The following is a 62200-nucleotide window of genomic DNA, read 5'->3' on the forward strand; positions in this document are numbered from 1 at the left end:
TCACCGTAAAATCTTCTGCAAACGGGGGTAACGGTAACTCATTTCCGTTTCATCGGGAGTTCCCGTTCGAATTAAAAGTGCTCGGCAGGTCGGCAAACGAAGAACGAACGACGGCCGGAGGGAGGGCGGGGGGCGGGGTAGGTGGCGAAAAAGGATGGTGGATTAATTAACGTGAGGTAAGGTAACGTAACGTAATTACGTTCCCGCATTGTGAGAATCGCCGGGCGTCGCGTCACGTCGCTTCGAGGGTTCCGAGGCCGAGCCGGGAAACTTGAGACACCAAGCGAATGGACCCGACGACGACTGACGGCCAGGACGTGCTTTTCTATTTTCAGTTTTCAACGAATCGAACGTCCTTAGGTATAATTACGCGTCTTTCGACTCCTTGCCTCCGGCAACTCCGCGAACTTATCGAACGTCACTGATGAGGGAAACGTTCCGCGAATTCCCTCCGTTTGTAACATTCCCTCCGATTTGCAAAACATTTCTTCAGATTTTGTATTTGTTCTTGTGAGGTAAATATCCCAGTGATTGGACGATTAATCTTTTTTACGCTCGAAGTGATTTTAATTCTAAATCGAAAATAGTTTTGGATGACCTATACAGAGTATTTTCATTTTATACGACTTATTGCAATTTATGCGTACGCAATTGAACGTTTTGACTCGTACAACAATTACACTTGTAAGAGTTTTTTTTTTAATATAAACAGTTACCTTCATCACTGCCTTCGGACGTTATCAATAATAAATATCTCAATTTAAGTATAAATGGACTTAGGCCACTTTCAAAATAAACGGCTCAAATATAGTCTCGAAAGATGTTTCGAGTCCATCGATGTCGTGTAACAAAATTCGCAGGAGTTGAAAGCTATACCGTAAAGTGTTCAGAAGAAATGCTTCGATGATGAATGTTTCTATTGTATTTATAGCCTATTTTGAAGGCGACATAATCAATGTCGTAGATCAAGATAATATGCTGTATTCTATTAAACGATTTCCGGTACTTATCTTGTTCGGTTTCGTTTTGACAACGAAGGAGTGTCGCCAAGTTCCGAATGTTAATGGGTGCTCGATCATCTCCCATTCCTTCCTACAACTGCATTCATACGTCAACACCAACATTCTAACACCGTATTATTTTTGAGAAGGAATAATTTTCTTTGAACATTCTACGAAAAGCGAGCTGCTCTTCTGCTCGGCAACCGCCTTCGTGGCTAACGAGCCACCCTAATAAGCTTCATTTTGTTAGATGAGATCACGTCCGGCTACGCAGTACCAATTAACCGAATGGCCACGCATTTCGAGTAATTACCAGCCAAAGGCTGGCCATCGGTCGCGTACTTTGTGCCGGGTGCCGCCCGGTTAACACGTTGTAATTTGCATTTGATGGTCTTGTGAACGATAGCCCTGCGTCGATAACGAACTTGGACTTCTATTGGTTCCGGCGTCGTTCGGTTCCCGGCGAATTCGCCGGTGTTGGGAATTACCACCGCGGACAATCGCGTCAGAAATAGCGGCCGAATAAAACGGCTCGGCTCGGCTCGCGAACGCGCGCATTATCGTCGACGTCCCGCGAATCGAATCGATTTCCGCTAAATGCTCGAAACGCGAAGCGACAGCGGACGGGCACGATGCGTGCCGGGCGAGAGCGACGCCGAAAATCTAATTACAAAACGATATAAAAGGGATTAACATAACGTCCGGAAGCGTGGAAATTATCGAGGGAGGAAGCTCTCGGCGGCGACCGGGAACGGGAGCAAGCTGTAAACGGGCCGCGTGGACGGCCGACCGCGTCGATCCATCATCGATCGTTCCTTTTCGAATCGTAACAGGGTTTTTCGCAGCCGAGCGAGTCCTCGCAAGCGGACCGCGAAAACAACGAAATTACGACTGGCGAATTAAACCGGCTCGACGCGGTGCCGAACGGTGCCGAACTGCGCGACGCGCTCGAACTGACCCGGCTCGCCGCGGCGGTTTCCTGCGTAGATCGTCAATTATTAGTCCGGTAATCAAGGGGAGTGCGATTTCCAATTTTCGAGGGCTCGCGCGGCGCGCGGCCGTGTCGCGGACCGAATTCCGGGCCGCGTCGGTTCGATAGAACGCGCGCAACGGCCGTGGCGCGAACCATTAAAGCGGATGACTTGAAAAACGGCCATTACTTTGATTAACCGCTATATTTCCGTGGCGCCGATTCCTGGAAAAATCCTCGCTGCGATTGCATCCCCGACACACGCAGCCCTCCGCCGCGCCGCGCCGCGCCGCGGGCAAACAGACGCGATGAATCGGACCGTTATCGTCGGCGTCCGAAACCTCCGCTGCAACGCCCTGCAACGCCCTGCAATGCTCTGCAACGCCCTCCGACGCTCCGCAACGCGATGCAACCCTTCTCGAAGGCTCGCGCCGCGCGCATCGTGCTCTCCTTTAAATTAGAAAGCGCGTTCCACTGTTTTCGCGAGATTAAAAAACTGCATACCCGATACACAGATGAATTCGCCGCGATGTAAACGCGGCTACAAAGAAAGAACGCCGAGGGATTGTTAATATCCGATCGCGGCGGGGGGAAGGGGGGTGCGCGCGTGACCACGGAGAAAAGGAAGATCTTTCTCTCCATTAAGAAACGTCGACTGTGAACGTTCATCAAGGCCCGACCTATTCACTCGGAAAGGATTCGGAGTAAAGGTCAAGGTACCTCACCGACTTGGCGCACTCTTCGCGATGCGATCTTGGGACACGCATTCGCGTCGGAAAGTATGTTAACGCCTTTTCAAACCGACGAACCTTTTTATGGATTGATCCGAATGACTTGGATTCGTTCGAAATGTCGGACCGACTAGTTTCTTTCGAGAAGTATGCAAAAATTTGTTTAGACTGCAACTGCTTGGAACGGTGAGAAAATTGAAAGATTATGCTTCCTCGACTTTTTTATCTGGAAATTCCATTGAGATCGATTCACGTTGTTATGGGCTGCTGTTGACACTAAAAACTTATTATGCCGGTGAAGCGACCGGTTACACATTTTTGATTTCATAAGTATTGTAGTCGTAAAGCAGCTTCCATTAAGAATTGTTGAATACATTTCTTTATTATAAACATTGTAAGAGATTTGAATAAATTCTGTCTTGCAATTCTTACGAGGCTATTTTTGTTAGCCGCTTTTCGACCTCGGTAGGTTCGTGAAAACAGCAGTATTTACGATGTCTTCGAGGTTATTTTACGCGATATAGCAATATTAAAAGCGTTATAACCTTCGCAAAAATAAAGTTTTTGAGCTGACATTTTTTCTTGATAGTACACTCGCCGTAGAAAGTATGTCGACAGCTTTTCAAACGGAATAACTTTTTCAATATTGATCCAAATGACTTGAATTTCTTTTAGATGACAGAGGGACAAGTTTCCTAAACATTGACTGTACTACTTTCTTTTTATCTTGCTATTTCTTGGAATGACAAAAAAGATTTGTTATACTCATGGTTTTTAACTATTTTATCTGAGCCCGTAACAAAAAATTTAGAAAATGCCTTTTGTAGATCCTAGTAACTTATATACATACTGAAAATTTCATCGAAATCGGTTGACCTAGAGTCGAGATACAGGCATTGAAGGATTTTAAAAACTGCATATTTTTGACAGTTATCGGTCGAAAGAGTAAAAAATAGGGACAAAAAACTGCGATTTTCGCGATCTTTAATTGTTTACAGCATATTTCATGGTCGACCGATTTCTACGAAATTTTCAGTACGCGTATACTTCATCAGGATCTGCCAAACGCATTTTTCAAAATTTTCGTTATAAGCTTAGTTAAAAAAGTTAAGAACAAGAGCTTTTTTATTGTTTTTCTGTCACTCCAAGAAATAACAAAATAAAAAAAGGTAGTATAGTCATTGTCTAGGTAATTAGAGCCTCTGTCATCTAAAAAAAATTCGAGTCATTTGGACCGATTTCAAAAAAGCTATTCCGTTTGAAAAATTGTCAACATACTTTCCGCGGCGAGTGTATATGTTCACGATACTGAAAACATGGATCTCATTCTTTGGCGATCTTTTCGAAGAAAAGATAATTTTGTTCTAGCCTAAACAATGTATTTATAAAATTAATTTCTACATATTTGAATTTATCGCAGTAAATGCTATAAACACACATATTTTCAAAATGTTATCTCAAAAATAACTAGTACCTGATGTTCACAGTGTTGCCCCCCCCCCTCTTAATTTAAGAACCGATAATTGATTTATGCAGTCAACAATATAATAACAGTTGTTTTTCAAATAAACATCTTTTATTTACCGAATAATATTATTCCAACAGAAAGAAAAAACGAACGCGAAGCTTTTGCGTCGAATCGAAAGATCCACCGCAGACATTCGAAACGCTTCGGCCTGTCTGCTCCGCTCCTTGTGACTTTTTCTTCTTCCCGCGACGCGATTGAACAAGAAAATCGAATCCTCGAGTCGCTGCGAAGGCCTCCGAAGATCCACGAAAACGGTGCAGAATCGGCGAAAAGCGTCAAAAGACGCCGACGATGGGATAAGGGTGCCCGTAGCATCCTTTCAGCAATTAATTCGGCTTAAATTGAATGAAACCGTGGGCCATCGGAATCTGTTTACCGTAGGCACCGGCCAAATCGCGACCCGCTCGAAAATAATTTAATTAATTCTCGCCTCCGTGGTTAGCACGCTCGACCGAATGACATCAAATGAATGCCACTATCGTTCGCAGCGAGTCGCAGCCGTCCTCGACCCGAATCGATATTGCCCTGCATGCTCGCGGCCCCTCCGGTATTTATAGTTTTCGTTTATAGCCCGCGATAACGACTTCGTCGGCATCGGACAACGGTAATGAAAGACACCGACGCGAAGACGCCGAATAAAAATGCTCGAGGGGACGCGCGAAATTCTATTTGACGGCCCGCGGACACCGACTCGGACACCGCGCGAAAACATTAATCTCTCACCGGCGATGCGTCTATCCTGTGGAAAAAAAATACCGACGCGATTGATCGTTAGTTTTATTTTATTTTTGCTTTTTTTGTTTGTTTGTTTGTTTTTCGTTTTTTTTTTGCTTTTTTGAGTCGTTTTTCTCTTTCGCGGCTATCCATTTCCGTAAATCTATCGGCGAGAACGGTGACACCGAATGAGCACGCCGCGCAACGAGTTCCGGCGGCTAGCAGTCATTAATACACCTGAATAGCTGGCATATTCTCGCGGGTGGCAGTGAAATTAATGCCAATCGAGACAAGATAAACGTTACATCGCTGCGATGTACAGGGTGGTCGGTAACTGGTGGTGCAGTAACTGGTGGTACAATCGGAAGTCGGGTCAAAATGTATCGAAAAAAATTACACTTTTTCGTTTGAGGCTTTTATTTCGAGAAAACTCAGTAGAAAGATGCGTCAAGCTCATGGGGCTCGTAGCATGACCAGATGTAGAATTGGTATGCGATGGTCCGTCACGCCACTTGGTTCTTGTAACTTAATTAATAATAATTTGATAATATGTCAAATAAAAATAATTATATAATGTAACAATAACTTTTCAATCTAATTTTTCTCGAAAGCGGAAACTGAAGTGAAAACATGTTATTCCATATTTTGGTCTTATTTTTCGATGTAGAATCAACCTCTTCACGGTTGAACCACAATGTTTATCGGTTCCTTGTTTTTGCTATACGACAAAACATTTAATTTTAAAACGTTCTCATTTTTCAATAAAAATCGGGATCATCTTAAATCTATTAAATCGATGTATCTTGAAATAAAGAAATTTTCATTTCACATTCAATCGTTTCTCATAATTGAACTGAAATTTCTCGGTTCAAGGTCAGCCGAAGGTCATGTTATAGCAGGTCGTTCAATTCGTCTTGTCACGAGCTGTATTAACGCGAATTTAAAAAAAATATACAATGTCATTTAAAGAGAATTAACGTGGCCCCGATTTTTTATTGAAGAAATAACAATTTTTTAAAATTGAATGTTTTATCCTATAGCAAATAGAGAACCGATAAACATTTATTTGTTCGAAACATATTTTTGTGTGCACGAAAGTGCACGAAAGAATGTGGACAAAAGTTAAGGATAATAATACAATTAAAAAAGTAAGAAGAGGAAAGGTGAAAAATAGTGTAATATTTATAACAAATATAAAGTTGATATAATATATATGTATATGTAGTAGAGGAAATATAATAAATGAAAGATTATCACACATACAAGTAATACCGTTGTTATCACCGGAATTATTAAAGACAGACGTTTTTCTGTTTGACTCGTGTTTGTCATAAATGACGAAGACAATTTTCATTTTGCATAATGATCCATAGTCTAGCGGCGGAAGTAAGTCCCGCTGGAATTGGAGGGGAGGCATCTCACCGACAAGTTCCCCCAAAATAGTAATTCTAATAACGTAATAAATATGTAGAGGGGGAGTTGCCGTGTCCGTAAAATGTTTCTGTGATATCTGAAAACGAGCGAGTGCCCGGATACTTTTGCACTCTAGTGTATGTACCTATACACGGATATTTACGTGCCGAGGGTAGAGTACAGAGGGATGAGGGTGCAGCTCGGTCGTTCCATCGTGCTTAGGGGTACGTCGCTCCTCCATCCTCTGCCCGCAAACCGTTTTCCAGTACGCCTCGCTTATCTAACGCTATCCAGATCCATTCATCGAGTCGTAGGGACTTCGGGCTTGGCCGTAGAGAGCCTCGTAAAACATTATAACCATTGTTGGTCCCCCGTTACCAATATCTGCCGGGGCTCCTGAAACTACGCCGCCGTAAATGCTTTCGTACACCCGGGCTTTTTTGCATCCACTTCAGTAACAATCGCGACGATTCCGTCACTCGACACAGTTCCGAGCGACATCGTCCAATAAGCACTGGACGTCTTGAAAACGTCCATTTTACGTCTATTTCAGGCCTGCGCGTCGTAGCTCCTAAAATGGGCGTCTTTAAGACGTCTGTTCTGGGACGTCTCTAAGATGTCTTATCTCGAACGACTGTTTTGGGATGTCTTTAAAACGTTATAAAGAAGTCGCAAGTTGGACGTCCTTTCAACGTCTGAAATAGGACATCTTGAAGACGTTCATTTTAGGGCGTACGACGTTCAGACTTAAAGTGGACGTAAAATGGACGTCTTTAAAATATCCAATGCTTATTGGGTAAAATAAATACTTTATATTTTGACTTACTGCTGCTCTAGTTAAAACACTTTTAATTAAATATTAACTTGGAAACTGTGCGTGAGAAAACATGTGAACACCCTGTTGCGTGATTTACGTAACCGTCGTATGTTAATCGATTTGTTATATGTACATAATTTCCATTATCTTTCATCCAATCACGTTTCAATTTTAATACTGATTCTGATTCAATCTCTGGAATTTATAGTTTTCTCAGCAATACTGGTGTTATATCGTTATACAGGGTGTACCAAAAATATTTCGTAATCCGGAAATGGGGGGTTCCCGAAGTCATTTTAAGTAATTTTTTCCTCGGCGAAAATGCAAGCCGCGGCATTGTTTAAGAGTTATTAACGAAAAACAGTGACCAATGAGAGACGAGATCAGCTGGCACGAGATGGCCGAGCCAATGAGGCCGCCTCTCATTGGTCATTTTTCATTAATAACTCGTAAACAAGGCCGCGGATTGCATTTTCGCTAAGGAAAAAGTTACTTCGAATGACCTCGGCAGCCCCCCATTTCCGGATTACGAGACATTTTTAGAACACTCTGTACATCTATTTCGGTATTTTTACCGGTATAATAGTCAATTACCGATACAATATTGTTGCGAATTTTCCTAACTCTATGCATAACACGTCGCGGCATTTTGTCTAAAATAATACAGTGTAATATTACAACACAATTATATACAACGGCTGCTCAAATGTCTATAAGTTGATCGCTTGGCGATTCACTCTCAACTGCCGACTATCTGTCGGCACAACAGTTCCATGGCAACCCCTATCTTCAATTATTCATTAGGGAGTTGTCCACCACAGGGCAACATCACATTACAGCGGCTTGATTTGGACAAATCGCCGTAATAATATCTATGAAAATACCAGTATCGACCGTAAATGCCGGTATTAAAACCGTTTTAGCTAATAACGGTTCAGCTAATACCGGTGTGACACCGATACCTCAAAATATACCGGTATTAAATCCCTGCATTGAATGTTACATATCGAACGTTGAACGTTGAACGTTGAATATTGAACGTTTAACATTGAACGTTGGTCATTGAACATTAAACTATGAACATTGAACTGTGAACGTTGAATATTAAACGTTTAACATTGAACGTTGGTCGTTGAACATTAAACTATGAACATTGAACTGTGAACGTTGAATATTAAACGTTTAACATTGAACGTTGGTCATTGAACATTAAACTATGAACATTGAACTGTGAACGTTGAATATTAAACGTTTAACATTGAACGTTGATCATTGAACATTAAACTATGAACATTGAACTGTGAACGTTGAATATTAAACGTTTAACATTGAACGTTGGTCGTTGAACATTAAACTATGAACATTGAACTGTGAACGTTGAACTAAGAATATTGAACATTCAACGTTCAACATTGAAAATTCAACATTGAACTATAAACTTTGACCACTGACCATTGATCATTTACCGTTGACCCCAGACCACTGACCACTTACCATTAATGACTTATTATCATTGATCAGTGACCATTAACCATTGACCACTGACACAGATCATTGACCATTAACTACTGGAAAAGAACAATTGATCATTGACCACTGTCCACTGAACAAGCATCATTGATCATTGATCGTTGACCACTCACAGATCACTGACCATTGACTACTGCATAAAGATCCGCAGTCTAACGATTAGAATTTAGACTTTAAAAAGGATTTAAAAAAAATAATGAATAAGTTACATGTCAGATTTGTTTCATACGAAAGGCGACAATACTGCGAAAAGGATCATACCAATTTTAGCTGCGGTTATCAGCGACTTTGAATTTTATATAGATCTTGACATTTAGATTTATACGTTTCGATTACAGAAACTATTTAATTTGGTGCAAAAATTATCGTGTTCAAGAACGCTGCGCAGCGTGCAGCAAATTTAAAGGTAAGTAATTTTAAGATATTTCGTTTCCGCAATGCCCCGTACATTTCCTTGCACTTTGTTCCGCGTTCTCGAAAGGAAACGAAGGTATTTAATAGACGATCGAAACTCTCCTCCGTCCAACGAACTCCGGAACATCGAACTAACATTAAGAAATCATAAATTGTACCCGGATGTTCGGATAATCACGGGCGCAAGTTTTTCAATGAAATTCGGAGCGACAGTTTTCGAAACGAAGGCTCGAAGTGCGAGCAATTAGTTCGCGAAGGGCCGATGTCCCGTTCCACTCTCGTTCGAATTCATTTCCGGGTTCGGTCGACCAAAAAGAAGGATCGCAAATCCTTTTCTACTTGCCAGGACGTCGCGGCGCGGCGATTCTCGGGGGTTATCGATGCCTGGTCTGAGAACGAGGAACGAGAGAATCGTGTCAGGTGGAAGTCTGCGTGTCGTCTAGGCGTCGGAGCCGGTTCCTCGAAAGATTGAGAGAGTGCATTTTATGTGTCGCCTCGATTCCCCGAGAAAAAGCCGCCGATGAAAAACGCGGAATAAAAAGGACGAGGAGAATTGATTTGATCCTACGGAGCCGGCAAACCATGACGATCCGAGCCGAGGCCGAGCCGAATCGACGATCGAAAGGTTTTCTCTGACACGAAGACGACGACGACGACGACGACGACGACGACGTGGAGCTTCGACGATTCTTTCCCAGGCGACATCCAGTCGCATCTAGAACCTCTGCAATACTCTTAAACGTTCTATGTACTACCGGACACCCTAAGTCCGACAGCGGCGAGCCTGGAATCCTGCAGACTCAAAGTCAACGATTATCGGTCACCGCGTTCGTTTTGCTCATCGTCCCGTCTACTGGAATCCCAGAAACCTCCATCACCACCGTTTACTCTGAAATTGCTATACCACACGATCCACTTGACGCCTTCGCGAAGACCTTATTTTTGTTCGAAATATTTTCATAAAATCTATTGGAGCGAAATCCATTTACCTCGAGCTTCATTAACACTGATACTGCCACACCAATCGAGATGACCGTTTCCTCGATTCTTCTTTTACAATTTCTGTTATTATAAAAATGTTTTTACGAGAAATTTGTAGATGAATTTGTTTTTTATTCAAGCAGATCTTGGTGGAAGAGTATGTAATTTGTAAATCTTGTCCACCGAAACACGAATAAAATAACTAACTAATCAAGCGTATATTATAATAGCGATCGTACGAAGCTTAAAGATCTCAACCTTAACAGTGGTATACATTTCTTAGTTCAAACATACATTATAAAAAGTATAGCTAAAGGTATAAATAAATACGGTCTTGTCATTCTTCTAAAGCAACGCATGCTAGTTACTTTTAGAGCTCGGCGGATCTTGGATTAAATATTGATGACAGGAGAATTTTATTAATCTTTTTTTGAGAATTTTATTAATTTTTATTAATTTTATTTCGATTTAACTGAACGGACTTACTTAATGTTCATACTTAAATTATTATTAGGAATCACCATCACGAATCGAATTCGTTAAAGTACAAGGGGTTAATTACTTTCTAAGTATATCAACGTGGAAATTAAATTTATCTAATTCCGGGTGACACGTCAATTAACCTATTAACCTAGAGTACGTTCTTGTAGAATGGATTGTACATTAATGCACAAGTCATTTTACTTTGAATAATGAAAGAACATGACTCGAAGCAAAGACAGACTTCAATAAAATCGTTAAATTTAAATCACATTCGTTAGAAGCCATCTGATTGTATAGATCAAATTGGGTAGTCAAAAGACAAATCGGGGTTTTGTTAATTCTCATAACATCTCGTCGAAGGCTGGGGGAAAAATCAGTATCGTCGAGTACTATTGATGCGTCAGTTTGTCTGCTTGGAAAGAACATAACTTGAGGCAAAGATAAATGTCAATAAGATCGAGAAATGTAAATCATTTGTTGCTAGAAGTCATCCGATTGGCACGATCGAATTGGAAACTTAAAAGACAGCTCGTCGTTTTGCTAATTACCATGACGGCTCTTAGGGCGCTAGGAAAAAATCACTATCGAGTATCGTCGCAGAGGAAGACGGGCGGGAGAAACACGGCGGAGTCAAAATTCCAGGTCACGGAGGAAGTTCGCTGTGGTTAGCTAGTCTTGTTAGTCGCGCAAAAGTGTCGCCGCATTTAATTCTCTGTTTCCGGAGCCCGGCCGTCTCATTGACTTCCACTTCACGTCCACGCGTCACATGCCAAACGACTACGCGCAGTCATTTGCGGTTTTTGGGTCAACATTGAAATCCACTTCTCTCGCTGGGAACTCGGGCGCAATGTATCCCCGGCTAGAAGCGTCGCTCGGCCCTCCGTAATTACCGTAATTCGTTAGCGAGTCGAAGAAAATGGCGGGATCGATTCACCGTTCGGACGGGCCAGCGAGTTTCAGACTGATCGCCTTAATTATTTCAGTATTTGTCTTGCGGGAATTCTCCGCCTTCTCTCAATCTCTCTTCGCGTGTGAAATATTACTTCTTTGTTTCAGTGCTAAATATTGTTACGGCGACTTGTCCAAATCGAGTCGCTGCAATGTGAAACTGCCCTGTTGTGAACAACTCCTTAAATAATAATAGAAGATAGGGGTTGCCACGAAGGTGTGTGATCGTCGAACGATCAACATCCCACTTCTGAAAGATCTGAATTGTATTTGTATCGAATTGTGTTATAGTTAATATTCTTTATTGTAAATAAAATGCCGCGACGCGAGAGAATTGGTGTAATTCACAACAATATTATAATATTGTAGTAACATTGCACGATGCTTTGTCATTTCAGATTCAGACTACAGAAAAATTCTCTCCAATTGACGCTAAGATTGTGCACAAAAATGAACAATTTATGGACAAAACTATAAAAACGGGCCGCAAGGCTCGAATAATCGTATCTCCGCTTCTCAAATTGTTAATTAGAGAGGATTTACTGTAGATATCATGATGTTAAATGTGGATACACTTATACATGCGTGCATAATGTGTGATTAATAGACTGTGGATTTTTATGCAAAATGAACATAATTTATTATATAAGAGGTATGTGAGGGCATTTTTAAGTTCTTCAATTGTCTTTGGTATGAAATAGTAGAACATCTCCAAATCACGATTTTTCCTCAAATGTCAAAACGGCGAGTGAAATAAATTTTATAAAGTAACTATAAATTAAGTTAACTCTAAATTGTCTCAGCAACAAATTTGGTCGGTGAACAATACGAAATAACGCTCGTTGTTTCTCGCAACAAGGAAAAAACATTTTCTATCGAAGAAGTAATTTGTTTCGCAGCGTTTTTACCGTTTCGCTTGCACAGAAATGAACTTCGATAATCATTCGAACATTCAATTTTAACCGAGCCCGTCGAGCTGCCTGTTCGCAGAAGGAATTTCGAGCAGTCGAAGCGGGATTGCAAGCTCCGAGGCAATTCCTCTTGACTGGTAACAGCGTGAGCACCCAGTATATTGTCGCACGAACGCATCGACGTTCCTGTGGGTCTTAATTCGTGCCCTTAACGAAATACATTCGGCCCGGAATCGAGCCGAATTCCTCAAATATTGCGACTTGAGCCAACTTGCTTTCCCGCAGCACCGTCATCACCGTGTCTTCGAGCTCCGTGAGAGAATCAGACGGCGCGGAGAGACAGAAACACATACACACAGAGTGAGAGAGAGAGAGAAAGAGAGAGAGAGAGAGAGAGAGAGAGAGAGAGAGAGACGGGGTGAGATTGCACCAGCTGCGAGCTGCGAGCTGAAACCCTTCCGCACGAAAAGTTCATTTGACTCGGGTCGAACCTTATTTGGAGGATAGAGTTTCCCCGGGCCCCTGATATTCGCCCCGATAAGATACACTTAGGTTTCCGCCGACTTCCCCGATCGGAAAAGAAAATTGGTCCGAATTTATTTCCCCGTAAATTTTCCGCCCTCTTGACCTCGCTTCTTCCGACTGGCCGCGTGTGCGCGCGTACGTGTTCCTGCGTGTTATTCCCGTGTGTTCGTCCCTGGTTTCTTGCGTTCCCAGTGTGACGATCGTTTCGAACGTGCATTCGTTGCGAGCTGATCGACGCGAATCATTGCCACCAGACGTCGGAGACGTCGATGGCGACGACGCCTAGCCGCGATGCTCCGCGGCTTCCCGACTCCAGTTCTCGTTGGTCACTCCGAGGCGCCTTGAGGTTTCCTCCGGAATGGCCTGCAGGAACCAGAAATTCCTGAGGGAACCGCGAGCCTCCGACAGGAGCTGCTGCGGTGAACCGCGATTCCGATCCTCGAATACAGTTCAAACCGAACAAGCTACTCTCGTTGTATCGGGAACCGTTTGCCGACACCGCGGCCCACCGCTGCATATATGCATCCCCATTAATTAAGAATATTCGCGGAATCAATGCAACATTCCGTCGTTTACTTCTAATTAATAAACAGAAGTCCCCGGTCGGCTCTAGCTGAATCGACAAAGCGTTTCACACCGTTCCCGCGTTGCCATTGTTGTTCCATATTTCTTAACAACGTTACTCTTATCATTTGTCACTTTCTCTGCAACATTTTTTTGAAGAAATCGTAACAACTTTTTTGCAGACATATTTACAGGGTTTACTTATACATCTCTCAAGTATATTTACACATTTTTCCATTTGCAAAGAAGGTGAAATTTGTGACCCTGTGAAACATAGTCAAGTTTGAAAAATAGCATCGTCCAATGGTATCCATAATTGTGGTCGTTTTGTTCATCTGATGTTAGTGACACGTGCAAGATTCGTAATTACTGTGAGCTTGGATGTCGCACGTACTAGAATTAGTTGAAATTTATTACTCGGAATTTTGAAATTTGATTATCGATTTTTCCTACGGATTTTTCAATGTTGGGAGGCTGTAAAACTTTTTAAAATTAGAGTTTTTGCAGGTACGTAAATACAGTTTTATTTAACTACATTTTTGTGCAATCGATACAGACAATTTTTATATTATGAATATCATTCTCGCTACAACTTTGTTAATTTCAAGGATTCAAACTTAAGATTTTGTGGACGTATTTTTGGAACTACATCTTTCAAGAAATTGTACAGAAAAAAATCGACACTTTTTCAATGGCCACACTAGAATATTTAAATAACATTCTGCGCGTGTCTGCGAAGAACTGTCAAATTTGGGAAACTAATGAATTCGGACCTCAAATCAATCTGTCGACTACTCCGTTCAGAACCAATAACAAATTATACATCCCTAGAAACATTTTAACACCAGAGCTGTCAATTATACGTTTGTCAAACTTCTGCCATGTTTGAGCAGCGTCCTGGAGAACCTGTGAAACAATGTTAACACATTTTGTGCGCGCTTTACTCGCACGCTTAACACGGGAAAATCGGCGAAGTTTGAAAAAACCCACTTTCTAAAGAACATTTAATATTTTCGAAACTAACAATAGAATTTCGGTAACGTAAGAAACCAGAAGCAAGCGATTATACACCGAGAAATTTCTAAATTTCTAATGGGGATTCTTTGAAATATGAAACGAAATTGGAAAAAGCAGAGGCATTAATGGCTCTCCCGGTGTGGTAAGCATAAAAAATAGCGCAGAAAATTGCGGAAGCCCTTTTTCTGGATCGACTCTGGTCGGTTACGCTTCCGCTGGCAGACTAGAAAAATAACGAGCAAGAAGAATTTACAAATACATACTTGATCAGCATCCCCGCCGCGTAGTTGCTGGAATAAAACAGGGAAAACAGCAACGGCGCAACCACGCGAACCGTTTCCGAAAAATTCGGGAAACCGTAACCGTTGCAACCTCTGTCTCTATGCCAGTTTTACGAGTGTTGTTGCGACACTTTGTAGTTAGACTCTTGGTACGAGCCGACGCGCTGCCGGGTAAACCCAGAAATATTGGATTTCGTTGGCCCGTCAAACAAAAAGATGGCCGGGTCGTCCATGGGGGTTAGTTTGAGCACCGTGTTGCAAATGGCATAACAGTTTATTTTGGTACCGCGCGACCCGGTTCGATACTCGTTCGGCAAAAGCATCGCGCGGTTTACGAATGCCGGATGTTGTCGAGTCCCCCTTGTTCGTTATTTATATCGGTGTAATCGAGCGACAAGAATCTCGTGTTCCCGGTCGAATCTAAACGACCGCGGGCAGGAGTCACACAGCGCTTTTCCAAAATTGTTTGTAGCAGCTGGCATTGAAGCATCGCGCGCACGCCATACATTTCGCAACGATAACGCGGACGTCGGCCGGGCCGCGCCGCGTCGCGCCGCGCGCCGCGTCCACGGTTAAACATGCGGAATTTTATCGTAAAATTGGGGCTCCGAAATGTTGAGCGTCGTAAAACATCGCGCGCCAATTGCTTCTACCCCTCTCGCCGCGTACTGTTAGTCATAAAGCACGCTCGGGACACGGAAAATGATCGTCACATTCATGGTGAACGTACGTTTATTCGGCCAGTCGGTCGCTAGTAATACAATTGCACGTAATTCTATCATAATATATGTATGTATGTATGTACAGACTTCGTAAGCGTTTCGGTTTCTCGAGAATCCTCTGTGGCGCGGATTCTATGGCGTCATTAGAAAGTACCTCGCAGTCAGGCATGGGCATACTCGTCGTCAAGTGTGACGAATCTTTCTAGAATGATTATTTACAACAGAGACCGCGAACTGGCGGCCCGCGAGCCACGTTTCGCTCTTTCCCCTCCCAAATCGCAGGAAAATGATCCCCTCACGCTAACTCTTTGTAGGGTGCAGTTTGGCTGGTGGTGGGGAATGGGAACTCTGTGGCTCTCGGCCGACAAAAAGTTGGCTGTTCCTGATTTACAAGATTACCGGGGTATCAACACTAAACCTACCGAGCAGTAGTGATGTGCATTGATTGATAACAGTGACAAAATAGAATTCGTTTAGACTTTGTAAAATTTTGATTATAAAACTTGTTTCAATAATGTAATTTATTCAATCATTTCCCACGAAGGAAGCTCGGAAATTTATAATATCGTAAAATTAAAAAGCGAGCATTTTGGCCGTGGTAGGTTTAGTGTGAAAGATCTTCGTGAATGATCTCGTTCGGTATGAGAGTCTTGCGGCTCATTTTTATAGTTGCCGATTATCAACAATTATAAAAAAAAGGTGCAAGGCTCGAATAATCGTATCTTCTTTTCCCAAATTGACCATTTTTGTTTACAAGCTGAAGGAAAATTAGGGAGAATTTACTGCATTTCGACAGAATGCAAACTAATCAGGATGATGCTGGTAATTAGGCCGAGTTGCATCTCTGTTTCAGACGAATTTAGTAAAAAATTGTAAAAGAAAATTTTACACTATTCAACAAGTTACAATTTCGATTCGATACTCGTTCTTTTGTAATCGTAATTCTTTCGTAATTCGTTTGTATCGAACTAGTTACATCTACTAGTATCTTATTCTATGTATAATGCGTTTTTTACATTAGAATTAGATCGGGGATAGGTGGCAACAAAATTAATATTTCCCAAAGTATTTCATACACAATTTTATACGTCGTGTCTTTACGACGCGACGATGCTGCTTCATTTATCAACATCGAGCTTACCGTTAGGAAAGTAAAATATTTCATGAAATAATAATATTGTTGCTATTGTACCCTAGTTGTACTTTCTTTCCAAAAATGTTCTAGAGAATCGATCTACCTGCAAAGAATATGCACTTTCTATTTTTTTTAAAAGTGCAGTTGCACTTTGCAAGTACACCTATGCACTTGTGGAGAAATCGTACTATAAAATAATAGAGCTTGTTAAATAGTGTACAATTTTTCTTGACAACTTTTTTCTGAATTCACCTGCAACAGAAAACTACAACTCGGCCCAGTTACTAGAATCACCATCTACGTAGCAACAAGACATTTTTTATATGCCTAGCTAGTTTCATTATTTATTTATCTTTTCGTTGTCGACTATAGGCGACGTGTGTAGCACGTGCGCAAAAAGTTAACCACTTGAACTACAAAAACGAGTCAAACTCGTGGCGAAGATTTCACGCATAATCTACTAAATATGAATGTTATTCATTTCTTCTGAATAGAAACAATGAATAAAAATAGAGATGTAGAAGAAATAAAAATTGTCTTGTCCTATTAGAGAAATTATTAAGAACGAAGAATGACTGATCAGTGTAGTTGCAAAGGAGATCATAGTGCGAGGGGTGCGATCTCTTCAAATTTATCGACAGATGTCTGTGGCGAATCTTTCTAAAATAATTATCTACGAGATTACCAATGTACGAAAAATCTTGGTTAATGATATTATTCGGTACGATGAACTTCGGCACGATGCAAGCTATACAATGCAACGAGACATATTTTTGTATGTCTAGCTAGTTTGTTATTTATCTATGTTCTAGTACCTGATGCCAGGTGACGCCTGCAGTACGTCATTCCAGTGGAGGAGGTCAAAATAACGATGAAAAATAATCTCTTCATTTTTACTACTGTGTTCTTTTCTGGCCTCGTTTCAATCGAGCATCGCGACGCATCAATGGCACGGCTATACTACTAGACTGTGAATCTTTATGCTCGCTTCTCAGCTACTGTAAAACCGTGAAAATTCATAGTCCGGAAATCATTGTTTCTGACTTGGAAAACAACGCAACACTTTATCTTTCTTCGAAAACAACTGATTTGCTATTATCTCAGCTGACTCGTTCGAATAAAAAACAAAGCTGGCGCTTACGTGCAAAGCGTTCGTACTTGTTTAAATCAGTCACATTAACACACGTTAATGTAATGATTTAAAAATTCCTGGACTCCTCTAATAACAGATAAAGTTTGCAATGATTCGAATATGCAACGTTTGCTGGAACAATAGCTGGCAGTAATCGGCAATCCGATTAACAAAAGACTTTGCCTTTGAGATATTAAATCGACTAGTTTGCAAAGTAATTATCCGACGTTGTACATGCATTTTACTCGCCCACATCGTAATGTGAGCGTTCGGTTACCGAGTTAATCGCCGAGATACGGCAACGATTATCCAAGAAATTATTTACGAATCGCACGAAATACGTTATTCCCTGGTCAAACAGGTTCGCTCGACAGTGCAAACAATTTTTCGCCGAATTATCGCGTTAACCCGCTTGTTATTGATTCAAGATGTCGACGGGCAATATACGGGGTGTTTCGCTTAAAGCCGACCACCCGTTTCCGGAATCATCGGTGTTGATTTGCGTATAAGTGCATATTTTTCGTTATTGCTTCGTGTAGCCGCTTAATGAGTTGACATTCAAACGATCATTGAAATCAAAGATCATATTCGGAATCGAAAGCCGTTTCAAGATCAGGTCGTTATACAGGTCCGAATATATTTTATTAAGGAATAACCTTGGAATAACGTCGCTATTGGAGGAGGTACAGTAAATTCTCTTGTACACAAAAAATGGACAATTTGGGTAGTGGAGATACGATTATTCGAGCCTCGCGGCTCGTTTTTACAGTTATCGAGAATCGGCGGCTATAAAAACGAGCCGCGAGGCACGAACAATCGTTCCTCCTCTTCCCGAATGGTTCATTTTTGTTTACAAGCTGAGCAATAATTGGAGAGAATTCACTGTATCGAGGCGGCCGGTTTAAAGCGAAGCACCCATTGGAACGACGTACCGTTCAATACTTGATCGAAGCTAGTACAGTGGACTGCGAAATAATCTGGATGAATTTAGGTATCGATAAAATGTCCATCGTACAACGGTTAAGCGACCATATTCTAATACATGGTTCGAACAATGCCCATGCCTGGTTTCGGTACGCAGGAATCGTGACTTACGTTTACGGGGGCAGGACTGTAAAAATATCTGTACACTTTGCGCGTTCTATTAAGGATTCTGAACTATAGTTACGGGAACCAAGAGGCTCCCTGCGAAGAAGCGCCGACTAAGGGAAGTAAGGGCACCGAGCCCTCGATTATAATACTTCGACGTCCTTTCTATCACCCTCTCTCTCTTTCTCTCTCTCTCTCTCTCTCTCTCTATCTATCTTTCTCTCTCTCTCTTTCTCTCTCTCGCTCTCTCTCTCTTTCTCCCTCTCTCTCTTTCTCTATCTCGCTCTCTCTCTCTCTTTCTCTCTCTCTCTCTCTATCTATCTATCTTTCTCTCTCTCTCTCTTTCTCTCTCTCTCTCTCTCTTTCTCTCTCGACTGTTGCTTGTTCGCGAATGGCACGTGCAGTCGCAGTACAAAGTGCGAGATGTAATAAATAAAAGCTTTAAGGCCGTCGTGCGACGCGGCGGACGCTTTTTACGGACACTCTCGCGAGCACGATCGCAAAGCACAGGTACAGGTATTCTGGAAATAGTGTTAGATCACCGGATCGGGCGCAATAACGCACTGCATCTCGCTTGCTTTTCTACGGCTTATCAAGCTACGTCCTTACACGTCTACAAAAATAGGCACTTCCGGCCGGATTTCTCTATCTAATACAGACAGGACGTCCGGGGAAGCGTGTATAATACATAACGGCGAACGTTTCACATCGAAGCGTGTTCCTCTCACGGCTGTACAAAATGCAGGGGATCTTCCGCAACGTTAGTCGTGCACGTCGATCTCCACCCGCTGCAGCAGATCCGGTTCTGGAACACCAACATATCGATACCTCTATAATTTCTGTATTTTCACCGTTAAAACATCTGCCTTCGCAAAACCGAGGTCACGAAACTATCACTAAAGTCTTGTACAGGGTGCCGCCAAAAATGTCTCGCAATCCGGAAATGGGGGTTCCTGAGGATCTTTGTGCAAAATAAATGTCGTCCGCGTCAATTGCAAGACGTTGGAACCAAGTGCAATCTTGGTACCATCTTAAATGATTTTCATAATAATAATTGACATATGAATATTTTCAGTTTTATTCGATTTGTTCACTATTCTACGTTCCATCATGTATAAAATCAAATCAAATGGTAGGAATCAAGTGCAATCTTGTTACCATCTTAAAAGATTTTAATAATAATAATTAAAATATCAATATTTTCAGTTTCTTTCAATTTGTTCACTATTCTACGTTCCATCATGTATAAAATCAAATCAAATGGTAGGAATCAAGTGCAATCTTGTTATCATCTTAAAAGATTTTGATAATAATAATTGACATATCAATATTTTCAGTTTCTTTCAATTTGTTCACTATTCTACGTTCCATCATGTCTAAAATCAAATCGATCATTATTCATTTTTTCAATACCACTAGAGTCCCCAACACGTCTACACGTTTTTCCGTTAAATGCATAAAGATCCGCAGTCTAATAATAATAATAATAATAATAAATGAATCAACAAGTGACTTTTCGTCCGCGTTACGACCATCGACCATCGACCATCGGTGACGTCGCGAATGAGCAGTCGAGCAGAATAGGGGTATAGTAATGTCTCTCTAATTGACGCACAGATTGTCCACAAAAATGGACAATTTGGGAAGAGGAGATACGATTATAATTAAGCACTGAAGCTCGTTTTTATAGTCGTTGACAATTGGTAACTATAAAAATGAACCGCATTGCTCGAATAATCGTATCTTCTCTTCCCAAATTGTCCATTTTTGTGCACAATCTGAGCGTCAGTTAGGGAGACATTACTACAGATAGCGGCGCAGTCGACCGACGCAGCGACCAATCACAAACATGAGAGTATACTAGGCAATTACAGTAAACTCTCCCTAATTTGACAATTTGGGAAAAAAGAGATACGATTATTCGAGCCATACGGCTCGTTTTTATGGTTACCGATCGTCCAAAACTATAAAAACGTGCCGCAAGGCTGGAATAACTGTACCTCCTTTTTCTAAATTGTCCATGATCGTTTCCAAGCTAAGCGTCAATTAGGGAAAATTTACTGCACTCTGCTGAACCGTTCATCCGATGATTGACATTTGAGGGAACGCGCGGAAACGGTGGTTAAGACTTCGAATATTGTATGAAAAGCAAAAAAATTTCCGAGAGAACGTCGAGGCCAAACACTTTACCGTTTCGATTCTCCTCGACGTACAGGCTGGTCCTTTGAGAACGCCTGCTGCTGTCGCCCGAGTATCTGATCCTCGGCTCGATCCTCTGCGCGGAAACATAGGACGGCGTCGTGAAATCGTCCGGACCGTCCTTCGTAGGTGATGCGCTCCTCCTTCTGCACACGGACAGGCCGATTACCACGCCGATGCCGACCAGGATCAGCGCCACAGCACCTTTAACGGTAAACGATCCTCTTTCAACAAACAACTCGGATTTCCTATGGTGCACAGCCAGTTTTGAGCATCGCAGGATTAAAGCTTTGAATTTGATTCAGTGACTGCTGAGAACGATTAACCCCAAACTACTACACCTACGAAAACTTACGTAACCACTATTAGCTGTCTCACAGACCGTTAATGTATAGTGAGTTATTATTGACAGAAAAGTCACATGTTACTCTGTGCATAAATAATTGAGAGGCCCTAGTTCCATTGAGTAGAAGCAAGTTTATTAAACACGTGTTTCTTCCACGATTCTTTTTAGAATTACGAATAAGTAGTTAAGGGCTGAAGGCATTAACCCTTTGCACTCGAGTGGTGACTCTCAGGCACCACTAAAATTGTTATATCACGTTCCAAGATAATTTTTTTACTAAGTTTAGATTTTTTTTAATTGCTAAAAGTGTAACTGTTGTACGGATCACCACGAGACGCAATTTCATATGCATAAAATGCACTTTGTCATATAAAATGGAAATACTATAAGTCAAAGAAATTACTTATGATTTACAGTTAAAATGGCTTCGAGTGCAAAGCGTTAATCGGCTACTGAATTAATCGATTCTTAATTGTGGTCGACAGCCGTGGATTAAAGGAAATCGTTGAAAAATCGACGATTGAATTAATCCATTCGATGAAAGTAATCGTCAATCATCGATTGAAAGAAACAATTAATAATCGTTGATTCTTTTAATGGAATTTGAAGCATGTTTTAATGTAATTCCGTTAAGAATTGTCTTTATCATGTTTATTAATTTATCATATTTTTGTATTGGACAAGATGCTACATTAGTCGTTAATCGAGATTAACAATCGAAAGAAATTTAACCGATAATTGCGATCATCGATTAACGATAATACACAAATCGTTAAATGGTTATTAATGATTACAACTAGTGCAACCATTAACACTTTATCTATCGATAGTTCTCGAATAATTCTCCCAAAATCGAAGATCAACAATTAAGAATCTTTTAAAAAATTCCTCAGAAACTACAATAATCCCTGCCCGAATTCATTCAATTATTTAGTTTAATATAATCCAACAAGTTTTATTCGAATTATTATTTAAGAGAAAATTACCGAACTATTTTTATTGTTAGACACATTGAAAAGTCTATTAACCCCTTACACTATAACAACGAGTCATACACGTTGTAAACATTTCGTATCTGATCAACTAAGTATGAATACTTACTATTCATTTCTTGCAAATCGAAACAAAATTTGCTTCGTCTGTTATAAAAGTTTAGTAATCGCAGTGAATGGAAACATAGAAGAAATTAAAATTGTCTTGTCCTACCAGAGAAATGATGAAGACGGGTTAACTTAATTGGTTATATTAATTGTTCGCCGAGCTCTGGCATGCGGTGCACAACGATGAATCAAGAAAAAAAAGATTGGAGTAAATTAAAAAGATACATTTAAAAAATTAGAGTAAAAATGGACAATTTAGTTATCGACTAATAATATAATTTAATATATATATATATATATATATAATATAATATAATATAATTTAGTTTCTATAGTTATCGATAATCGATGATAACTATAAAAACGAGCAGCAAAGCTCGAACAATTGTAACTTCTCTCTTCCCAAATAGTCCATTTTCGTGCGCGTCAATTAAGAAGAATTTACTGTACCTGTCCCCGCCAAGGCGACCACGATGATCAGATTCTCGGAGCTGGCACTCGGCAGCGCCTTCTTCAGGTCCTCGAGAAAGATCCCGGTCCCGGTCCTCTCCAATTTTCCTCCGACCGAGTCGGTCACCCTGACGTGTCTCAGCAACGCCGGTTCGCTTCTTCCGCGACCGTTCACCGCGTACACGTAGAGGGTATAGTCGAACCCCGGCTCTAGGTCGTGCAGTTGAAAATTGGGTCGCATGTTCTTTTCTTGGTAGAGGGCTGGCGACTCGCCGACCGTGCCCTGGTCGCTTTGGGGCTTCTGCAGCGTGGCCGTGTTCACCTGGACGACGCTCGGGTCCCGCGGACCGCCGCGAACTTCCAACAAAAAGTACTGCGGCGAACCACCGTCCGCGCCAGGGACACAATTCACTTGCAACGAGCTGGTCTCGTTCTGCAGGGAGCAGTCGAACGGCGGCTGCGGTGTCTCTGCGAGAATACCAACGTTTATTCGCTTGGAAACGGCGGCCGGCGAAAAGGATCTTTCGACGGTGCTATGGGTTCGCGAGGGTTAAGCAATTTCGCGAGGGAGCAACTTTCGCGAGCTTTTATTTCACGACTATCTTGGTTAACCTTTTAGGAATACTTTCTGAATTCTGCGCGAGGCTATTTCCCTGGACGGCAGATTCTGATATGCACTGTACAGAGTCTGATACTGTGTGTATTCCGTCTTTATATTATTAACACTGTTGTAAATCGATGTGAAGACAAAATAAATGTGAAACAATGCATAGGAAGATGATTATTTCATTCAAACGGAGAGCGAGTGAGCTACTCTAGAGTGAGCCACTGCAGGGTGTCCCAAAAATGTCTCGCAATCCGAAAGTGGCGGGTTCTTCGGGTCATTTGAAGCAACTTTTTCCTTTACAAAAATTTTCTACGAGGCGCCGTTAACGACTTATTAACGAAAAACAGTGACCAATGAGAGGCGAGCTCGGCTGGCGCGAGGCGACCGAGCCAATGAGCGGAACTGGGCTTCGTGCGCTGGTTGTTTGGGCCGCCTCGCGTCAGCCGTACTCGATTCTTATTGGTCACTGTTTTTCGTTAATAACTCGTTAACGGTGCCTCGGAGAACATTTTTGTAAAGGAAGAAGCTGCTTCAAATGATCCGAGGAACCCGCCATTTCCGGATTGCGAGACATTTTTGGGACACCCGGTATAGTGGCGCGTCGTTCAGAGAGATGATATCCGCGAAAGCCACTATAGTGGCGCGTCGTGCCTAAGAGGTTAAACTAGCATCGGATCGACAACTAAACTCATTTTTAACAGTCTTCCGTTTCTCTAGTTGGTGCACAGTGGTTCCGAATCGACGATACGTGACCAAATACCACAAACGAATTTTCCGCCGTAGCAATGAGCCTTTTAACAGATTACCGTCCGGATGATTGAAAATAGTAATTTTCTTGATTGCTCGTGAAATGCAATTTAAAATAAATAATCCAATTTAATATCATTTAATTCGACTGTCTGATATTTTATAAATCGTATCCATTTTTGTAAAGCGATGCAACAACCTTAAAATATACTGGCCAAAATATGCAAAAGTTCTCGCGCAAATAGCCCGGACCGTATTGCATTCAATAGACTGCAAATTTTTATGTAAAATGAAAAAATAGTCTACACCAATTACAAGGTACAGGAGCTGCGTAAACGTTGATTTTGTTCTTTAATTATTTTAATGGTTTGGAAATCCACTCGTTCCTAAAAAGCTGCGAATTATCTCTCTGAGATATTATAAAAATATGTAATTTCTCGACAACATTTTTTGTACACACGATTTAATGCAAAATAATTTCAAGTGAGATTAAAATTGCTCGAAATAAGAAAACAAATGCAACCGTAGTTTTAAATTGTTTGAATGTTTTCATTGTTTTGTACTCGATCTATTAATTTTTGTCATAATCGCATAAAATCTGCAGTCTATTTGTTAATATTCTTTTTTAATGTTTAATGGACAGTTTATATTCATTTGAATGTAGATAAATGCAGAATGAGGTCGTGTGAGGTCACAGGTAGCCAGGAGATGGATTAGATTACATAATTCGATCGTCCAAGAAAAAATTAATAAATTAATCTTATCGCTTGATTTTTAAATATGATTAATGGTACGCCAAAAAGGTCGGGTGAAATTTATTTTCTCATCCTATTCACCGGATATCCTTCGTTTCTTAATCATTTAACACGTTCGCTGCTACATGATACACGCTCACATGTTTATTTAATGCGCTGAAAAGATATTCTATAACAAGTTTAGGACTGAAGAACATATTTCCACCGAAAGAATGAGGCCTTATCAAAAACGTAGTATAAAGCACAGCATCATAAGTTTGTTTCATTGTTACATATACAATAATTAATAATTACATATAATATAAAAAATAAATAAATAATCAAACAAATAAATCAAAATCAAAGTCAAATCAAAGTCAAAACAAAAGTCAAAGTAAAGTCATAACATCAAGTGATCTGAGCCCAGTAAAAACAGCTCGGCACAGAACATGTTGCGTTTGTATTAACAAATAAATGAATTACTGCTTATTAATAAACAGTTATTACTGTTATTATTACATGTTAATCCATTTTGTAGAATTTATGATATTTGTTTACACCAAATCCGACATATAATTTGTAGTAATCCTGGTATCGGATTTCATTGACTTCATTGACTCGAAAAACCGAGAAGTACAGTAAATTCTTCGTAATTGATCCTCAACTTGTGCACAAAAATGGACAATTTGGGAAGTGAAGATACGATCATTCGAGCCTCGCGAGCCTCATTTTCAGAGTTGCCGATTGTCAACAATCATAAAAATGAGCCGCGAGGCTCGAATAATCGTATCTCCTCTTTCCCAAATTGTCAATTTCTGCGTACAACCAGAGGGTCAATTAGGGAGAATTTACCGTAACAAATTTTAGTTCATTTAGACGAACATTCTAACGTTTTGGCCACGTATCGACTTTCGATCTCGAACCGGTTGAAAAATGCTGATTCATGTTATGGGAGGCAAATACATAGATCGGCAACTGAATTCATAAACTTCTGTATCACCTCGTATCGTCTTATTTCCGATGGTTCGAAAACGTCGATTCGATTCATGGGACCAACAGCCTCCGAAGTGTCGCACGACGTCTAACAAGCGTCTCCCAACGCGTCGGAACAAAGAGTGACCTTCGCGCGACCTTGGGAAGCCGGTGCCCAATATTTGTGGAGATCCGATGGACCGCAGAACGAACGACGGGGTTTGCACGCGACTCGAGTAATGGGCGCACGAATGGATGGTCCCGGGTCTCGTTCTAGTTTCAAGATTCCAAAGATACGTACTGCCCGGCACGATGTTGAATACACAAGGCGTCCTTTGTCTGCCGACGCTGTTGCTTGCCCAGCAGGCGAGGGTTCCAAAGTCGGTGTCAGCGGTAGGAGTGTACTCCAGAACGCTAACGAGCCCGTTATTCCGAGCTCTGGAGTTCAGCACCGGCGACACGTCGCCGCGCGTCGCGTTGAACATCCACGAGAACCTCACGTCGTCCGTCGGGATCGCGTCGACCTCGCAGCGCAACGACACCGTCTCGCGACGACCCGCCGCGATCTCGCGACGCTCGTAACCCACTCTGCACCTGGGCGCGTCTTTCGAAAGAACAAGAATTTCGTCAGGACCTCGAATTACTCCAAGGGACTCCGAGAGACATCGCCCGACTCCCGGTTTCTAATTCGTCGGTCTCCGCACCGTCGGATTTCTGTGCGCTGATCGATGCCGCGGCATTCGAGTTCGGAGATGTCCCTTATCGGTGATCGCGCTTCGAGAGAACCAAACTCACATTTCATGTGGACGAAGAGAGGCTGGCTGCGACCCATTCCAACAAGATTCACCGCCTCGCAGGTGTACTCGCCGCCGTGAGCCAGAGTCAACAGCCTCAAAGTCAACGCGTTCGAGGCGATCAGAGTCCCGCCGGACACGTCGTGCTCCAATCGCTTCTCCTGCAACGAGAACCGCGAGCTTTAACCCTTTCGGTACGAGCGCCGGATATATCCGGCATCCATCTGGTCACCTGTGTGGCCGATATATACAGCATATACGGATATATACGGCATCCATCTGATGACCAATATTGACGAGTGCCGAATACATCTGGCATCCATGTAAGCCATATTTCTGACATATTAGAAACTATTCTGATAACCGTTTGAGTCCCAAGCAGCGCTATCACGCCGTTTGTCATTTTTCGATCGTGTTTTCTGAATAATCCCTGGGACTCAAACGGATAAAGTCTTTTCTTACAAGGATTCCGAAAAAACTGCTACAGGTATAATTGTCGTTTGATCTGAATTGATTTAAAAAATGTCAGGTTACATTTTTCTTCGAAACTTGTTCATAGATTTTAACATATTGTAGGCCCTTTACTGAATGTTTACAGGAAACAAGAGATTTAGAAACGGATTAAGCACAGTCATTACTTAATGCTTAAGAAAATTTTCGTACAAAAGTGGACCGACCCTGCGTTATGTGCGCATTTTCGGCGCGGCCCCCGTACAGTGGGAGTGTCACGGCGAATTTTGTCCGATCGAATTTTACTAAACGTTTGTAGGAGTCGGCATATTTCTGACGAGTTTGGGTTTATTAGCGCTAGAAGAGTATGCATCGTCGGTCGGCCGGGATAGCTCGATTGGTTAAAGCGGTCACCCGGCAAGCAAGAGAAGATCATCCGGGTTCGAATCCCTGATCCCGATCTATCCGATCGGTCAACTCGTTTTCTCCTACAAATTTCAGAACTGGGACTATGGCCCGCTTGTCCTGAACGCGTTTAGACAATTTAGATTTGATTATTTGGAACTTTGGATCAGTGAGGATCATCACACCATGGCCGAGGACGACCACAGTGTCAGAAATGGCCGAGATGTAAGAGCGAGTCCCCGGCATTATTTCTGACGTGTCGTGTTTATTAAGGATTAGGACAAAGACTACTGTGTCGTCAGTCGGCGAGGATAGTTTAGATTGATTATTATCTCATCACGCATGATCGACGGATTTTCTTCTACACGCTGTACGCTAAAAGCTGGCGACAGTATTAAAAATGATTGGTGGCATACGTCATTTGACAACGAAAGTTGTCCCAAGGTTCTGAAGTCTCATCTGCATATACAACTCCCGTCGCAAAGTTCGAACTTCGGTTACAGTCCCGAAGGACGTCAGGACCATTCTACTTACGTTATGGTACCAAATGACTTTGGTGGGAAGAGGGTTGCTCTGCACGTCGCAGACCAACTTCAGATCATCGCCTTCCCTTAAAGACTCCATGGTGTAGCCGGTAGCTAGGTGAACGGCGACGACCGGGTTATCTGCATAGAACAATCGAAGACAGACGAGAGATGTATTCTCTCTCGCAGAGAGTGGCGTCGTGTCTCTCGTCGGGACGGTGACGATCGAATGCTGAGGGGAGGGGGGATATGCGGGATTCGGAGTACTCACAGGCGACGTTCAGGACTTTAGTTTGCTCGAGGTTTCCGCCGGGAAATCTGGGATTTTCGGCTCTGCAGGTTAATTTCTTGCCGTCGTCGTTCTTGTCGAGGGCCAGAGCCAGCTTGCTGACCGTGGAGTTGCTCCTCTGCGTGGTCGACACGTTCGGCTCCCCTATCACTTGCTCCCCTAACCTCCACACGATCCTCGCCGCCGGTGAGCTTCCCCAGGACTCGCAGCGCGCCGCGAAGGGTCGGCCCGCGTAAATCTGATCGTCGGTGAAGATGATCTTGACGACCGCCGGTTTCACTGTAACACACAAAAAGAACATGATCGTTCTTACCATCGAGGTTTTCCATGCAGCTCTAGCTTCATCAGGGTCCCACTTAACCTTTTAGGTACGGCTGAATTCTGCGCGAGGCTATTTCTCTGGACGGCAGAGTCTGATGTGTACTGTACAGAGTCTGATACTGTATATACAGGGTGTCCCAAAAATGTCTCGCAATCCGAAAGTGGCGGGTTCCTCAGGCCACTTGAAGCAACTTTTTCCTTTACAAAAATTTTCTCCGAGGCGCCGTTAACGAGTTATCAACGAAAAACAGTGACCAATGAGAGGCGAGCTCAGCTGGCGCGAGGCGATCGAGCCAATGTGTGGAACTGGACTTCGCGCGCTGGTTGGCTGGGCCGCCTCGCGTCAGCCGTACTCGATTCTTATTGGTCACTGTTTTTCGTTAATAACTCGTTAATGGTGCCTCGGAGAAAATTTTTGTAAGGGAAGAAGTTGCTTCAAATGATCCGAGGAACCCGCCATTTCCGGATTGCGAGACATTTTTGGGACACTCTGTAGACTGTTGTAAATCGATGCGAAGACAAAAGAAGTGTGAAACAATGCATATGAAGACGATTATTTGATTCAAACGATGAGCGAGTGAGATACTAGAGCAAGCCACTATAGTGGCGCGTCGTGCCTAAAAGGTTAATATAGCGGTGCCTGTTCGTGTTCCGGTTCATTGCGAACCAATCGCAAAGACTATTTTAATTGATCAACTGAATAATTAAAAAATTGAGAGGAGGGGAGCTCCTGGGTTGAATTCATGTGGTATTCTTTATTCCTGTTAATGATGTTAGAGTGTTCCATTGTCTCCGAAACAGGCTCCACTGCAATATTAAGTGGCACACCACCATTATCAGTGTGTCCTCCGGTCTCCCGAAAAAGCAATGCTTTTGCAATACTTGCAAAATGTTAGAAGACAAATTCCCGAATCATGTCGCCTTCTTTACGATCGTTTCAATTGCTTAAATCGCCAATTTTTAAACTGTTACCTTCTTTGCGAGGCACTGGTCTTCTTTAACCCTTTGCACTCGAAGCTGTTTTAACTTCAAGACAAAGATATTTCTTCCAATGTTGTATTATTTTTGTATTGTTTGCACTTTTAACATGAACAAGTTTATTAAATATATATAGCTAATTATATATTGTTATATATAATATATATTATATAGCAATTTTCAGCGGCATCTCAGACTCGCCATTCGAGTGCAAAGGGTTAATAGTGCTTTCACCTCATTCAGAAGTCTTAGTCATGGTCTTCAGTACTGGCTCTTAGACCAGGTCAATTAATTCTTTTAATAACTTCCACTTCTTTATCGTATACAACAAAGGATTTTTCCGCTGCAGTCACCGAATAAATAAATAAATAGATTGCACAAGGACACTGCTTATACCCGAAAGTCTCGACAGTAAGAACTACGCGCTGCCGGTCCGTAAAAGCTTCAAAACTGTGATCGTTCTTGGATCGCTCGAGTTCCGTCGACCCGATCCCCGCGCAGCATTTCAATATTCCTTTCGACGGCGGGCACGAGATCTGACATAAGGCATCTTGCAAGAGCGCAGACAGTTGTACGGAGTGCCGCCTGAACTCGGGGATCGCGCGAAAAAGGCGCGTTAGCGGCTCGGGTCTCGTAATCGGGCGGTTTTGCGGTGGCGAAAATAACAAGTGCCGAGGGAGCCGCGTATTTTTACATTCGACGACGATTCCACGAAATCCGACCGTCAAAGGAGTTAAGGAGGTCTTGGCGAAATCGTTGGAATTCATCTGGCTTCCGCCGCGGGTCACTCGCTCCGGCTATATTTAAATTTCTTTCTCCCGGCCGACGAAACGACATGCGACAGGACATATCGGGCCGAGCGAGAAGGATATTTCCTTCCGTTCGGAAGGCGTCCGGAGCTTTTGTGCCGTCGCGTCGCGCCGGAAGGCTCGATCGGAGACAGCGGGCATCCGCGACAGATAACAGCAATCGGTTGCGTAACGTCGCGGGGCTCTTACGACGGCATTCGCTACCGTTCTATCGACAGGGCTGCAATAAAACGAGCGAAGCACGTGCGCGCGTCGAATCGTAGCGCCGTCGTTCCTCAACTCGTGGCTCGTGGTTCGCGATCGCTTTTAGCACGCGTTAAAATTCAAAGAAGCGACCTTGAGGAGCGCGCGCACTCGTTCTATTTTATTTCCAACAGATGTTACGATCGGTCGCGGTACCCTTTTTTGAAACGCGTCGTCGGCCCGCGGTCCTCGTCCCTCCTCTCTCTCTCTCTCTCTCTCTCTCTCTCTCTCTCTCCCTCTGGCCTCTCGCTACTGCGACGCCTCGGCGTCGCGTCGCCGTGGGACCGTAACGTCGATAACCAACGACGACAGCCGACGATCGCATGGTACTTACGGTAAATGTCCAAGGGAACTTCCCGCACAATCGGCGCGGCCATGGGAGCCGATTGCGCCTTGCACACCAGCTTCGTGCCCCGCAACGACCGCGTCACTTTGTCGATGAAGAGGTGGTTCGACGTGAACTTCCGCGGCATACCGACCATCGTGTCGACCACGCTGTCCAAGAGCTCGCCGTCCTTCCACCACGTCACCGCCGGCTTTGGCCTCCCTGAAATACAACGATTCGTCTCGTGGAAACAGAAAAATCCTTTTCGAAAGGTAAGGTAGAGGAACCGTGGGACGACCAATTTCTGCCCTCCTTAGTTAAATTGTCCTAACGTTTCTGATCATTCAAAGAATGAAGCTTCGATTTAATAAAATCATTTTTAAACGAAAATTTATTTTAAGCGAGAGCAAATAAATGGAATTTGGGACACCGTGAAGTATAATAGAATATTGTAACTTTGTTCAAACCCTTGACGCACCACGAAGCTTTTTAGAAATACATTTTTTAGAAAGTACAGTTTATTCGAAATTTTTCGATTGAAATAATTTTTTTTTAGAAAGGGAAACAATATTGATGTTTACCGTGTGCCTAAATTTACTCGAATGCTTAAATATTAATGACCAGAGATTCGAATTTTATTCTAATTTTATAGAACAGAAGAACGTCCATACTTAATAAATAATTACTAGAAATTTTCGTCGCGAGTTGGACTCGTCAAGGTACGATAAGGGGTTGAAAGGTAAGAGGCACGTGATGTTCGAAATATTTGAAAGTATCCTGAAAAGTGGTGAATTGGTGGATAAGACGTTTTAACTAAGAACGGCAGAATTGCTGTGCCTTTGGTTTGTTTTCGGGCGAAATTAACTTTGTATTTATCGAATAAGTCGTATTAAAATTTTTTATTCGGAAATAGTAAAAGAATTTTTATTCGGAAAAAATGAAAGAATAAAAAAGGAATTTAATTCTACTTATTCGATGAAAATAAAGTCAATTATACTCGAAAGCAAACCGAAGGCACAGCAATTGGTCACCCCTCGGTAACCGGCTCCACCATCCTACCGCGTCGCCAGTGGACAGAGTTGATTTACCTCCGGACACCTGGCAGATTAATGCTAGACTGTAGCCCTCAAGAAAAGGCCCAGCCACTCCTGTCACATCGTGGCCTTGCGCGTCGTATATCACAGGCATGGATGGCTTCTCTGTAAGAAGAACCGGTAGCAAATTCCATTCGCGTTTCTTTCAGTCCTCGAGGGTTAGACATTTATTGTGTGTCGGCGAACGTGGGCAAACGGACCGTCGTCTCTCGTGAAGCAGAGTTGGGCAAAAAGTAATCTGATTAACGATTAACGCTTGCGACTGGCGTGAAATCTCGTCCGTGATTAATGGTTACGATTATCAAGTAATCGGGTAATCATGATTAATGTATAACTTGAATGATCAAAGCAAATGTGATCGTTGGTCCTGATGAACACAATAATCATTAACACGTTCCGTGCCGAGCAGGTTTTACAAGACTGCAAGATATATTATATGTGATTATTAATGATTGTACATATAAATAATGAAAGAAGCTTATTATGACATAGTCTTTTGGATGGAAATCAATTCTTCGATCCCAAACCTGCTATAAAATATTTCTCTGCCGCATTAAATAAACATGTAAGCATGTACCATCAGTGTAACACACGACACGGAACATGTTAATCATGTAATGATTACTTTGTTCTATTATGATTAACGAAAACATTTGGCACCATGGTGGTTAACAAAAATTCTGAATAGTTTCTAGAAAATCTGCACGTGTTTCATGACTCAATAGATAGCAAGTGGTGAGAGAAGATAAAATAATGATTCGTTCGCGATTACAGACTCCCAAAAGGTAACCATGATTACTGATTTGTTCTAGCAACGATTAATTATTGATTAACACTAAACTTGCCGAGCACTAAAAACGTCTAACATTGTTATTTTAAGAGAATTACAAGACCGAATTTATTTAGACATCTTACCATTTTCAATTACAAAAGTACAGTAAATTCTCCTTAATTGGCGCTCAGATTGTACACAAAAATAGACAATTTGGGAAGAGAAGATACGATTATTCGAGCAATGCGGTTCATTTTTATAGTTGTTGACAATCGATAACTATAAAAACGAGCCGCAAGGCTCGAATAATCGTATCTCCTCCTCCCAAATCATTTATTTTTACTTCCAAGCTAAACGTCAATTAGGAAGACTTTACTATAATCACAAAATAATCTACGACTGCCCAACGCTGTAACGAACTATGCGATAAGGCTGTCCGATCGATGCGATTTTAGAATTTAAGACAGTAGTTGGCCCTTCCGTTTCTCCGAGAGCTTGTAATTTCCACGGGAATAATCTCGCCGAAAAGAATCGGACAACTTGGGCAAATTGTGCTTTAATCTTTAACGGCTCTTAAGATAGCAGAGGCGGCAATTTTCAGCGGCTTTCAACCCTTAAACTCGAGCCTCTGCTACCGATAAAAAAGGGGGCGACCCCCATATCCGGCGCTTCTACAAACAAAGTTTCACCAAAATTAGAGGTCGGACAATGTTCCTCGTCAGAATAAGAAGCTTGAATTAATCTCCTGTATTAATAACGCCCGGAGAAATTCGTCCGGGCCAAAAACTTTGCACTCCCCCGGTGGCATGTAACTTTCATGCGAAAAGTTTTTTCGTCCCCGCGATATTTCGAGAGATAACGGTCCACTTACACCGCGCCGTTACTACGTAGAATCCGGGAAAAGATGTACCCACCGACGAGCGTGAGATTCACTCGGAAGTTCCTCGTCGGGGAATCGATGAAATCTACCCGGCACCTGAAGATCCCTTGGTCCTTGTAGTTCACTTTCGTGATCTTCAGTTTCGCCCTTTGCCCGTCGCCGATCTGGAAGTACGTTCTCTTTCCCAGATCGTCGCTGACTGCCCAGTGAATCGCTGACGAGACGTTCCCGCTCCTCGCGTCCAGGCTGCAACCATCGTCGATGCAGTTGCAGTTCGTCGATCAAAACGAAGAGAAATGCCGACGCGATTCGGTCGAGAACCTCGATCCCGAAAAGAAATACCCAGTTCGCTCTCAAAGTAAGAATACGACAAATTAGTCGTTTCAGTCCTGCATTAATTTCACAGTAAGAACAAAATGACGAAGTGCAGAGCAATCTTCCCTTAGTAAAGACGATTAGATACAGTCAGTTATTAAATTTTCATGTTCCTTAAGCGGTAGTTTCGGTCTAAGACTTTTTGAGACAGATCGATCGTTTTCTTTCGTTCTTCACTTTCTACGATGCTTCAAGAATATGTAGCTCAGAGGAAATCTTTTAAACTTTAAAAATTACCAAAGGTCTTTAGGTGGCAGGTGCCGCACGGGTTCTTTTCGTCACGTGAAACTTTAAACGCGTTACTTTGGTGGGACAAGTGTCTCGAAAACTGATTGATCAATTTAAGTGAATTTTTGTTGAAGTTAAATAATGTACTATAATATTGTATATTATTAAATAATGTACTATAATATTGTATATTATTAAATAATGTACTATAATATTGTATATTATTAAATAATATACTATAATATTGTATATTATTAAATAATATACTATAATAATAATATACTTAAATTGATCAATCAGTTTTCGAGATACTTGTCCCACCAAAGTATATAAAATAATTAGGAAACGAATTTTTGTATATTTTTACAGGATCAATGTCTCGCAATCGGAAATATCATGCAGTTTAAGAATATGTATACTTGATTTATCGATTTCGTATTTACAGTCGAATTTAATTAAACATCCCGTTCAAAAAACAGAATTTTTCAACAACCCCCATAGAATGTGGTTCATTCTTAACCCGTTCATTCTCAATACTTAGGTAAACTAGAAAATTACAATAATTTTATTATTATTTTACATCTAAAAATTATATAATCTATCATTTACTCTTGTTATAAAAGGATCCTAAAAAATCTTACAACGGGAACCAGCCCTTAAGGGAATACATTTTTGAAGGAAATGTTCAAAGACCGGGTGTACGATAAATTCGCAATATTTTATTTCGCGGCAGTTTCATGGAAACGGCGCGAGTGAAATTATTTAAAAAACGTGGAAAGCATTCCGAGTTTCGCCGCTATTTCCGGGTTTCTGGATCACGGCGCGCCACTGTGCCTGAATAAGAAAGCGTTTCTTCGAAAAAGGGTGGAAAACACGTGGTTCTCGAAACGCGAGAAGGCGTCAGGCTCCGCTCCCCATCAAAGAATGCTCGTAAAAAGATACAACGAAGAAAACGAGCGACATGCGAGACGAACGCTAAGCAGGTGGCTGCTCTGGAACTTTACGGGTTCGGTTATTTGCGCCGAACGCGTCCCCATAACTGCCGCGGCAAAAAAAAACCATGGGAATCTGAAGCGCCATGGAACCCACAGCGGTCGGAAATTAACGAAATTAGAAGAACGGATGCACCGGTTTACAAATGAAACTATTGTCTTATTAAGAAACCTTCGATTATTCGTCTCCGATTCTTATTCTCTTGCACTACGATCTCTTTCGCAGCTACGTTAATTAGCGTCAATATATAAATTATAAATTTCTAATAAATTTCTTCCCTGGACATGTTGCCGTTGATATGCTAATTAAGCAACACAATTGTCATACTATTGTGACATAGCGACTTTCTCCCGTAGATCGAAAAAATATTATTATCAAATATTATTATTGTTATAAATTATTACACGTAGATAAAATTTACATTTATTCTTTGCTAATCTTTAAATTGACGTTTATAGTGACTTTATAATAATTTATAACAATAATAATATTTGATAAATTATTATACGTAGATAAAATTTACATTTATTCTGTGCTAATCTTTAAACTGACGTTTAAATATTGGCAATAGAAGAGTAGATTTTGGTCGGAATGTAGAATCAGAACGTAACATTCAAAAATAGATTATGTTTGAAGTCTCTTTAACGAGTCTGGCACGATATTATAGGACAAGGGTTATTATATTAAGTTATTAGGTTATTATAGGTTATTATATATTATAATAATAATATATTATTATATAATATATAATTATATATTACCTAATAATATATTATTATATATTATTAGCTTATTATATATTAAGTTATAAGTTATCATATTACAAAGTTAAGAGATTTTTAAGCAACTGCTTCGTACTTCCTCCCAGAAGTTCCCACGAGCTTTTATTGAAAATTGTACTTCGGTGCAGCCTGATTGGCAAGGTCCGATCGCGCGAGCGAAACGGAGACGCTCGGTTCCACGCGTTCGGGAGCTTATTAACGGCGCGGCGCGGTGCCGCGATTGTCGAGAAAGCCAACTGCCAGTTCGTTCTTTCCCTGCGTGGTCGGTCGCCACCGTGATTTCCTCCTCGACATTGCGTAACGGTCAACGGTTCGCGGCGAATCTAAATTCGCTGACCGCACGCTTGCCAAGTAGCCTTTTTCTCGCCGCGAATAGAACCCGCGTGCTAGAGTTAGTCACCGAAACCGGCCAACCGGTGTTTACCCCGAGCTTTCTCCCGACGGAAACAAACGTCTTGCGCCGGGCGCAATCCGGAAGCAATGAAACTTGTCATCAAACTGTCCGACGACTTTCTTCGTCCGCTTTTTAATCTGTTGAATGTCAATAATGGACAGCCAATTTTACAGTTTCCCGATCAGGAAAATGACCGGGAACTTTTCCGAGCTAAGTAAAAGAAATGCTCGTTAATGCATCGACGGCCGCGCCGAAGACATCTCAAACTTTCATAGAATTAAAGTATTTTAATCAGTTGAATTAAACATGCGAAGCAATGTTATACGACATCGATTACTGTTTCACTCTTGCGAATCTTAATAAAATTAAGAAATTTTTATCGATCGGCATGGAAATTAAATTTTAAATAATCTCGTTATCCGCGTACGGGTGGCGCGGGTGTAAGAGTGTTAACACGTCCAATGCCGACAATCAACCACTAATAATTCCCACAAAGTCAAGCAATTCGATTCGTTAAACCGAAACTAGAAGGTTTATCATATTAGATGAGATCAGAAAGAACTCTTTCGCATCCGAAACATCCTAATCGAATTCAGTTTGTTCGAATATATTATTACAATGAAAGCGAATTTTCAAAATTGATCGGAAAAATTAGTGCCACTCATATTTGACCGCCGCAACGCTCAACGTGTTACAAAAAAAAAGCGTTACAAATTCTCCCTTCGCTGGATTCGGTCGCGAGGAAAATTACTGTTGACGCGTTGATGGTCCGTTGAGCGAGGCCTCAACAGGCGATCAGCCAACGCGGTCCGTCAAACCGTTTACGACCATCGCAGTCACGATCCAAACATACAGAGATCACACGTGCGACAAACCTAAACAAAGACACTTCACGAATAAATCACGAGATTGACAACACGAGACAATAAGACGCTGCTTCCACTGACAGTTTCCTACTCCTCGAACTAACACGATTTCAAACACGTCTACAAACCAATTAGAATATTCGACAAACACCATATAACATATTATTATTATTATTATTATTATTTACTTATTTAACAGTAGATTTTCGGAACCTGTCAATATGACGGGTCACTAATTTTTTAATTCACGATTATTCATATCGTGAAAATCCATTTATGAATTATTTATTCAATTTATATGTTACTTACGGCAAACGTTGCAATAACACTTGTTCAAAATCAGAATAAATGTCTTATTGTTACTTTTATAAACAAATATAAAACAGCTGTTTTTTATACTCAGTAAATCTAGTGACAATGTAATACACGAGAGTTTCCTATTACATGGAATGTGTTAGGTAACAGCAAGTATAATTTACGTGGCGGCGTAGTTTTGTCAGTGAGTTAATTAATGATATGTCGGTGAATTAATTAATGCTATGCCAGTGGGATAATTAATGATATTTTAGTCTGCTAATTAATGATGCTTGAGTTAACTATCGGAGGAATAATATTTCCGCAGCAATTGAGAAAATAATTTTCCGACGCGTTGGTAGACGTACACGTAACTCCTCAGAGTCGGAGATTCGTTCGAGCTAAACGATTGTAAACGGTTTAAGTCATTATGTAGTCGGTCGTGGAATTCGTTTTTTGTCAGATATAACGCTACAAAATCAAAAATACATCGCTATTTTAAAAAATCAAGGAGATTTAAGCTTTTGATCGAATACAAAAATTTTCGAAGTTTTTATTATTGTTCTTTGCTCTCCTCAAAGCACTCGACAACTTTTATTCGAAATTTTTTTGCCAGATCAGTGTAAATGCTTAAAAAATCGGCGCTACCGTTAGGATGAACACTCTATACACGGTCTAGCACCGAAGAATCAACGATTACAGAAGAATGCAGCGAAGGTGTTCAAACTCCTCCGTAGGCTTCCGTTGGAGGAACTATTGGGTTGGCAACTAAGTAATTGCTGATTTCAGTTATAGATGTCTCTCGCTCCCATTTTTATGATATCCGTAAATGTTATATTATAAAATTATTATTATTATTATTATTGTGTTATTTTTTATTATCCGTGAATGTTAGCAACTGGACAAATTGAATGCAGCGGTCAAGGAAAAGCGACCAGAATTGGTCAATCGTAAAGGTGTCATTTTCCACCAGGACAATGCTAGGCCGCACACGTCTTTGTCCACTCGGCAAAAATTGATGGACATTGGTTGGGAATTGATGTTACACCCACCATATAGCCCCGATCTCGCGCCATCGGATTACCACTTATTTCGATCCCTGGACAACTCCCTTCGTGGTAAAACTTTTAACGATGATGACGCTGTAAAATCTCACTTAACACGTTCCGTGCCGAGCTTTTTTTACTCGAATCTTCACACTTTGATATTTGACTAAAACTTGATGTATTACGTGCAATTATTAATTCTCGTACACATAACAACGTAACAAAAACTTATCAACGCCCATTCTTGCGGTGGAAATTGATTCTTCGGTTCTAAATTTCTTGTAAACAATTTATTCAGTTCACTAAGTAAACATGCAAGCGTGTACCATCGATGGTACACGTGGCACGGAACGTGTTAACTCAGTTTTTGGCCGAAAAGGATCAGACTTTCTACGAGCGTGGAATTTTCAAGTTGTCGGAAAGATGGCGAAAGGTCATCGAACAAAATGGAAAATACATTACAGATTAAATCTTCGTTCCAAGTAAAAAAAATTTTTTATTTCATTGAACAAATCGGCTATTACTTAGTTGCCAACCCAATATTAACACTATGCCGTCCGCAGATCTTAGATATGATTCTTTAGTTTGACGCCGGCATAATAGCTCGGAGATTTTAGATTTAAAAAAAAGTTTCGAAGACGGCGGTAATATAAATTCCTAAAATTAAGATATGTCATCCAAGAATTGTCGTACTTAATTCTTAGTTAAATAAGCACGATGCTATAGTTAGTTTGCTGCCTTTTAACACCCAAGAAATATAGTTCAAATGTTATTTCAGTTTTTTAAAATGGCACCAAAGTGGTACCACCGGCATACAACAGATAGTTCTTGCATGGCACCAGCGTGGTGCCACCGGACGGCATAGTGTTAAAAGGAAAGGCACTAAGGCAAAACGGCATGCGCCGAATCTCTCGGTGTTTCCGCAACGTTATGCAGGGCCGCCGGGAACCGAATGCCTCGGTTTACGGGCGAACTTGCGCCGCTCTTGGTAAATAAACGAACTCCGGACTGCGCCGCTTGGATTTGTCAGCGACGAAGTTCGATCGGTTGATCTATTTCGGTGGGCGCGCCGTCATTCAGAAATTTCGCCTGGCGAACGGCAAACATCCACGAAACTCGGGGAAAGGATCGGCATGTTTGTTTATCTCTGCCTCGATATATCTTTCGATGCCAGGCGATTAATCGCGCGCTCCGTCCGACCGACATGACAGCCGGACAACTCTCGAAGAGTTTCGTATCCGGATATAATTCCGGTTTCGGTGTGCGACCAACGGCCAGCAGGACGTTGGCCAGGTTTCGGTGCCTGGTATTCTCGGCGGCGACCGCAATGCGTTTAAAGGTGCACAATAGCGGAGAGAGTGCAGAGAGAGAGAGATAGAGATAGAAATAGAGTGAGAGAGAGAGAGAGAGAGACTCTATTCCGGTGGCTTGGGTCGAGATATTTCTAGATGCGATCTCAGAACAATGGCATCCACGAATATTAAGCGTGACCGAGATCCGGTGGTTCGAGGCCCGGCAGAGCATTCTTCTTTCGGTGTCAGTTCGCTGGGACGCGGAAACGACGGGACGTCGGCGCGAAACGCGAGCCGGGAAACGGCGATGACAGTGTTGCGAACTCGCCGAGGCTACAGTTCACCGTTTTTTCGATCAATCGCACCGTTTCGAAAGCTTCGCGGGATCACCGAGTGATCGAAACCCATCGGAATTGGGTGTAAAATGAAATGTACGCCAGCACTTTCTGCTGTAAAAATGTCTTCATTAGACCGCACGTGAGCGCGAGGAAGCTCTTTATCGAGTGAATCTCTAGCAACGACTGACTTTGGAATCCTGAAAGGAAAAGCTCTTATCTCTGGTCTGTTACGGACAGACCCTTCTATACATATATATATATATTTATAGACACGGCTTCAGATAGTTTTCTTTAGGCAAAGATAAAATCATCTACGTGACGTCAGAAGGTACAAGACTTATTACAAGAATAAGCTATGCTAGTATAAAATATATCTGCAATTCTGAAAGAGGGATTTATTGCGAAAAATCATTGGTTTAGGAGATACTTGAATTTTAATATCTTTTGAGAGGTCATTAAAGTGTTAAGGTTGAAGGTCGTATTTTTTAACACCAACTTCAGATAGTTGAGTGCTAACACTGTGCATTACTAAATTTAAAATATCTTCTAAACCAATGATGTTTCGCAATGAATGCCTTAGTATTTTTACGAAGAGAATGACCAACTGAATCGACTAGTATAATAAAAAAATATGTGATTCCATTTTTAAAAAATATATATAAGGTTGACCTTGATATGTCTTCGACGCGTCCACCTAGAAAAATTTTATTAATACCAGATTACGTGCTGTAATTATTCAAATTTTGTTTGAAACATTTTTTCGCATCATCGACGGTTTCGAAAATATTTGACTCAATCGATTTAAATCGGTCACCCTGTATATGGTTTAAAGTTTAGAGACCAACATTAAACCCAGTTCGACCATTCGATATCAGAACGATATTTATTATTTTCGCTAACGAACGATAAATTCGTTACACATAGTTACGTATTGATAATCCAATAAAACGAGTCCCGAATCGCGTATAAAAAATCAGAAGAGCTAAACGTTACACCTATTGCTCCTATGAGACCTTCCCAATGTAAACGGCCAATTTGGCAGCGCTCTAGGAAATAGAGCCCGGATTCCGCAACTGGAACGGATTACGCCTAAAATACATGTATACCGATGTACGCTAGAGTAAACAGAGGTTATAACGAATGAAGTTCCAGCAGTAATTAGTTCGTCCTAGCGCACTGCATCGTATCCATAGAGGCAGGCTGGCAGATAAGCAGACTCTCTTTTGAGAGATCATCTCTATTTTTATGTAATTAAAACAGTGCATTCGAAACGTTGAGGGATTACAACTTTTTTCATTCGTCCTGGTATCCTCTATGGGCAAAATCATACTAAATAATACTAGATTTACGGTTCACTTAAAGCAACTGTTTTTACATTAATTTATAAAAGTAACAATATAAGACATTTATTCTATTATTTAACGAGTGTTGTCGTAACATTTGACGCAAATAATGACGAATAAATGACCCATAAATGTATCTTTACAATCTGAAAATTAAAATGTTGAATTTTAATTTATTTAAATTAAAAAATTTTTGACGCGATATCCGTAAACCTTTCCACTTCGGATAAACAAAATCTAAGTTAACATTTTATTGTAAACGAGTACTCAAATCAGACGTCCATATATTAGTTTTGTATGTCGATTATTATTTTCTTATGTATTTATATTGTACGTTAGGTCTTCACAGACCGTCCAGTAAATAAATAAATAAATAAATACATACATAAATAACTAAATAAAAATGGCCGCAATCATGGGTACCATGTCACGACGTTTTTCAAACTGGACTATGATTCGATGCATCCAATACCACGAATCTCATCTTTTTCGGTAATTAAAAATGCGTGTAAACGTGCTCGAGACACGCACAAATGAACCCCGGAAATTTCACTGCGAGATGTGTTTTAAGAATTAAAAGGCTGCGGCATTACCTGTACAGGGGGATGCCCTCGGAATCCTTGAACCAGAGCACCATGTTTACAGTGTCGTTGGGCGTGGGTGGGGTGATGTCGCAGGGTAATTCGACTTCCTCGCCCTCGTTGGCCCAGACCAGCCTAAGCGGCGCTGTAACACAGAGTGGATCGTGAAATGCGTTGAAAAGGGGGGGCGAGGGGGTCGCGTTAACAATTTTTCAGCGAACACCGCGCGGTTCAGCCCCTCGCGAAGGCTCCGAGCGGGGGCGCCGACCCTTTCGTCGACTGCTCGGTGGCTCGTTAAGGGTGACACGGAACACGAGTGAAAGTGGCGCTAATGAAGCGCGTTTTCTGCCAGCGGTACTCGCGTCCGATGTACACCCCCGACCAAAATGCATTAGGACACCTGCTTATTCGGTGGGAATTGTAATATTTCGTTCAATTTAGATAATGCCTGCAAGTCTGCAATGTAGCATCGTGTTAAGCACATCATCGAGGGTACAGTAATTTCTCCCTAATTCGCGCTCAGATTGCGCACAAAAATGGACAATTTGGGAGAAGGAGACACGATTATCCGAGCCTCGCGTCTCGTTTTTACAATTGCTGACAATCGATAACTGTAAAAACGAGCCGCGAGGCTCGAATAATCGTATCTCCTCATCACAAATAGGTTCGTTTTTATGCACAATCTCAGCACGAATTCGGGAGAATTTACTGTACATATTAAGTTATAAGTGTTTGTCGCTTATGCGATTAGCTTAGCCGTTCATCGAATTTTGTTCATTGAAAACCTATCCTTGAGTACATTTTTTAGTCCTTGCTGGGTACGACACGCGTATCGTATCCCGACATGATTTCTTAATACGGGGAACTTAGTGCGTGGAACTAAAGAGAATGGAAAATAATAAAAATACTAATAAAACGGATGCCGAATTTGGTGCAAGAAGTAATGAAAAAACGTGGTGGGTATATCGACAAAAAGAAAATTGAATTTTATTTCATTAAATTGACGTCGTACACAGTGCGACAAATAAGTTTCGAGACTGGCCGAAGAAAACATCATTGAAACATAGTCAGATATATGAATATTTTTCGACTTTTTTTATTCAAAATATTCTCCTCCAGTTTCAATACACTTGTTACAGCGATTCAACAGTGATTCGAATGCGTGTTCTAGCCCATTTTGTGGAATTGCCTCTAGCGCTCGTGTTGTAGCTGTTTTGATGGTAGAAATGTCATTAAGAAAACTTGCTTTCAACTTCAATTTTAATTTTGGGAATAGGGAGAAGTCACACGGGGTCAAATCAGGCGAATACGGTGGATGATTCAACGCACAGACTTATAACAACGTAATGTATTTGTTACAGTTTGATCTAGCTAACTTTGAAATGGATTAAAAAAATTATAACAATTTCCTATCGTTGCTTGTGCATATTTATTTAATTTCCTAATACAGTAACCTCGCCCTAATTTTCCGTCGGCTTGCAAATAAAAATGAACAATTTGGGAAAAGGAGATGCGATTATTCGAGCCTCGCGGCTCATTTTTATAGTTCCCGATTGTCAACAATTACAAAGGCCGGAGTATGAGGCTCGAATAATCGTATCTCCTCTTTCCAAATTGTCCATTTTTGTTCGCAAGCTGAAGGAAAATCGGGGAGAATTTACTGTACATCTGGAGGGTGGTGTGTAGCCGCGGCCCGGAAACGGCCGACAATACGGCCGCGCCGCGCGCAGCGATGCAACGCAACGGTGCAACAGTGCAACGGTGCAATGGTGCATCGTCTCTTGCTTGGCTCGCTATTATGCTCGTTACACGGGCCTGCGATCGGTCGTTCCGAGAATTCACGCGCATTCCGATTAATGTCCCCGCGGTTAATTGAACAAATGAATAGCTGTTGCCGCCCAGCTCTTCGCATCGGCCCGAGAGCCGTCCTCCGCTATTCTCCGCGATCTATAGATCCTCGAGGATTCGACACCGGCCGAAATGCTGGTGCTTGCCAAGATAGAATGGCCGACTTTTATCAATGGCATACCGGGGTGTACGTTAACACCGGTTCCCACGCACGCGATATATCGCGGCTATTTTCCTCCCGTCACAGTGACGCTGCTAAAATTACCTCGCGGGCCATGCGCGCGGAAAAGTCGCGAATCATGCGAGTTGGACGCGATACCCGAATCTACAAGGTGTCGATGAAATCATAGTCCGTTGACACGTTCCGTGACGTATGTATCGCCGACGATACGCGCTCACATACTCTGTTGCTAGAAGGTAAAACGCCGCAGATCGCAATCTCAAAAAATTTCGGTTAACGCGTTAATCGTTGCGAAGTCGCTAGGTCAATTTTGACTTTTGAGTATTTAAATCGTTCACTTGGTTACCGAATTTTCGGCAATTAACGATAGAACCACCGAGCTGTAATCGTACAATATATTGTTTTATAACAAATGACAAGATTGGATTTCTTTTTAAACTTTCTACGATTTTTGCTGTGATATATGCTCGAACGAAGAAGTTCGCATACAAATTCCTGGCAATAAGATTTTTGTAGTATCAAGAATTAGAGAAAAGAAACAGATCTGGTTTGGCGGTACTAGTGTTAAATAAAAGCAAATTGCTGTTACATTTGAAACAACACTCTGGAAGAAATATCTTGAAAAATATGTTGAAATGAACAATCACTGAATAAAGCTGAGAAAATTGTTACAAATGCATCTCGTGAATAGTACAGTTGTGAAAATGGTCCGCCGTCCGCGGTTTAATCGAGCTGTTGCATATAAGATTTACGAATTTATAAGAAAAAAAGAACAGTCGAGAGAAAATAAATTCTTTAGACCGTAAAAAATTATGCAATTTGAAACACTACTACTGCGAAGCATTAGCGATCAAAACTTTGAGCTGTAATTTATAATAGGACTGGCAAATATGTTTCCGCGAAAAGGATTAAATATTACAAGAATCCTGTACAGAACGAAGCAAATAAGCTTGTTTAATGCAATAATTAATAATTACGTAGAATAAAGCGATTTCTCGTCGAAACGTCAGATGGCCCGAGTGAAAAGTCGTGCGAAAACAGCTCGTCACGGAACGCGTTAAGCACCGTTCTCACCCCTCTGTTTTCGACACCATGAAAGGTAGCTTTCATTCTTCGTATCGTAACAACGCGGCGGTGGCTGCGCGAATGTAATCGTAAGAAAGCGATAATGAACGCACTGTTGAAACGAGCGAGTGCTCTTTCGGAGCATATTGCCTACTTCGTTCGTAATGGATAAATAAATCGTGGCTTGATCAACGCTGCATAATCTGCTACATTATCGAGTCGAGAAGGATTCGCTCAGGCGCATCATTGACCAATTCTATCTCACGGAGTTACAATCGAGGTGGTTAACATTTTCAAATTATGAATTTTTTAACGTCGCATCGAATGTAGCACGACCGGGGCCGAGCCCCACGTACCGACGAATTTCTGGCATTAATTCATTATGTAAAGCGTAGACAACCATCTCTCCGGAATTAGCGCCACTAAATGATTCATTCGCGAATTTCGGTGCGCGAAATCACGAAATATCCGGCCCGCGAAATATTATGCCGGGAATAAACTCTGGAAATGTCGCTGGAACGGTTTCGTTAATAACGAGCTGCCTTCGTAAGTTATATTTCGAGTAGAAGGATCCCCCGCGAGGCGCGGAACAACAGGAAAAATAGTGGCGAATAGTTATCGCGTACAAGGCTCCTTTGGAGTTCGCGAACTCGCGAGCGCCGTAAACGCGGTGGGTCCGCGTTCCGGTAATGAATAAAGCATAGCTGGAAGTGTTATGAGTTTCGTTCGGGTTTTTACGGATCCGGGGCGGCGCGAAGCAGGGACCGGGCGGCGCAGCTGGGTTCGGGTCATATTTCCACGTTATTCCGCTCGTCATATTCGTGGCTCGTAAATTACTTTAATGGCTGTTTTCGGATGGGCCGCGGATTCGATTCGCGGGAGACGAATACGAGTGCCGGGTCGGACCGGTCGGCTCGCGAAAAGGCGAAAAGGGGTCCGGTGAGAAAGGAGTCGGGGACAGGGGCCACGAAAATAGACGACCGCGGCCGCGACTGCGGCGGAAACGCGGTTTCCCAACCAAACCGCGCGATACAAAAATAACAAGCCCTACCCCCGGCCGCTAGCATTATTTACATAACGTTAGGTATACCCCGGACCTGCATATTCTTTCTCCGAATCTTCCGATTTCCGCCGGCAATCGGAATTCTATTCTAAGATGCAACACCGCCGCGGCCCGGGTACGATTGTTTGGACAAGGGATCGCTTCTCGCGGGATAAAATTAGGATTACGAGCCGGCTGGATGTTCAAAAAAACCGTAATAAACCTTTCGGCCGTCCCGCGGCTGCCCAGAAAGTCAATTAGCCGCGAGTCGTTTAGGGAAACGGCCGCGACACCGGCCAAGATTATGCAACGGCCGCGTGTGCTCGTCCACGGACGCGGATTCGTCTGTGCTTTCCTGTGTGCACGTTCGCATCGACCGCTCCGAGATCGGAGAGCACGACCGTGTAACGCAGCGACGAAACGCTCTGTCGGGAAGACAAACTGGTTTCGGTCGTTCGCCTTTCAGCGACGCGCTACGCCCCGCGGAACACGAAAAAGCCATACCGGATGGAAAATCGAAAGCGTCGACGGCACGCGACTCTGCGAAGCTGAGCTCCGAGCGGAGCTGCGAGCGGAATTGGGAGCCGAATGGCCAACGGGACCGCGACCCGCCGGTTATCGCTTGTCGCGTCGATTTCGATCTTTCTCGCCCTGTTCGCCTATTTTCCGCATTTTCAGCCGTACACCCGTCTTCGCATCTCTATCTTTGAATCGACTAGGGTGGTCGAGCCGGTTACTGTGGCTGCGCCTTTGGTTTGTTTTCGTACATAATTAACATTATATTAACCAATTCATTATTATGTTAACCAGTCAGCTGTGTTCGACGAGTATACTCGTCATGGAGAAGTGGCAGTATTTTGTGTCATGACGAGTATACTCGTCGCGCGTAGAAACGTAAAAAATGTTTGGTTAAAATGACATCGTACCAGCTTTTCGGTCTCTATAAAGGCTATCTAAAACTATCTAAATCAAAGATAGCTCTTTTTATATTTCATAAAAACTGTTTATATTTCATAGTTTTCAATATTTCATTTTATACGCAATTTAGACGCAGTTTATGCATATAAACTCGAGTCTTGTATCTCATACAGCAGTTATCCTTTTAACAGTCTCTTAAACATAAACGAGCATGATAACGTAAAAATTGTTTTGCAACATGACGTAACAGTTTTCTGTGGTGCCGCAGGATCATCGCTGGAGTACAAAGGGTTAATTATGCCCGAAAACGTGCCAAAGGCACAGCAGTCCCCCGCAATAATCAACTCGACCACCCCATTTTTCCTGAACCGCGTCCCTCGTCCGCGAACGTTTTCGCATCGATTGTCCCGTTCAGAATCTCTGCGCTAATTAATCTTCGACATTTGTATGCAGAGCAAAGTGGTACAAGCGCAAAACAAATGCCGACAACCGAATATCCTGCACGTATTACACTCGGAAACATCGCGAAGCGCCTCACACGTTCGAATGCATATTCATGAGGCTAACTCGGGGAATAGTATCGGCAAAAATTGCGCCGTGTTGCCTTCCAACGCCGGCATCCCCATTATGCAAAAACAAGCAGCTCGAAAGACATCGAGCGTTCCAGAAAAAGCACAGGAACCGTTCGTCCGGCCGCGCCGGCTTACTTGACACGACACGATGGTTAATAATCGAAGCCGCATCGCCGCCGTCGGCGGACAATGCCGCCGTAACGCGGAATTAATTCGCGAGTTTTTATCGGCGCCGATCTACTCTCCAGGCCACCGATCGCATCTCGCGCGCTGTCGCGCAATTTCCTGTCCTTTGTCTAGCTCGTCGCGGCGAACATGTTCGCGCCTCTCCCGACCGGAGACGCCACGTTGTTGCCGCGAGTCGGGTCTATGGCATTCCTGCTAGCGATGCGCGTTTCCGGTGCAGACTTAATGCCGATAGCGGAAATGAAATACCGGTATTTTTCGGATTCTCTGTTTCTTCTCGCTGTTACAATATCGTCCGAGCAACCAGAGCCCGATTCAAATCCCATTTCCACTTCCAATTGCGATTATTGTAAATCGCATTATCGTATCCTTTTCACTTGCAAATATATTGCGCATATTACTGCAGCTTTGATACCGCAAAAGTATCAGTAGCACGCGCATAATATCGGTTTCGCTGTGCCAGTTTCAAATCCGTGACTAGTAATATCTTGAAAATTGTAATCAACCTTTTCACTTACGCATTTCAATTTTACGGCCGCCAGCGCATTTTATTTGCTATCCCGACAAATACCTACGTACAGGTACACTTGTACCAACGAATGGAGCATTCTCCCGATTTAAATAATTTTATTTAGCTTGTGTAAATAATGTAAATATACGTCTAGATCAGGATACGACATACCGTATATGTATACGTCAGCAGCAGTGATAAGATTAAACGAGGAGATCGTAAAAATGACCGGTTAACCCTCGGACGGTGAACTATTTTCTCAATTGTACCATTGACGATGTTTAGAACACTTCCAAACTTTATTCGGCAATTTTTCCGAACATATTTTTCACGATATTCCTTGCAGAGATACTAGGCTTTTCCGTTGTTCCTAACGCAACAGCAATATATTTGATTCAATTGCCGAAACTTTAATAATTAAGTGAACGATTCAAATACTCCGTAATATATGTAATACAAATGAATGTAATCGAAATTATATCGTGTTTGATTTTATTTTAATCAGAAATATTTGTCCAAACTATATCATGTTTGGTCCCATTTTCATCAGAAAATTGTCAACGATATGTTAAAACAAAGTTCAGTTTTACAATGTTAAAATTAAGAAAATTATGTTATTGTATTATGAGTTGTCTTCCGGGAATTCGAGTCAAAGGAACCGCGGCGCGTGCCGCATCATACGCTTGACCGAATCCGAACGAACCTTCGCATCGGCGTAGCCGAGAAAATCGATAAATCACATAGGCGCAGCAAAAGCACCGCGACACTCATAGTACAGGAAAATTGTGGCACTTATGAAGAACTTATTGTAATGTCATATTGGTATCTCGTTTTCTGTAAAGGTCATGATGGTAATATTATTATTTTATTATTACTTTTTTATTATTATTTTATTATTACTTTTTTATTATTATTTTATTATTACTTTTTTATTATTTTATTATTACTTTTTTATTATTATTTTATTATTATTGTTATCTTTAACATTTGCTGAAAATTAAATGGGCATCCGTCGCATTCGGGCCAAATAAATAAAATAAATAATACCGGTATTTCGTATACGGATGCGAGTCCCTGGTTTCCGGCATGCATCGGCTCTCCCAAATACGCAAACACTATGTTTTATGGAATCCACGCCACACAGTCTTTCTCTCTCTCTCTCTGTCTCTCTCTCTCTGTCTCTCTCCCCTTTCCCTTTCAGTATCTCGTTCGAATCTACCCCGGCGAGCCGAGGTTCAGTCAATTCCACCCTTGCGTAATTCTACTTCGCCGCGCCAACACCTGTTGCTATCCTATCCAGAAGAAGTTCGGGTTTCCAATAAAATTCCAACTGTCACCACCTACGCGTTTCGGCTGGATGGTTGTTCCCATTTCTTTGGGAGCGTGCGACGACGACGACGACGACGACGACGACGACGCCTCCATCGCTCCCCGATTATCGGAGAGGCGCCTGGCGCGGCGCGAACGTAACACGCTCCGAGTTTTACGAGTGCGCCCCGAAACTTTTCGGATGTTGACGTATCGTCGTTAACGGTATTATTCCATCGGTTTTATTGCGGCGAACGGAAGCGTTACCGGTACAATGTACTACGCGCGCCGACTCGCCTAACCAGATCAATAAATTTAATCCACTCACTGAAACTTCCGGGCCAGTAATTATTGCGCTGGCCCCGGTCTTCGCGCCTTTGTTTGCGGCGCGACCGGGCCATTATGACACCAGAATAAATATTCGGAGCGAACGAATGTATCGCAGGACACGGCGGAAAGTTGGAGCGTAAATTTCGCTAGTCCGGACTTTAATTATCTTGAAGGGGACGCGATTCTGTGAAAATCATTTATCGGTCATTTTTAAGCTAAAATTCTGAAGACATGTGTTTTTATAGCATCTTTTTTACGATGAATTCAAGTATGTAGAAATTCATTTTGTAAATCGCATCGTTCACGTGAAAACAATTTTATTTCTCGTAAATAATCGCCTGGCCGGGAAATCCATATCCTTATTTTTCATTTTGTTGAATATATTTCTTTATTCAGGCACGCACTATTACCAAAATTGCGAGAAATTGCCGTGCTTCTTTTTCATAAAATGAAACGAGGTTTTTCATCTTCTCTAAATGAGTTGCACAAAAACTGTTCTGCTTCTAGCCAGCTTCCCCGTCTTGTTATTACGGGTTCTGATGGCAAAAGGATATTTTACACTCGATATAAATTCATTAGCAGCAGGAAATTGCTTTATAACTTCTAACTTCCGGAAAGTAAAACGTTTCAGCTGATTACTACAGAATAATATTATATAAAAATTGGTATTCAAATAAATTACACTTAAAAAATATGTTTTCTTCGTGTATATGAATTAATCGCATAAAATGCTAGAAAAACACATAGGTTCAAAATTTCATACAAAAAATCACTGGTAAATAAAACTCGCAGGATTTCTCCAATTTTCTCTATTCTCGCGAAGACCGGACTGCGATGGCCAACGGAGGAGATTGCAAGACAAGGGTTCGCCCGGGCAGTCGAGGAGGCTAAAATATGATAATTCCGTGGAGATCGTCCGCTGGATCGAAGGCTCTGCTGCGCGATCGATCCGATAAAGCCGCATATTACTCTCGGCGATGACCGAGGCGAGGAAAATTGGATGCACGGCGCGCGAGAGCAGCGAGTTCCGGGCGGGCTCAAAGAATTCGGCGAACTAGAAAGGAGTGGGTGTACGAAGCGATGAAACTATTCGGAACGCCGCGAACAGCCGGCCTATAAAGCGGGCCAAGTTTCAACAACGAAACGGACGAGCCGCAGGGGTTCCGAGGGCGCGGAACGCACCGATGGGATTACCATACAAAGTGATCAGACGGGAGACGTTCGTCTCTCGAACAACCCCTCGTAGGGAGACGAGGGCAGCGCCGCATCGCGATCATCTTTAATCTCGCGCATATACTTCCGGCTACGAATCGGTTGGGGAATCACCGGGACGGGCTATCTAAATAATTATGGGTCCTTAGGCGAGATATCAAGCGACCTCGTTCTCGCTGGACTTCCTATCACGCTGAGTTGCGAGCGACTCGTGATTATGCGATTTGTCTGGCTTTATTTAATCAGGCCGACAAAACTTCCCTACGGGAAATACAGGGCATAAGTTCATTTATTGAGGAATATTAGCAATTAGGATTTAGCTGTTTTCATGGATTTAGCTGATTTCTTGGATTTAGCTGTTTTTTCGGATTTAGCTTATTTCTTGGATTTACAATTATTAAAAATTGTCAGCATCGATTGCAAGACATAAGAGCCAAGTGCAATAATTTTTCTTCTTTAAATAATTTGGATAATCTAAAATTAATCAACATTCTTATAGTTTCTTTCGATCTTTTCGCTTTATACAGAAAAGTCCACCTATCTATGATTGCCATAAATGCATAAAATCCGCAGTCTAGTGATCAGGGTCGCAGGTTGTTTGTTTACGAAAGGAAAATGAAAATCGTTCGCGCGCTTGATTATCGGGAAAATGTACGAACCGTCCAAAGAAAGGCGTTAAACTGCATCGTAAAGCAGCGGGCCAATTAAGGGTCTCGGAAGTCGGGGGCAGGAGCGGCGTTTTATGTGCTTTCGTTTCGCGGAAAGTGTTGCTTTCGCGGGCGCACGCGTCCAAGCCGGCGTTAGCCGTTAAACAAACATGTAAGGATTTCTGCGACGATACCTACAGGCGCGATGATGGATCGTCCGCGAGGCCCGCCCCCGTATTTACGTTTTCCACCGTAAATATTTTCGCGGGAATAAAGGAATCGTCCGCGGATCCGTGTAGAGCGACGACAGCAACATATTTATACATTCGACGGAAGCCGGAATTCGGAGCGCGCCGGAGAGCCTCTTCGAATTCCTCCTCAAAGACCTCTCTCGCCTCCGCGGAGGCCTCCGCTCGCTTAAAAGCCTCTGGAGAGCCCCGGCGCATTCCTTTTCGCGCGAGAACCCTCGGACCGTCTTCCCGATGCAATCATTTCGCGACAGTTTGCCTCGATGCTTATTAAATTCACGCGAACACACTTATAAGCGCAATTATTAAAAATGTCGAGTGGACCGGTTTTAATTTTTTTTGTTTTCGTTCAGATTTATTCGTGCGTACGACAACAAGCATTTTTGCAATAACAGAAGCAAAGCATAATTCATGTTGAACGGCGGAGAATCAGCGAATCTGATGAACAGTTTGTGAACACTTGTTTTGAATAATAACTAATATCTAATAATAATAATAATAAATAATGAATAATAACTAATAATAATAACAATAATACTAATATTATTGGCAGTTTTGTTAGAATATGTTCTTAAATTGACACGAGTCTTTTCATCATATATTTATAATTATAGTTAAAATAAATTTAAAAAACTGAACAACAATTATTTTGCATACCACCCAATCAGCACGTTTCAATAATTCTTTTGCCACAGGAATCGATCTGCGCAATCAAAAATATGCATTTCCATTCAAAGAAATGATGAAATTGTTCGTTGCAAATACACTGATGCACTTAAAAAAGATCTAAGGAGCTACAGATGTGGCGCTCTTCAAGGCATTTATCTTTCTGCTTCGGCATTTTTTCGTTAAGTGCATTAATAACGGAGTTATCGCATGAAACAATTGCGCGTAGACTACTCTGTATATTACTCTCTATAATATATATATATTACTATATATTAACTATATATTAATATATATATTACTATATATTAACTATATATTAATATATATATATATTGCTATATAATATATATATATATATATATATATATATATATATATATATATATATATTACTCTGTATAATAACTGCTAGAAGAGAATGCCAGCCAATTTGAAACGTTTGAAACATGTGGACAAACAAACGGTATTCAAATTAATCAAATTCATTTATTGAAAGTAGAAAGTATAACGAAAGTGAAATTATAAAATTTAATGAGATAGTTGAAGTTGAATTTGTGAAATCGGCATCTTACATTAGGTTCAATTTTCGTTAATCTTAAACGCAAAGCAGGCTCAAGATTTAATTTTTCTCTATATTTATTCTCCATTGCTGGCATCGCAGAAAATCCTGTTTTGTATGTAAATGTAAATGGAATTAAAAACTTCGTCACATACGATATCCATAGAATAACAATATAATACAGAATATAGAAAGAAATATTTTAGAATTAATAGAATTAACCGTTGAAGAAATAAGTACATAATTGAATTGCTCTAATAAAGTTTTGTATACACAGACATGTGGATATTTGGTTCAGCTCCCGTATTTGGTACCACCCATAGATTGAGAATCGCTGTTCTAGATTATGAACATCTTGCATTCATTTATTTATTGATTTTGAGTTCAACAATACCGTTTATATCTAAACTTGCAAGAATGCGTTATTGTAAAGTGATAAGTGATGGCAGCGAACGTGTTAATATTGTTTCTAGGCAGTTGTAAGCAAAGGATTGGAAAAGAAATTGCCGAACCAGCGTAAGATTATCTTGCAGTGTTTCTACAGTGAAAGTTTTAGTTTGGTGTTGTTTACGGTTGCATGAAGCAGCGTCACTAAATTCTTCGAAGCGAACCGCTGGGATCTGGCTCCGCAGGGATGCATCTCGAACCAGCCTCGCTCTACCCTCGGCCTTCCCCGCCTCGTTTTCATATATTTCGGAAATTGGCCGGGCCATGGGGAACGAGCGCAGTGACTGATGGCCAACGGGATCAAAATGAAGCGGCGCCTTTTTACCCGGCCAAAAATAAGTTGCGCAAATTCTTTTGCCTCGGAAGCCGCCCGGCGTTCGCGACCAACGAAACCTCTGCAACGAATTCGCCAATCACCGACCGAATCCACCGCGATACTATTTATTACTCAATCGCAGATCATTACGCAACTTTTGCGAAAAGTATTCGTAATTTGCGAAAAATATTCGACCACCTTTCAAGATGCTGGAACCTTTTTAAAACTGGACAAAATGGCATGGATCGTTTTTTTAATGTTAGAGGGACTAGTCTGTTTTAGTTTACTTGCTTTAATTTTGCTATTTCATCCTTGGAATAACAAAAGCAAATGAACTCTCGTTTTCTCAACTATTTTTATCTGAAGATTAGAATAAAAAATTATAAAAGAAATTTCTAGGTGTCGGTAACTCGTATGGATACTGAAAATTTTATAAAAATCATTTATGGTTGTTGCGAGTTATAAAACAATTAATGGAAAACACAATTCTTTGCGGATTTGAACTGAGTATAGGTAATTTTTACGTCTTTCAGTGGTTGTAGCTATTTTTTATTTTTCTTTGTCCTCAAGTAATGGCAAAATTTAAAGAGGGTGTTTCATAAATCGTACGGTAAACGAGTGCCTTTAATATTTAAAAAAATTCATTTAGTACAGCTTGGAAAGAATTATTTCATTTTAAAAGCTGTCATGGAACAGTCTTCGAAAGTGATTTCGACAAGATTTGCAGTCCGGTTACCGTACAGGGTGCGGTGCAGCGAACGCGAGGAGATCGAAGATCGCCGTAAAATAAACGTTGAGAGACGAGAAATTACAGTTTCTAGCTCGCGATTGCCAGCAAATCGAAGACTCTTTTAAATCGGTGTTTACACCGACGATGGTTTGGGAGCCAAAGTATAGTTGCTATAAACAGCTAAATTGGTAATCGGCGATCTCGGCGATCTCTTCGGCGAAATATAATACCGAAAAATCGACAGAAATCTTTCTCCCCTTCTCTCTCTCTCTCTCTCTCTCTCTCTCTCTCTCTTTCTCTCTCTCTCTCTTTCTCTTTGCCTTCAGCCAATTCGGTTCTCGTTCGCAAACTATAACGGCATACTTGGGTCGTCGTCAGTCTTTGACGCGCGTCAGTCGCGAAGTAAACGAGACGTCGAAGATTGATAACGCAATTATCTCGGTCCGCGGGCACACCTAATCTCGGCAAATTGGAGCAACGTGTATACTAACGACGCCACGCGATCGCAATCTATTTCCGTCGTTCTCTTTCGGGACGGATCGTCGAGCGATCAGCGATCAGCGAGCGATCGACAACCGGTCCGATCGAACCGAGACGGCTTGTACACCGAATATTAATCGCGAACTTCTGCCGGGCCTGGCGAAGACGAGTCGGAGATGCTATTGGGTTGGCAACTAAGTAATTGCCGATTTGTTCAATGAAATAAAAATTTTTTTCTACTTGGAACGAAGTTTAATCTATAATGTATTTTCCATTTTGTTCGATGACCTTTTGCCATCTCTCTGGCAACTTGAAAATTCCACGCTCGTAGAAAGTCTGATCCTTTTCGGCCAAAAACTGAGTTAACACGTTCCGTGCCACGTGTACCATCGATGGTACACGCTTGCATGTTTACTTAGTGAACTGAACAAATTGTTTACAAGAAATTTAGAACCGAAGAATCAATTTCCACCGCAAGAATGGGCGTTGATAAGTTTTTGTTACGTTGTTATGTGTACGAGAATTAATAATTGCACGTAATACATCAAGTTTTAGTAAAATATCAAAGTGTGAAGATTCGAGTAAAAGAAGCTCGGCACGGAACGTGTTAAGTGAGATTTTACAGCGTCATCATCGTTAAAAGTTTTACCACGAAGGGAGTTGTCCAGGGATCGAAATAAGTGGTAATCCGATGGCGCGAGATCAGGGCTATATGGTGGGTGTAACATCAATTCCCAACCAATATCCATCAATTTTTGCCGAGTGGACAAAGACGTGTGCGGCCCAGCATTGTCCTGGTGGAAAATGACACCTTTACGATCGACCAATTCCGGTCGCTTTTCCTTGACCGCTGCATTCAATTTGTCCAGTTGCTAACATTCACGGATAATAAAATATAACATAATAATAATAATTTTATAATATAACATTTACGGATATCATAAAAATGGGAGTGAGAGATATCTATAACTGAAATCGGCAATTACTTAGTTGCCAACCCAATATATTTCTAGTCCGTGAACGAAAAATTGATGGAACCCCGCCGACGGAGGTCTCCGCGAAATGGGATGTCCACGGGGATGATTCCGTGCGTTTAAGAAGCGGAAAACGCTACCGGGTCCGGCGCCACCGAAATGTTTTGTTGGCCCGTATGCGGGTATGCGTGTCTATTTGAATCCTTCCGGTCGTTGTTCGATAGGCTCCGGCAACCTAACTTCGAACTTATTTAAATCGGGCCGAGGTCACTGTGCTCGTTCGCTTCGAAATAAGCTGCCGGCTAGTTCGCGGCATAGCCTTTCTCTCTCAATGGGTCAACCTCGAACGAGAGCAACTCGTCCCACGGTTGTCGAGAAGACGAATATGATAAGCCTGCTTGTCGCAGCTTAGAAACTCTGCCTCGATCGCCTCTGTCTGCGAATCTTTCTACAAAGACGATTTTTTTCTTTATTTCAGCAGATGAACGACCACGGAGAGGTTATTTTGCAAAAACTAGGGTATAACTGGAGTGTACGGAAGGTATAGTCATTGTTCTTACATACGAGATCATTCTCGTGCATTATGCTCACAACCTGATACAACGCGACATCGAAATTTCTATATTTTCAGAACACAATCTTTTAACAGGGTTCAAGGGTGCGAGTCAAGGGTCGGGCTTTACTTACGCACCCAGCGGGAGAGAACCAGTGTAGTTTGAAAAAATTCACTTTTTAGAAGATATTTAATGTTTTCGAAACTGACAATAAGATTTTGCTAACAAGTATTCAACGAGGATTTTTAGGATTCCAGACGAGTTTCCAACAAATATGTATTATTATTATTGCTTTATTATTTCGGCCTCACGGCTAAGAAATTGGACTTGGTTTAGACAAACCTAACGCTACAATTCTAGCTTAGCCTTTCACTCTTTTGCATCTACTCTCATTCATCACTCTCATTCTCATTCTTACTAGTTATATCTATTGCCTACTATCAAATATATAACAAAATTTACAAACATAGATTTTAGAAAGGTGTTAACCCTTTGCACTCGAGTGACGACTCTGAGGCAACGCTAAAAATTGCTACACCATTTTCAAAAGAATTTTCACATTATTAAATTTGTCTGTATGCGATCAATTGTCAAATAATAGAAGTCTTTTATAAGCACACACATCCAATTTCAATTTCAATAGAAACGATTTTATACCAAATGGGCATATTATAGAGGTCGAAACGAACGTCTACATTTTCGCGTTAAAATAATCTCGAGTGCAAAGGGTTAATAATACCTGTCCCGCATGTAATGCGTTAAGAACGAGTGTACGATTCGGCAAATTACTGGTCTCGAAAGGACAACGTTAGACGACAACGAGAGAAAGTAACCGCGCGATCGCAACTGACAGATAAATTTCTCTCTTGCGAAGAGAATCGATCGATCGAATTACAAACTGAAATTGCAACACCGGAAATTTTTATTACATCGCTCGAGTGTAATCGTTCACGCCGCTCTTGTCATTGGCACTAATAGAATAGAGTATAAATTATCATTATCGTGTCGCGTCAAGCGTGTGAAATACACATTAATTCGCTGATTAATCGATAATCGGTGGATCGTGAAGTATCGATGCTGTGTTTGTCACTTCAGGAAACGGTAAAGCAAGAACTCCGATTAATCGTTCTCTTCGTTATTTTTATGACAATGACATTGCGTGTCAAAATAAATGACGGAAGCATTTCCTGCAAGCCGCCGCGGCATGATATTCGCGGAATTTGATACTTTTCTACGTTACATTTTATTTGATATTTTATGGACGAGACATTTTTCAACTGATGCGGATATTAATCTACCGATAACTAACCCTGACAATGAATTGAGAATAAATGTACGAAAAAAATGTACAGTAAATTCTGGAGAATTTGGGAAAAGGAGATTATTCGTGCCTCGCGGCTCGTTTTCATAGTTATCGATTATGAATAATTATAAAAACAAGCCGCAAGGCTTGCAATAAATCGAATAGTCGTATGTCCTCGTCCCAAATCGTCCATTTTTGTGGACAATCTGAGCGTCACTTAGGGAGAATTTACTGTATATACAAAAGTCGTTTAGCACACGAAGCTATCTTACGTAGTATTAACAATTCTTGTATTCATACAATGGTGGAGGATATTTCAAGGTCAACTTGATTTCTCTAAATCAGGCCACAGATTTTCTTATTCGCATTACAACCGTGCTAACTACTTTACATCCTGTAAAAATCCACTGTAAAAGTCTGATGGAACAAATATATCCCAATTTTCAAAAACACAGCCTCCAAAATCATTTGCAGCTATCCCCAGCTTAATATTATGAATTTCCAGCGGAAGACTAACCAAAATATCGATACAAAAAGCTCGGGTTGAAAGGGTCAAATAATGAAGACGTGTTTTATTAAACTCGCACGGAGAGAAGCGTAACAACTTGATTTCCCGCGAAGTGACCGACCGGTTCGGCTAAACGCTCGGCCCCCGCGTTTCCGCGAAACACGGATAAGAGATCGCGTCTCGTACAGCAACACGTTCGATCTGAATCCTTCGTACGAGCCTAAAATCGTTACCGTAATCGACTTACCTTTGTTCTGAAATTCAGGCGGGTCCTCGACGGCCGCGTTTGCACGGCGCGCTCGAAGTAGTATCAGCAAACTTGTCAGAAACACGTGTCCCGACGTGCACCGCATCTCGGAACAGCGGTCGAGAATCAGGTGTTTCGAGCTGACGCGTGAAACTCCAGGCCAATCAGCGGCGCCGCTGCGTCCAGGAGCATCCAGGATCTCTCGAGATCGAGATCGTGATCGAGACGTTGGCCCGCATCCGAATCAATGGATCCCACAATATTTTAAATCGCGATTCCTCGGGCACGCAGTCACCTCGACGCAACGGAACGACGAGCAAATCATTCTCAAACGCGACCCGACCGACTCCGAAGCTCGCTCGCCGATCTTTATCCACCTGTTTACCATCGACAACGTCTAGCGTCTTTGTTCAGACACTCTCGACGACCCTCGGCGAAGAGGATCGTTCGACTGACGGCGGCCGGACTCCGTTTTCTATAAACTTCCTCTCGACTTTTTCTCGGGCCGGGCCGGCACACATGCTCGTTATTAGTCAAACCGCGAGCCGAAACGACGTCTTTTGATTAACAAAACGAGCCGACCAGTTTTTTTTTCGCGTCTAAGCGACACTCGAACCCGGCTTTGTCCTCCTTTTCAGCCGGCCAGGCTTTCTTCGCGACCTTTGAATTTCTTTCGCTTTGTCCGAATTTTTCTCGCGGATCCAATTGTCTCGCTCGTTTCGCGGATTCCTCTCTCCGCCCGGTGCGCCTCCGACCGGCGTTCTTCGCCCGAGCAATTTCAACTTTGATCTCTCGAAAACCGCTTCTCTTTCTCTCTCTCTCTCTCTCACTCTCTCTGCAATTCTCTCGTTCTGTTCGTTTTTCTGCTCGCTCCCTTCGTTTGTTATTCTTAGCAGCTTCTTTTCCCGCGTCGCGGAGCTCGCTCCGACTTCGCAGCACCGATCAGGTGGCACGATCGCGACCTTGTTCCTTCCGACGCATCCGGAACTTCCTGCGACTTCGATGCACTTCCGTCGTCGGCGTCGGAATCGAGCGAAATCGTAATCGTTCGAAGACCGCGCGCGGCTCTTCAAATATCTCGTCGCGTTTCGTTCGTTTTGTTTTCCGGGTTTTAAGCGCGACGTCTCTCTGCTGTCCAGATGGGCTGGAGAGATTTCGGGCACGTTGCTCGAGGTGTCTCGGATAGAGAGGGATTACGTGCGATCCGCGACCGTTCGAGCCATGGGACCGTCGCGTGGCGAGATAGTCGTCGTCGGCAGCGACTGCCACGGAACTAAAACCAAAACCGAAGACACGCGTGTAGTTTTCCCCCCACTCGTTCGCACCCTCCTCGTACGGCACACGCACGCTTCACCCGGCTTCGAGAACACGCGTTTACAAACACACGGGCAAACGCGTGTGCACACGCGCCACCGTTTACACGCACCCGCGCTCGTTTAACGACGGATGCTCGAAATGCAGTCGGACGCGCGTAAAGCGCATCCCGCGGAGATGCACCGTTATGCACCCGCGGTAACGATGCACGCCGGGTCTGGATCTAGGTGAAGAAGATAATACCAGAAAGTACGGAAATACATATAAGCTGTTAAATGGATGGTCGGGTAATTAGAGGATCATCAGCGTAACCGGCGCCGCGTTCATTTTCGGTTGTCCATCTACGAAATGAACGAGAACAAAACGAAACGAGGTTAATCTTCGTTGGATTTCCTCATCCAGCAGTCAACTTTTAAGACGAGAGCTTCGAAGAAACCGTTCGAATATGGATGATTCCCAGCAAGTTCTTTTGCAACGTGAAACATTGATGAAACTTTTCGTCGCTTCCTATAAATTCTCTTCCCGTCACATTTCATCGTCGATTACTGAATAAAGTAATCGGCTACATCGGTCTGGCATTTTTTTCCTTTGATTTGGAACAAAAAATAAATCGGAGTGTTCTGCATCATATCAACCTAAATCCTATTTAAGGTCGACACGCGGCTCTGAAGACAAAGGAGTGGCACTTGCCTAAAATCGTTGCTTATTTCTAAATAATTTGGAGCCGCGAGTTACATCATTCTTCTTGCAATTTTTTTTTCAATGGGATTTAGGTTCATACGACGCGTAGTTTTATTACGAGAAAAACTCCGATTTATTTTCTGTTCTAGATCAAAGGGAAAAGATGCCGATAGACAGCGTCGACCGGGAGGTTCATGGAGAACATAATTTATTATTTCAGTAAACGTGGATGAAATGTAACGACAAAAATTGTATATGTATCTTGAAATGTCAAAGAATATGTACGGAAAGTGTCTAAAGGTTTCATCAATGTTTTATGTTTTCAAAAAAATTCCCGAAAGTCGTTCTTATTTTAATGATTTATTTGTGGCTGCCCCCTTACATCGTTGGCTGCTTTGGTTCGGATCAATAAAACGATTAACGTGCAGTTCGAGGTACGTTCCTTAAAAGATTGATCATAGGTCTAGTAATAGATTAAGCGGAATCGTCAAAATATGACTCCTCTAAGGGTAGAGCCAGTCCTGCTGCCACGTCATACATTACTCATTCCAATGACGCAATCCGCCACGTGAAGTGAGTCGAATCAAAAGAACAATTTCAGATTTCGCTAGTGTCTGCAAGATGAAAGATGAGACAAAAATAATCGCCACGATGATAATCTAGGCTTTCCTGTTCTTATTACGCAAAACGAGTCGTTCCGTCTTCGTGGAACTCCACCGGGCGATCGTTTGACAGGGAACACGTTTAAAATCAAGTTGACGCTGTGCACGCTGTTTACTTAGAATTATGACACGTTGCATGATATTCGGCAAATTTATTGGATCATAAATATTTTCCGGCGGATCCGTTGCAGGTGGCAGAACTTCTAAGTGG

General features: G+C 42.0%; 1 protein-coding gene across 1 annotated transcript; it reads right to left on the reverse strand.

The window, feature by feature from the left end:
- Window positions 1-15542: 15542 nt before the first annotated feature.
- Window positions 15543-60591, reverse strand: side (motor axon guidance molcule sidestep). Its single transcript, XM_033468334.2, has 12 exons — window positions 59333-60591; window positions 42490-42622; window positions 33980-34191; window positions 32288-32398; window positions 31209-31421; window positions 28506-28802; window positions 28245-28375; window positions 26857-27016; window positions 26363-26665; window positions 23002-23469; window positions 21097-21309; window positions 15543-19711 (listed from the first exon to the last, which is right to left on the reverse strand). Exons 1-12 carry the CDS (start codon window positions 59436-59438, stop codon window positions 19668-19670), a joined length of 2391 nt encoding a protein of 796 aa, XP_033324225.1. The 5' UTR covers window positions 59439-60591; the 3' UTR covers window positions 15543-19667.
- Window positions 60592-62200: the final 1609 nt, after the last annotated feature.

Source organism: Megalopta genalis, chromosome 2 (assembly GCF_051020955.1).
Source record: "Megalopta genalis isolate 19385.01 chromosome 2, iyMegGena1_principal, whole genome shotgun sequence".
NCBI lineage: Eukaryota > Metazoa > Arthropoda > Insecta > Hymenoptera > Halictidae > Megalopta > Megalopta genalis.

What these genes read in the sequence shown, in the direction of transcription:
- side (XM_033468334.2), bottom strand. Translation starts at nt 59,438, where the DNA reads ATGCGGTGCACGTCGGGACACGTGTTTCTGACAAGTTTGCTGATACTA. An exon ending in TAAAGTCCTGAACGTCGCCT is followed by an intron (nt 28,376 to 28,505) that starts GTGAGTACTCCG and finishes TGTTCTATGCAG; the next exon opens with ATAACCCGGTCGTCGCCGTT. An exon ending in TCTCTTCGTCCACATGAAAT is followed by an intron (nt 26,666 to 26,856) that starts GTGAGTTTGGTT and finishes TTCTTTCGAAAG; the next exon opens with ACGCGCCCAGGTGCAGAGTG.